This window comes from Microtus pennsylvanicus, chromosome 6 (assembly GCF_037038515.1).
Source record: "Microtus pennsylvanicus isolate mMicPen1 chromosome 6, mMicPen1.hap1, whole genome shotgun sequence".
Lineage (NCBI taxonomy): Eukaryota > Metazoa > Chordata > Mammalia > Rodentia > Cricetidae > Microtus > Microtus pennsylvanicus.
The window spans coordinates 31,372,156-31,433,103 of NC_134584.1; the positions used below are offsets into that span (position 1 = coordinate 31,372,156).

The following is a 60,948-nucleotide window of genomic DNA, read 5'->3' on the forward strand; positions in this document are numbered from 1 at the left end:
AAACCTTTATGATGTCCAGATGAGGCTTCACTCTAAGAAGTAACTGTGGTAATAAGGCCGCTTGTTTGTTTCCTGGCCACCTAGCAGCTCAGACCCGAAATAATCACACAGAAACCATATTATTTAAATCACTGCTTGGCCCATTAGCTCTAGATTCTTATTTGGCTAATTTTTACATCTTAATTTAACCCATTTCCATTAATCTATGTATTGCTACATGGCTGTGGCTTACCTGCTAAAGTCCTGGCATCTGTCTCTGGCAGGGCTACATGGCTTCTCTCTGACTCCACCCTTCTTTCTTCCAGGATTCAGTTTAGTTTTCCCTGCCTAGCTAAATTCTGCCCTGCTATAGGTCCAAAGCAGTTTCTTTATTCACCAATGGTAATCACAGCATACAGGGGGGAATCCCACATCAAGTAACAGACTGCAGAACAATGGGCTTCCTACAGGCTAATATACTCCACCCATAGGTGTGGCACACTCTTATGATTCCAGCCCCAGTCACAGGCTCTGAGAATGTGAAATTACAGTTTTCTCACAATTCCATTGGCAGCAAGGAACAATCAACTTTTCTCTGCTTCTCTGAAAAACTGAAAAAGTTTTGGTTAACATATCCTGCAGGCAAAGTAGTTCTCCAAGCTATCTATTTCTAAAGTAGAGCCCCATTTTGACCCCTTTGTAGTTAAGAATGGATGTAGGTAGCTGATTAATCCCCAGGCTTTGCCTATGAGAATATTTGGAGGAAGTGGTAAGTAAAAGGGAAAGAAGGATTTCTTATCTTGTGTCTTTCAATGGCTCTCAAATTGAGAAGGAAGTGAGTCACATGTATTTGGGAAATAACGTTCACCAAATTTATCTTGTTTTCAGGATAACTACATAATTTAATACATGTAATCTAGGACACTTTATCCCAGGGGAAAACGTGCAAGAGTGTATGCTGCATAAATAAAGTTTGTCAAGTAGAGGCAAGAACAAATACCATTATTTTAGGTCGTAACTTTTTAGTGTAATGTAATTTGCATATAAGCACACAGATAATGTACACACACACACACACACAGAGGTTTTACTTTGGTAAAGAATCCTACTGTTCCTTCCTCATGTTTCTCTTGATTTCATCATGTTTTCTCAAATCCTAGTTTAAGGGGCACCTGCAAGAAAGTGAATGACACACACACACACACACACACACACACACACACACACACACACACAGAGAGAGAGAGAGAGAGAGAGAGAGAGAGAGAGAGCAAGAAGCAAAAACTGTGTAAACCTGATGGTCAGAAAGCTATCACTGTCAGGGGTTTCTGACTAATTCTCAGGCTGTTATGTATCTGATGAACTGTGCTTCCTCTAATTCCTGTACAATCGTGATTTTAAAGATAATTGTCAGGTTTAGGATCAAATAATAATAAAAGTTCTTTTAGAAACTATTTGCATAATTTCAGGCTCTTTTGCAGATTCCAGGCGAAATGCTTTATCTGAATTTTATTTTTTTGAAACTCTGGCAACACAGAGACAGTTCCAGCTAAACGATTCCTCTGGCTTTCCCTCAAAGCCTATTTGTTTCCTCCTGTCTGTAATCTCTGTTCTCTGTTCCCGTAAAACTGTCCTCATCTAAGGGTCAGCAGAACTAAACATCCCCCAATTTACCAGCAGAACATTGACTCTCCCTGTTGAGTCCAAGGGAAGCAAGCAGAATTGCAAATGAATATGATTCCTAGCCTTCTGCATTAGTAGCTGGACCGTTTTAAGCAATCTGTGAGCACTGCAGAATCTGCCTAACAGCGAACATGAGTTGAAAAGTGATTGTACACGCTCACCATGCTCCCCACCATCTCGGGCAGGATGATCATGTCCCGCAGGTGGGTCTTCACCACCTTGGGCTTCTCCGTGGGCGGCGCCTCCTTCTTGGCCTTTCTCAGGCGCTTGGGCAGCGAGTGCTGCTTCCGCTGCAGGCCACGGTTGAGGCGTCGCCTCTGCCTGGTGCTGTAGAGCTGCATCAAGCCGGAGATGATCGGCCACTACCTGGGCGAGTTCTCCATCACCTACAAGCCTGTGAAGCACGGCCGGCCTGGCATCGGTGCCACCCACTCCTCACGCTTCATCCCCCCTCAAGTAGCTGTGGCCAATAAACACTCATGTTCAGAAAAAAAAGAAAGTGATTGTACATGCCAGGAGCAGTGATGGAAACCGCAGGAGTGGCTAATAGGGATCCATAGCATCCCCTATAGAAAGTCAACACATATTTGCTTTGCGCCACTAATTCCCTGAGATCCACAAGGACTCTTCCTCTTGGTGCTAACCTGCTTGTATTTAAATTCTCAGGAAGAAGCCCAAGCCTGGAGGACTGGCTGGAATGCTTGTAACTGTCTGGGGGCAATTATAGTGGGAGGGAGGATTAATGGAAAGGGTTATTATGAGGAGAAGATCTAAGTTTATTCTGCCACAAAGCCTGACTACTTTGTTTATTTGGATTATTCTATGGGTCAGTTGATCCAGGTATTGTACAGATAGATGAGGAGCTATTGGAAAAAGTGCTTTGTCAAATTTATTCTACCATTGAGGATTATCTATAGTTCCAGTGTTTCTCAAACCAAGCTATAGTTTTTTTTGTTTTATTTTGATGCAGAGACAGAGTCTCATATGGGTCAGGGTGACCTTGGATGTGATGAGTAGCTGTAGAGGACATAGAATACTTGATCCTCTTGCCTCTACCAGTTGAGTGCTGGCATTGAAGGCCTTATTACCACTAAAGCTCAAACAAAATCCTTTCAAGGCTTTCCTTATACATTGTGAAGTTACCCAGAACAGTGTTATAATGACAAACTATACCTGGATACATATTTCAAATTAATTGAGACCTAATTGAATTACATTTTAATTTCTCAGATATGTAAGTGTCCAGTCACTTCATGTAGCTAATGACTATTACATCTGTTAGTGTAGAAAGATAAAATTATTCAATCAGGGAAGAAAGTTTCATTGGAAAGTGCTATTTTGAAAAGTTATTTGATTGAAAATAACCTGCCAAAGGAGGTCAATTAAGCCCACATTCCAGTATTATTTTTCTTGCTCTGTTTCATGTATGTTATGCTTGGGACTAATTTGTTATTCCATTAAGAGTTTAATGAAGGCCATTACCAAGATAATATAATCTGTTTGAAAATACATTTAAGTTTGCAAGTAATTTTGGTGGGATCATGGACCCTCTCAGCAATGATTACCTACTGGTGCATAATAAATTACTTTCAAAACTTAGTGGCTTAAAATGCCAAAGATTCATCACCTCACTTGGCTTTGTGGCTCAGGAATTTGGGAATAGCTTAGCTTAGTTCTGGGCTTAGAAATCTCATTAGATTGCACTGCTTCTCTGGAGTGAGTAATTTAGAAGAACGCCATGTCTAAGACATAATGTCTTGGCCATGACACTCATGAATTCACAGTAGTTGTGGTTGCCTACACAAGACCAGAACAAGATCAAGCCAGCCACCATTCTAATGTGGAGGACTGGGGGTTCATGAGATCCCACTCCTGAGGATATCTGTAGAGTTAATGGCTTCTGAAAGAAGAAGAGAGTCAATTTTCTTTAAGGGTGTGGCTGCTGAAAAGTTTACCACACTCCAGTGGATTGTCCTATATCCAGGGGTGTATGGGCAGCACAAATTAGATTAAATGTTATTTAAAAATAGAGGATATGAAGTTAGGAGAGGGGCAGGGATGTAGGGGTAGATATGGGATGAATATGTGTGTGTGAATATGATTAAAATACATTGTATGAAATTTTCCCTCCCAAAAAAAGGAATGGTGCATAGTTTACAGCAAAGACTAAATAAGTGTGATTATTGACTGAAAAAGAAGACCCTGTCTTGGAAGTCAGACACCATCATTTCTGAAACATTCTATTGATTGTAAATATCAATCCTGTTTATTATCGAAGGAAACTATATAGGGGCTTAAACACCAGGACCCAAGACTATTAGGAACCATGTTGGAGACTGGCTCCTTCATCTAAAACAGTGATTCTCAACCTTCCTAACTATACAACCCTTTAAATAAAGTTTTTTTTTTAAATGTATGGTGACCCCAACCATAAAACTGTTTTTGTTGCTACTTCATAACTGTAATTTTGCCACTGTTATGAATTGTAATGCAAACATCTCTGTTTTTCATTGGTTTTAGGTGACCCCTGTAAAACGGCCATTTGACCCCTCCCCACACAGGAGACTGTGACCCACAGGTTGAGAAACACTGCTCTAGAGCATACATAAAGATTCCATAGAACATTAGCTTCATGAGGAGAGTTGTTCTATTTTTTCTTTATTTTTATACTCCAAGTGAGGCTCTTAATGAATGTTTAAGTGAACGAATAAAAAGACTTTGGCTCCATAATCTTCAACTCAAAAGACTAGTTGACTTTCTAGGCTTTGTAGGAACAAAAGATATTTCCTTAAAGACTTCGAAGGTGAGGAGGAGAGAATGTAACTCCTAGGGATCTTCAGGGATAGTCTATTCAGAGGAAAAGATGAATGCCATTGCTAATGTATGCCAATGTGTCACAGTCTTTGTTGTTAAGTGACTATTAAATATTATATATATGCACACACATATAACTTTCAATGTGTATTTTGGAAAAGAGTAAATAATTGTGATCCAGATATATGAGGAACACTACTACATATATGCACCCACAACACATGTGCACAAAACATGCACGCTTTATTGCTGCAGCTTAAGAATAGAAACTGCCTTTTAGCAGAATGTCAGAAATGGTCTTTTGTAGACTAATACCTAGCATAGTTTTGATGCATAGATTACAACGCTGGAGACAAGAGACAGGTTAAAGTTTATCATGTGATGATATTTGAGAAAGGGAAGACTGTGGGTAGAGAGTCAAAGTCTGACAAAAATATTGAAGGCCTGTGTATAGAAGACAACAGTAGCCCTCTTCTTTCTGGTAGTGTAATTGAGTCAGGCCATGCTCCGCTATGGTGTATGCATCTGCTTGGATGTAATTTATCAAGAGAGAGGGTTAACTTGTGCAAAGCCATGTGGCTGTCATCCATCAAAAACAATAGGCTGTCTCTGAAATGAATGCTATCTCTTACCAATGCAAGTCACCTGCAAGGCCCAGGGGAGTGAGGAATGTACGTGAAGACGCTCATCCTAGGTGCCATGTCTGCCTTCAAGAAGATGTCAGTCTTTGAGTTCAGAGGACAAAGACAGGAGTTGGTTTTAGAAAAAGCCTAGCAGTTTATTTCTTGATGGTTTACAGTGGGATGCTGGTCTCTTTACACCTTCTCAGGAGGGTCTGTAAGGCAGCTTCAGCAGCTCTCTGGACACTGATGCAGGGGTCCTGCCGAAGTGTTTGGAGCCCTGAGATGGAAGATTAAATGAACAAGAAGAGTCAGAGCCTAGGAGGAATAGCAACCACACCGAGGCCATGTTTATACAGCCCTGTGGTGCTGTACAGAGCAGTCCTGTGTGAGGCCCAAGTCAATGCTCACCTTCTAGTCTAAAAGGTGAAAAACAACGGGTGGGAGAGTGGGTACTTAGCCATTATAAGCTTCAGTCCCGAGCAGAGGGACTGGGGAGAGGAAAAAGAAGAGGAGGAGGAGGAAGAAGAAGAGGAGGAAGAGGAAGAAGAAGAAGAAGAGGAGGGCAAGAAGGAGGATGCAGCCATTATATATATATATATATATATTTCAACAAAGACAGACAAACTAAATAACTTGTAGTCAACTGAGAATGATGTCAGCAAAGAAGCAGAGCTGGAGGCTGCTATGAATTCAATTCCAGGGCCTAGAAAGCTTCAAAAACTACTGGAAGCCAAAGTTTCCTATTTCTGGCCTGATCTGGAACTCAGAGCAATTAGCTTCTCATTTTCTAAGCGTGGAACAAAAGGATGTGCGCCAACTAAGGGTGATACTTACGCATGGTGAGTTGCTCTCGGTCTAATAACGCCACGTATTGGCTGGTCAAATGGAGAATAATGGCATCTAAAGTCAGGAAAGAAAACAGTACAGATTTCACTGTAAGGGGAAAGTGGACCTGATTGGAGCTAGTCAGAAGGCCAATGGACCAATGGGTGGCTGAACAAATTATGTGAGTCTCCATGTGCCGCTGAGGCTAATAGGAGGAGAACTTCTGCCGGGTCGTGGGCCATGTGTTTGGCAAGTGCTTACATATCCAGTTCATTTGAAAAATGCACTAGGCGGCCTTCTTGAGGTGGGGAGAAGGTATTGTCAGGTTTCAAACCTGCGCGAAATAGGGTCCGTGTATGTGTCAAATTTATAATGTAATTAAGGCAATGACGGGCATGATCCAATAAGTCCTTAGGCCTCGGTATTAAACCTGAGCACACCAGCGGGCCTGTTTACGTGTAATGGGTTAGTTAGATAAGGCTTACAGAGAATACTTAGGATGTCATAGTAGGAGCGTGTCTAGAGAGTCACTTGTTTTTCTGTTTCATAGACGTGGCAGGGAGGTGATACAGGGACGTGAAATGTCCCATGTAGCACAGCAGAAGCAAGAGCCCTGTCCAGACATACTTCTCACGTCCGTCATGTTACCGCTCGAGAATACAGTATTTGATTCAGAGGAAGGAACCAGGCAAAGCAAAAATATTTATTCTGTGGTACCAGGCTAGGAACCAAGACGCTGGGAAAGTAAAGAGCAAAGACTTGGGAGCAGTGGAGCCTGGAAGACTTCAGAGAACATTCAGGTTGTGGGACAGCAAGTGTGGGTGAATGGGAAGAGGTCATATATTTTCATTTGTGAAAGTTAAAGATGATACCACAGGACGAAGAACACATTTCTTCCTGCTGCTTCAACTCCCTTCTGTCTCTGCCATACCGGTTTCACGCTGAGGCAGCTTTCAGTCAAAGTGAAAACTAAGCGGAGGAGAAGAACGCCACGTGGGTCAGGACTGGGAAAGGGGCTCACCCATGAGCTTGACAGCTGCACTGCGGATCATCTCCCAGCTGCTGCTGAGAAAGGTGAACAAATGTGTGTGGAGGATCCACAGAATGTCCTGGTTCTTCTTGGCCTGGAAGAGAGGGGGCTCATTTCCAAGAGAGCAGCTGGAAAGGGACCCTTCTTCCATATGTCTCAGAGACGAGAAGCCTGAAGGTTAGTTAACACCCACAGCCATTTGCTGATGGACCACAAGTTGCCCTATGGCCATTTTGATAATGGTTTAATAAGGCATAAAGGACTGGTTCCTAGACACAGTTTTGGGAGCACAGCTGAAGTGATCCTTATGGGTCTTGAGGGAGAGGGTGATGTGTGGGAATACTAGAGGTCATTGCCATCCTTGTCGGGCTATCCTGGCCCTATTCTTATTATGTCAACAACACAGGAACTACAACAGATATGACCCATGGAGGAGACTTCAGTCAGCTCCTTGCTAGACATTGATACCAATTATGTCTATTCTCATGAGGTTTGTCTAGACTCCGGTTTTGCTATTTCGGCGGCACCATCTGCTGTGCACTCACCAGCTTCATGCAGAATTGCCTGTAGAAATCCCTGGCCCGTGGCAGGTCTGGTTCAAGGAGGTGGTCTAGTATCCCATAGAGCTCCTGAAGGCCCAGGAAAGGGATGCAGATGATCAAGACATCACGGCAAGCCTAGAATACAGAGGTTTCGCTATCACAGTCTATAAGCCTGGAGTCATCTGCCAGAAGGGAATAACTGCTCATTGACTGCCCGTGGCTTGAAAGAAAAAAAAAGGTGGAAAAGAGATGATGAAATAGAATTTCAAATTGGTGAAGTGAAGTGTCTTTTTGGGTTCAACTCTGAAGAGTGACCTCAGAGTTGGCTTCCTGTTCAGAGAGACCAGGCTAGTGCACACTCCTCAGTCCTGCAGAAAGAGGAGGTGAATGAAGGGGCCTGCAGGCCTACTCACAGCCCCAATCTTGGGGTTAGGGTCCCAGAGGTGGAGAAGGAATGAAATCATGCTCTTTTTTACTTCTTCGGCGAAAAAGATCTTCCACCTTCTTCCTGTTAGGGCTGCTAAATCCTCAAATAAGACGATGGCAGTGAGTCTCACATCATCTTGCTCCTGTGGCGAGAAATGGGTCTTCTCACAGGACAGTCCCTGCTGGCACCCCTCTGGTACCCACCCCACCTTGCCACTCCTCAAGTCGTGGAAGGAAGTCTAGAACCCGCGCACTGGTGTGTTCGTGCCACTGCCTCTGTTGTCTCCAAGACTCCATCCCTCAGACTCAGTTTTGGGTGATGTTAGAGATCTGAAGAGCTGATTTCTCCCCTTGTTTATGATTGGGAGTTGATAGTTTATGATAGGGGCGTTGGCAGCAGGAGGCCAGGGAAGGTACCCATTCGTTACATATTTTCTTAAAATTTCCTGGTTGCATAATTAACCCTAAAGCTATGAGTCATCTTATCTAAGCTACATTAGATCCACTGCTCTTCCACGAGATGCCAATTGTTTTGTAAAGGGATGAGAAACTTCTCAGGAATCCTGGCATTGAGTCTTGGGTCAAAAAAAATCTGCCTGACTCGCCTCCTGTGACCCTCCTCCCATACGAAGTTATGGAAGCTTTTATTATTATTATTGTTGTCTAGGATAGTTGAAACTGTAAGACGATGGAGGGAGCCTCTGTGGCTCACATGTGTATAACTTCAGAGTCACAGCAAGCAACAGAAGCAAAGATGAGTGTCCTGCTCAGGCCCACAAAGCTGGCCTAAAAATGAGGAAATATCTGTGAAGTTCAATGTTCTCATTTTTCAGTTGAGAAAAATGGGAAACACTGAGTAAAGTGATTGCCAGAGGTAGCAGAGTAGCAAAAAGGGGCCGGGAGTGTGGCACAGTGGCCACATGTGTTCAGGTCTGCCCTTCTCTAAAGCACCATCAGGCTTTGAGAATTACAGGAAAGAGCTAGGGCTCTGAGAGGAAAATGGGGGGGGGGGGAGTTGGAATTGCATGCCAGCCCATGTAGCAAAATACAGAGATTGCATGCCTGCCCACACTATAGTAAAATAACACAGAGGAAAAAGCATTACGGAGTTATGCAGGCTTGCAGAAAAGTGACACTCTGGAGGAAGATTTGCACATCTTTGCTAACATCTAGGTTTTGTAAAATCTTTATTCACATGTGATGAAATCAATCCCTCCTAGGAGTGAGAAATGACTAATCTAATAACCAGGAAGAATTTGCATTTTTTTCTTTTAAAATAGCTCTGTGTAACATTGCTTGGAAACTGTCAAGAAGACTTAGGGCTCAGATCCAAGAGAAATATTATTATTTCAACAAGAAAGCAGGAAATCTAACAGATGGGGCTAAAAAGCAGACTTCAGTCAGCCCTTTGTTGAATGAAGATTGATATCAATTATCTATGTAGTGAAAAAATAAACTTTTTTTTCCTCCAGAAAAATTCTACATTGAGCAGAAGTCCAGGAAGCAGTTTGAGGGTAACTTGAGAATTAAATTAAAGAAAATGGTTGGGGAAAAAAATACACAGAAAGCTGTTTTAACATGCCAGGCTACACTAGAATATAAACAAAGTACAAAATGCAACATTTTAGAATTATTGGCAGCAGGCATATATTATATATTAAAATTTATAGATCCTAAGCTAATAAATCACCAAAGTTTCAGGAAGAAAATGAAATATTAAAAATTTGGAGTAAATAAATAGGGAAATGTAGTTGAAAGGCAATTTTCCCTTAAGTTCTATTTAATACTTCTCAGACCTTCATAGGAGACTTAACTTAGTGGCCTATAAAATATATAATGAATAGAAAAATTAGGTTTTTGAAATTGGAGTTTTCAGTCTGGAGACCAGAAGACAGGCAATTTAAGGAAGCCTTAAATGTTTATGGAGGGAACACTAGAGAGGGAAGCTAGCAGTTCTTCCAGCAGTAGACTTGAGGAAGCATCTGTAGCCCTTAAAATGCTAGGTTGAAGTTATTGTGAAAACAGATTTTTATATCCACAGCAGTGAATAAACAAACAAACAAATAATACTAAAATACAATTTGTGGACTACAGAAAGGGAATGACTTCCCTTCACTTAGAAATGCTAATTGATCTTTGGTGATCAGTCAAATAAGTTACAATTTATGAGCCCCATTGGTTCCTTTATCAGTTAACAGCTCTGCAGGTAGCCTGTGAAAACAGCCTTGGGCAATACATCATCAGCAAGTGTGGCTGTGTTCCAATAAATCTTTATTGACAAATGCAGAGTATAGGCTGGATTTGGTTCATGTATTGTAATTGACTGACCCCTGGATGAAATGAGTCTTTGAATTTGGAAAGTGGAATGGATCGTGTTGGAGAACTAGGAACTGTCCCAGTTTGTATATTCCCTAAAGTAAATGAGATCTGAGCAAATTACCTGGGAGATAAACCCAGGAAACCAGTCTGGGAAATGAGCATCAGAGAGGGAACTGAAGAAAACAAAGAGAGGGGGCATTTGTGGGTGTGCTGACCTCACAGGTAAAAGTACTCAGACCTTCTATGGAGTGAAGAACTCAAGACATTTGCTCAAGTTTCTTCCCAGGACTAGTCATCCGGGCAATAATTGTACGTCACTTGGTTTAGGTCAGTTGTGCTTTCTGAACCAGGGAGCACGCTCAGGCAGAGAGAAGCTAGGAGCAGTAGCCTGTGTGGGCGTGGTTTGCAGAAGCTCTCAGGAGTGGCTACCAAGGGCTGGTGGGGCACCCACAGTCTCCTCCATGCACTGTGCAGACCCTTCCCGAGTCTCCCAGGGAAGGGAGACCCCCAGAGGCTCACTTACGTCTTCAAAGAAGGTTCTTGTTTGTAGCACGATTTCCTTGAAGTAGAAGCTGATGTCTCTCTCTGTGAGCAGCTCCAGGATTTTCTTCAGGGCTTTCAAGCTTTCACAGACGACCTCTGTGCGCGCCAAGTGGTACAGGCCTCTGATGATCGATTCTAACATTATCTGCTTATGCTTCCTCACCTGTTATGGGACAAGGTCTCTTAATCTATGAAACGATTCCGTGTGTTTCTTGAACAGGGTAGAAATTCCCAGGCATGGAAACTATAATGTTCGTCACATATACTTCAACCCCGAAGTCGTTACATCAGCTAGGTTGCTGGGATTTTCACTTAATTCCCACGAAGCTACCAGATGGGAGTTGCTATATTACCACCTTGAGACTCTGCTTAAACAAATCCTTTCCCCCAAGAGTGCAGCTTACCTTGTGAGGAGCCCCAGAGGCTGTGTTGCCCAGTCCTCGGATGGCCATTTGCCTCAGAATAGCATTGGAATCCCAGGCACTCTGATCCATGAAAATCAGTACATCTCGGAGATTTCCATGCTTCCAGAGGATTGGCTCCTTCATAAGCTGAAATCAACATACTCCTCCCCTTTAGAGTCCCTTCCCTCAGGGGACAGCTCAAGGCACCTTAAGTACAATTAAAGATGGGTCCTTACTGCCGTGGAGCAGAGGAAGGAAGCTCCCGAGTGAACTAACAAATCTGGTATCATTCCAGCTCCAGATATGAGCTACTCACAGGTCAAGGTAATGAGGACCAGATATCTAGATAGGAGGATTTCCTCAAACGAAACTGGAGGAACAAAGACAGAAGCTTCTGCTCAGCGTTCCTTCTCTGGATTGGCTGGTCCTTGTGTGGGGGAAGAGCTAGAGAGATGCTGACTTAGTGTTAAGTCCCCCTTTCATTTACTAGTCTCCATTTCCTGATCTGGAGGAGCTGGTTGAGACAGAGATTTCCCTCCCCTTTTATACGTTGTTTGCGCATCTTTGGCAGGAACGGGTCCTGTCACAACTAAAACTCCCCCTGGAGGGCCCCTTGAGCTCCACAGTCTCCAGGAGACACACAGTAAGGGACCAACAAGGGCGCAGGGATGACTATTCTTCCTTGCCTCAGAGAAGAAGGCGGTGCCCGTTATCCGGTAGTTCTCGGAGGAGGAAGTGAAAGATGCAAGGAGGTGTTCCATGATATCGAGTATGACTCCATGCTGCCAGACAGCCATGCTCCTGGAAAACACACGTTTTAAAAGGGACTTAATTTCCTTCTAATGGAGGAAGCTGCGGTGTATTTACAGGTCTCTCAAGCCAATAATTGTATTTCAAGAGAAATACTAGATGAAAGGTAGCCAAGCCTTACATTTTTAAAATGACCCATCCCAGTAGTCAATTTATATTGTTTAGCTAAAGTAGTTCACTTGAATCATTTTCGTTCTTGAGGGAAAAATTTTAAGCTTGGGGCTGAAAAAACCCACATCGTCTTCCTCCTTCCTGCCTTGGTACCTGATGCTACCAGTGGGGTCACATCTTCATTCTTGGCCTTTGCTTTTCTCTTTTGTACCCACTTCTAGATCATCAGCAAATTACCTGGCCAGTGCACACACGCCTAGGTGATGGGTGTCAGGGTTGCTAAGCAGGTTCCACAAATTGTCGCCTTCATCAGATTCTTTCGCAAGGCCTTCTTTCATGGCTTGGGTTTGCAAGCATTTCAGAGTTGCAGTTGAGAGTCTAGAAGAGATAGCAGACACCTCAGAAGTAAATCAACCCTACAGGGAAGGTTGCGAATTCCCTAGTTTAGTCTTCCCACTTCTTGTAAGTCTCTCCCACCTTAGATTAGTGGATGTTATTCAATACAAAAATAAGACAGCCCTATTCGAACACTTTAGTGTTGGGGTCAAAGGGGACACAGGTGATGAACAGATAGTGACATAAAATCTAGCCAGCTGCCCATAAGGAAAGACAATCAATATACTAATAATATACCAAGCCAAACCCTACACACAGTAAGTGAAAAATAACATATTTTACTGGAACTTTGAGATCAGATTGCATCTTCTTGTGAACCTGCCGGTTGCTGGGATGTAGCTTCTGGTGTCTATGCATTCACATATGTGTGTCTGGCTTCAAATATGGCCCCTAATACTGCTGCCATTGGTGAAGCTACATGTATTATCAGAGCAGCACGTGCTGAGTCTAAATGCTGTTTAAAATGTCTTGTAAAAGACTACATTATGAGCTGACATGGGAATGAAAATGCCAGAGGTCAGGGAAGCAGAGTGTTCTTAGAGTTCTCAACAGGTCTCTTGGTGAATATAAAGCAAGCATTAAAAACATAAGAGATATAATAAGCTACATGTTTTTTGTTTTATTTTTGCATTTTTTGTCTTATTGGTCTTATGTTTGTTTTGCTTTCCATTTTTTTTTGTGTGTGTCTTTGGGAGAGAGAACAGAAAGTTGGGTGGATAGGGAGATTGGGAGGCTCTGGGAGGAATTGAAAGAGGGGAAACATGATAAAAATCTATTGAAAATTCCAAACAAAAATGATCTTTTTAAATAAAAGAAAAGAAAGCACTGACTCATAGTTTTATGGACTGACGTTACTTTTGCCTGCCCCTGAAGTCTTAGATGGGATGGGATATTTGTTTCCTTTCTCCGCGGCCTTCATTATCACAGAATTCCACCTTTCCCAGGAAGATCTCGACAACAGAAACAGTATGGGCCCTCAAGGGAAGAAAGAACAGCCTCCCATTCCGCCCCACTCCTCATGTGACTATCCTAGGCAGATTCCTTAGGTGTCAGCTCAGGAAAAAAGAACTACCAGGCCTGGAGTCACGGTTAGAGGACTCTAAAGCCTTGCTCATTCCATAAAGGTTTGATACCAGGGCAGATGGCACAGAGTGCCTTCCATAGCCCCTCTCCAGGAGTGTAGGGTCAGGCCCACCAAGGGGGGCTTCTCTGACGGGTCATTTGCCTGCAGGGGTCTGGGGTCTGCTGCCGTTCTCCGAGTGGCATCACACGTCGCCTTTGGCTCAAGGTGGAAACCGGCATTTTCTGGCCCAGGGAGCAGCTGACCAGCTTCAGGAGGAGGGTGAAGAGTTCCGGGTACAAGTGAGTGATGCGAGTCCCTGTTGAGATGACTTCATATATAGCACAGGCCACCTGAGGAAAAAAAGGACCACCCAGTCAAGCAGATGTCGCTCCTCCGGGGCTGCCACAGAAGCTCCTTCTTTATCTCAGGGGTCGTTGTATAATTTAAGCACACCCCTGATAAGAACCCCCAGAAAAGGAACATAAACTGGCCTCTAAACTACTCCACAGGCTGGGTTTCTTAGGACTGCCATGCTGGCGTCATGACTTCAGGTGGACACATCATGGAAAATGAATGTTTTCCAGAATGGGGGATTTTCTTTTTTAAATTTTTCATTTATAAGCTTTTTTTTTTCATTTTCCATACCAACCACAGTTCCCCTTCCCTACCTTCCTCTCTTCCCTTCTATCTTCCCCTCCACCCAAATCCTCATCCACTCTTCAGAAAGGGTAAGGCCTTCTACGGGGAGTCAACAAAGTCTGGCGTAATAAGCTGAGGCATAACCAAGCCCCTCCCCCACATACCAAAGCCGAGCAAGGTATCCATAGAGAATGGGCTCCAAAAACCCAGTTCTTGCACTGAGTATAAATTCTGGTCCCACTGCCAGTGGCCCCACAGACTGCCCAAGCCACACAACTGTCACCCACATTCAGAGTGCCTAGTTCAGTCCTATGCAGATTCTCCAGTTGTCAGTCAAGAATCAGTGAGCTTCCACTAGCTCGGGTCAGCTGTTTTGGTAGGTTTACCCATTATGATCATTTTTTTCTTTTTTTTTTTTAATTGAAAATTTCCACCTCCTCCCCTGCTCCCACTTTCCTCCCCTCCCCCCACTTCCCCTTCCTCTTCCTTTCCAGTCCAAGGAGCAGTCAGGGTTCCCTACCCTATGGGAAGTCCAAGGTCCTCCCCGCTTCCCCCAGGTCCAGGAAGGTGAGCATCCAAACAGACTAGGTTCCCACAAAGCCCGTCCATGCAGTAGAATCAAAACCCAGTGCCATTGTCCTTGGCTTCTCAGTCAGCTTGTCAGCCTCCACCGTCAGCCACATTCAGAGAGTCCGGTTTGATCACATGCTCCATCAGTTCCAGTCTAACTGGCCTTGTTGATCTCCCATTAGATCAGTCCCACCGTCTCAGTGGGTGGACGCACCTCTCACGGTCCTGACTTCCTTGCTCATGTTCTCCCTCCTTCTGCTCCTCATTTGGTACCCATTATGATCTTGACCCCTTTGCTCATATAATCCCTCCTCCCTCTCTTCTACTGGACTCCAGGAGCTTGGCCCAGTGCTTAGCTGTGGATCTCTGCATCCCATCAGTTGCTAGATGAAGGTTCTCTGATGACAATCAGGGCAGTCATCAATCTGATTACAGGGGAAGGCAAACTCAGGCACTCTCCCCACTATCAGCATGGGGGATTTTTAGTGTTTCAACAACAACAACAACAACAACAACAACAACAACACTAATTTGGAAATACTTTTTTTGGTACTGATAAGAAATTCACTTCTGAAAATGATTAACCACAGACAACATTGCTGCCACGTTTGTCTAAAACGAACTAGACTATAATTTAGGTCTCCATCACCTGGAACCAGGTGTGAATGGATCACGGAACAGAGCACAGACGAGGCAAGGGATCAAATGTCCAACTTACTGAAATTGCATCTATCCCGGCAATATCGTCTTCTAACCTGACGTCCAGCTTCTTTATCAGGGCTCTCATGAGTTTGACACTAGAGGCTGGATTTTCAGCCAGTGCTTTCCACAGTGTCTTTGTGTCCCTAGGACGAGAAGTCAGGAAGTTGACAGTTAAGGCACAACTCTCTGGACTGTGAGCTTTTCCATCTGACTTAGTTTAAAATTGCCTTATGATGAATCATGCCTGCAAAGGCAGAGAGCCATGCTACTATGGCAAGAGGCAATAATGATGGTTTGTTTAACAGCCCTGCATTTGATCTCGGGTTTCTGGAGCCTGTGAATGTCCAAACAGATAGGAACCAGAAAGAGGAGGGATACTGACTTCCAGTATGTACTTATCCTTACACTATAAACACAATGCATTTCTATTTTAAGATGAGCACTTTTGCATCCAATAAAATGTTTGGAAAATATTATTCATGGTTTAAATATCAATTTTAAAAATGATGTTCAGGTGAGATGTTTTCAACCCTTGCTATCTTTCTCTCAAACAACACATCCTTCCTGATGCCCTGACCCTACCTGTCAAAGGGCAGAGGCTTCTGTAACAGGCTGACAACAACGGCGTCCATGTGGAAACTGGCGATCTGGGAGATGGCTTCTAGCATGAACTGAAAACTTTCCTCCCTCTGTCTGAGCACTGGCATGTGATGGTAAGTCGTACTCAGGATCTCCAGCAGCTAAGAAGAAAACAGTACCTGTCACTTTCTTTCTTTGTGAGTGGTACAAGGAAGGCACCATTCACACTGTGCTGGGTGGTTGATGAACTGCCTGTGGTGATATTTGGTTTGTGTTTTAACAAAGCTTGCGGGAAGATGAGAGGGCAGAGCTAAGACACTAGAGCCCACGCAGTGGTGGCACACACCTTTAATTCCAGGACTCGGGAGACAGAGGCAGACAGACCTTTATGAGTTCAAGGCCATCCTGGGCTATGCTAGATTGATTCAGTCTCAAAGAGAAACAGAGCCAGGCAGTTTTGGCCCACACCTTTAATCTCAGCACCAGGGAGATGGAGACAGGAAATGATATGGCTGGGCAGAGAGAGCAATATAAGGCAGGAGGAGACAGGAGCTCAGTTGCAGTCTGGAGATATAGTCTGAAGTTGCAGTTTGTGCATGCAGTCAGAGGCCGCAATCTGAGGAGGCAGTCTGGGGGCAGGATTGCCCTTTCGGTCTGAGGATTTATTTGGTAGAAAAAAAGGTTTTTCTAGTGACTGGCTGCACTGCTTCTCTGATCTTCAGCATTAACCTCTACATCCGACACTGGGTTTTTATTATTAATACCAATTAGAATTTGTGCTACAATTGCGAATAGTGTTAAAGACAGAAATTGTTTCTCTGCATGACTCATTTCTCACACAATATGCTGGTGAACTGGGAATCTTTTTAGCCCATCTTAGTGAGCACCATGAAAACAGTACTACTATGCTGGATGTTGTAATCAGCACTGCTGAGGAATATATTAAAAAGGAAAAAATGCAGCCCTTTTGTGACAGTTGAGATGAATCCAATAAAGTATTTCGATCATCTACCCAAAGGACTGGGTTCCAGAAGGTGTAAGGCAAATGGTGGTCCAGAAGCAACCAGAGCATTCTGGAATCTTAATTCAGCAGTTCCACAGGGCAAGGCAGAGATGGTGCAGGAGGCCGTCCGGGTCGATAAGGACACAGTAGAAATGTAAAGGTGAGAAGCATGAGGAGGAGGGTGTTGAAGGAGGGTGACTTCAAAGAAGAGATGATGTCATCTCCCAGAGGATGACAAACGCCAGCCAGTTTTCTGAACTTGGATGCTAACCATTGACAGTGGGGGATACTTTTATAGCTATTCAGATTTCCTGTGTGGGGAACGGCAGGAATTTATGCAAAGATACTTTGCCTCCACTACAATTTTCTTCTTATTTTGTATGGATATTTAAATTAAATACTTATTATAAGCATAACGTATTTATCAAATGCATAAAATTTTCTAAATTATCCAAAAAAACATTGCAAGTATCTCTTAAGATGATTATCTCAACAGCCCAGTTCAGTGATAATTGGGGAGGGTTTAATTTCCCTTTCAAAATTTTCACTACGTTCTGCTAATCAATCTCTCTCTTTATGCCAATCACACAAATACACATGTATTTCATTCTTATCAACTACATTTTTCCTACATTTAATCCTCATGTCTAACACATGGTTTCCCATTGTTTTTTTAAAAAACAATTTATTGGAAAGTAATTAGGACAGGACTAATTTCTAAAGACCTTCCTCAAGGCTGTGTGATTAAGGGTTGTTGACAATGGATGTGGGTTAAGAAGCTCTTTTCTTCAGAGATGGCCTCATTCAGTTCAGCTGTCTTTCTTGCTGGTTAACCTTGGAGTAGGGCGTGTTCTGCTTTTGACTTGAGGAGTTAGGATAGAGTGTCTCCACGTGGCACTCTTAACAGAGACTCCTGAATCTAAATCCTGTTCTTTCTTCTGAAGTCCCCAGCTGTGATGAAGGACTGAGCACTTTCCTCACCCCACTGTCAACCTTGCTTTCCAGGTGACACCCTCTAAGGGGGTGTGAAAGAGTAATATGAAGAGCAGCAGTGAACTGGAGACTCTCCCTGGGCTCTATGACCATCACAGAAGCATCCACCTACCCATTTTTCTGGAGGCCAGAACTCTTTCTTTTGGCTGGACAGAGTGGGAACCATTTTGAGATCGTGTGTATGCATGTGTGTGGTGTGCGGTGTATTGTGTAGTGTGTTTGGTGTGTGTGTGTGTGTATGTGTATGCGTGTGTATGACAAAGTCTCATGTATCCCATGTGGCAGTGAAGTTCATATGTAGGTGATAATTGTCTTGAACTCCTGACTCTGCTGCCTCCATCCCCCAAGAGCTAGGACTGCAGACATATGCCATGCTGCCCTGTTTATACTATGTTGGGAACTGAACACAGGTCTTTGTGCACTCTGGACAGGTACTCTATTGTGTTTTAAAAGTTGTTATAATCAAAGATTTGGCTAGGCCATCCAGCCTTGTTAACATATAGGTTAGCATTCTGCTGAGGTCCATGAAGCTTTTGCCTGCTTCCCATTAGACTAATGATAAGATGAAAAACAGAATGGGAATTCTACTCAGCACCTTGGAGGTGCTAGGATCCTGCTCTGCCCCATGACTGCTTGGTGTCCAGTTCACCTGATCTTCCAGCACAGCGCCGTGCTCCTTCAGGGCTGCAATCATCCATATGCCGCAGGCCTTTGTGCACATGGGGTTGAGAGTTTCCAGGCCATCCAGTGTCTCCTCCATGAACGCCTGGATTTCTTCACTGGGGATGAATTTGCAGACAATCTGAGGATATAGCCACAAATGCATTAGCACCCACGTGCCTTTAGATCCAGACACCTAAACCTGCTGCTACGGCGTGTTTTAGGATAACAGAAACCACGGTGCTTTCCAAATGGCTAACATCCGACTGAAACCACAGAGGCCAGAGGAAATAGGACCTATTCTGACTTTTTTTCTTTAACCAAACTCTATCTGGGGTAGCCTCTTTTATGATTTTATAGTTATTGACTCTCAAGCCTTCTGTGACAATTTCTTTTCCAAATCCAAAGTTGTGGCATATTGCAGAAAGGAAAATAGTAGAGAACACACACACACACACACACAAGAAAGAACCTCCACACACATTTTATATATCATAGAAATGTTTCAAGTTTGGGAGAATTTGTCACATATACTGATGAATGATCAAGTGGCTGGCAGAATCTATTCTTCACTATCGAGAGCTGTCAAGAAGGTCAAGGAAATAAAAGCTGCAGTTTTGATCTCTAGGTATAGGAAGCTCAGAACGTTTGATTGACAGCAGTGTGTGGATGTGAGTGTCTATGGCTGAATATGAAGCTGGTGACAGAAAGTGGGCAGCCAGGCAGAAGTTGGAAGACTGACTGAGTTCCCCAAGGCATCATCTTGGGCTTTGACTATCTTGAGCTGACTGAAGATGATTGACAGGAGAACATTGGTATGCAGAACTGACTCCCCAGTGTTCAATGGTCTGATGATGCATTCGTGAGAAAATAATGAACTGTTTTCCAGTCTTTCAGGGTAGCCGGTTTGTGAGTTTTTACATTCCCAAGAGAAATGTATCAGGCTTCTAGGATATGCCGTGAGCGAACATCTCTTTCCCACTTGCATCGATTTTTCATTGTCTGCTGTTGCCACCTTGATCCAAGTTATCTCACCTAATAACTGGACTCTTGTCATTTCCTTCGAACTGACTTTGCTAATTTTGTTCTTATTCCATCCACATTCCACTGTCCTACAGCAGCCAGTGACCTTTTGGATATGTTAGATCCTCCATGGCAATGTACAGATGAAATACACCTACTCTAGGAACATGCAGCCATGCTCTCCTGATTTTACTGGATACATACTTTTTCTCCAGAGGGTCACCTGTAACCTAGTCCTTATTCTTTTACTTGATTTTTTCTTCAGTTATTATTACTTGATGTTTTATTTGACTAGGGTGCCATATAACTTTGGTTTTCTCTTCTTAGGGCCTAGAGTTGATCTTGACATACGCTGTATACTCAGCATATGTCAGTGATAGAATAAATGACAGAATTGATTGGTCAACCTTCTCTAAGAAATAATCTTTTGTCAGAAGAAGGAGAAGGAGGAGGAGGAGGAGGAGGAGGAGAATAAGAAGAAGATGAAGAAAAGAAGAAGAAGAAGAAGAAGAAGAAGAAGAAGAAGAAGAAGAAGAAGAAGAAGAAGAAGAAGAAGAAGAAGAAGAAGAAGGAGAAGAAAATACTTCCTGTAATATACAGAGGGTGAATTTGATTGACTGGAAAACATGTTCTCCATCCACTCTACTCCAGTTCCTCCCCTTGCAGAGCCACATGGTTCAGAATGCTTCCATAGGGCCTTGTTAATCACAGCTGAGGACTTGGGACATGTACTCTAAGTTAGTACTCTTAGTAACTGACAGAACCAAAGGTCTCTCGGAAAGGTAGGCTTGAACATCTAAGTCACTGCCTTCCTGCTTCCATAATGGGGAGGACCACACTTACTTGTTTGGAAATTAAATCAGAAATAGTTTATGAGGCCAGGTTTGCATGTTCATTACCTTAGCTATTTTGGAGGATATCTTGATCTGGACCTGCTGATCATTAGATTCCAGCCCTTCCTGCAAGCCTTGCAGTCTGTCCACCTCCAGACAAATGCCTACAGTCAGCAAAGGGAGAAAGAGGCAGAGTTGAAAAGTTTTGCTATATTTTGATGTGACAGTAATTAAGCTGTTGGATGCTTTTTTTTGTTCCCTAAACAGGCAAAATGTCGCCTGATGTGGGGGTGGCTACAAAAGCAGTTTCTACAGGTAGAAACTACGTGCTGTGAGCACATTTTCTCCTCACAGAGTTCATCTGAGCCATGGTCTCTGCTCCTGTTTCTATTCTTGCAGGTGAAGAACCTGTGGCAGAGTGTCATGAAGCCATTTTCCTGAGGTCACACAGATAAGACTGGCTGAATTTTAAAGTGTCTGTCTGAAACAAATGCCAAGGCCTTAGAAACTGCTATTACCATTCTTCTTCCTGAACTTTCATTCTGTGGTGAGCTACCTTAAGAAAAATGAAAACGGAACTATTTTGATAGAAAATTCATCAGCAACTACATAATTCGTTAGTGGTAAAAAATTATAAATAGACCTAAATAGTAATGCATTGTAGAATATAAGTTGAAGATGTATTAGATTTGTTTATGCTGTGGAACACTTGTTTAATGATGCAGAGATATGTCACATTCTTTTATGTTGCATTTGTTTAACTCTGTGAAGCTGTGTTACTTTGCCTGTCTAAAACACCCAATTGGTCTAATCAATAGATGAATGGCCAATAGCTGGGCAGGAGAGAGAGCTAGGCAGTGTTGCCAGGTAGACAGTATTAATAGGAGGAGAAATCTGGGAAGTAAGATGGAAGAGCAAAAGAAGAAGGAGAGGAGGACGTCAGCAGTTCACAACCCAGCTACACAGCAAGCCATGGAGTAAGAAATAAAGAAAGGTATATAGAATAGAGAAAGATAAAAGCCCAGAGGCAAAAGGTAGAAGGGATCATTTAAGTTAGGGAAAGCTGGCTAGAAACAAGCCATGCTGAGGCCGGACATTTATAAGTCAGAATGTGCCTCCGTGCGATCATTTGGGAGCTGGGTGGCAGGCCCCCCAAAGAGAAAAGAATAAAGACAGGAACCAACTACAGGAATGATTTCTTGCATGCCATGAGAATGAATATTAACTGTAGAAACTAAACTTGGGACCCTTCTGTGGGAGGCAGCCTAGCCCAGTGCAACAGACATGGACTTAGAATCAGATTTAGCATAGCCATGGTGGCACACACCTTCAATCCCAGCACCCCAGAGGCAGAGGCATATGGAATGCTTTGAGTTCAAGGCCACAATGTGGTTCATTCTAAGCCAGGCAAGGCTATACTGTGAGACCCTACTCCTCTTTTCTTTCTTGTTTTTTTTCCTTCCTTCTTTCCCTAAAGCAAAGAATCAGATATACCTACACGAAAAGCCCTACTTCATTACTTTTAGTCTAAATAATGATGTATTCCTCAATTTTGAACTTCCCATACTAAAACATATTGGCTATTCATGGGTACTTAATTTAGTATTACACTAGTTACTTGTACCTAATTGTTGATAATTACACACGCTTCCCCCACCTCTATATTGCTTATTTGATCAACCAAGGAAAAACAGCAACGTTAATTAGGAAAGCATGGCTTTCTTTCTTTCTGAAGTATTTGTGAACTATTGAGAGAGGTGGTGATGGTGGGACAGATAGAGGGGACCCATTGCTTCCGGGGACACTGGTAAGATGTTAAGCGACATTAAAACCCTGTTAATGTCTGTTAGAGTCACTATTGGTGACTCCATGGCCTCTGTTTTAGCGCCATTCTCCAGGTTCCAGCCCTGCTTGAGTTCCTGTCCTGACTTCCTCCAGGGGTGAACAGCGATGAAATGTAAAGCCAGATAAACACTTTCCTCCTCAACTCGATTTTTGGTCATGGTGTTTCATCACAGCAGTAGAAACACTACGACAGATGCTTTTCTTGTGTGTATGTTAATGTACCACATGTGCCTGGTTCTGCAGACCCAGAAGAGGACATCGGACCCCCTGGAACCAGAGTTACAGAAGATCGTGAGCTACCATGTAGATACTGGGACTTGAACTCAGATCCTCTAGAAGAGCAGCCGGTGTTCTTAACTGCAGAGTCCCAGTCCTTTTTTTTTTTTTTTTTTTGTTAAGTACAGTTATTCACATGTAACTGGAGAGCTGAGGGTGGGAGTCTTTGTCTCTAAGACAAAAACAAAACATCCACAAAATGCTCTCTGAAAATTACATGGCACCATAATAATTGTGTAATTTTCTCCTGAAGAAAAATATGCGATACAGAGACAGTGCTAATATGTTCAATTTCTCAGTCATTTAAACCAGAGACTTTCAAAACATTTTTACCTACTTTAAGAAATTGTTGTAATGCTTTTGTGTTAGTTTTTTTTTTTAAATCTGGGTGTGATTTTAAATTCCACATCTTTAGTTCCAGCACTCTGGAGGTGGAGGCAGAACTCTGTGAGTTCCACATCAGGTTGGCTTAGTGAGTTCCAGGCCAGCCAGGGCAGCACGGTGAGACCTTACCAAAACAAAACCAAACGAAACAAAAAGCTGAGCTGGTGGTGCATGCTGTTGGTCCTAGCGTTTGGGAGGCAGACTCACACTTGTGAGTTCAAGCTCTGCCTGGTCTAAATAGTGAGTTCCAGGACAGCCGGAGCTACATAGTGAGACCCTGACTCAAAAAGACTGGGGCGATTGAACAACCTGGAAAGGGGTCACTGAGAAGATAACCTGTTGCAAGTCTAAAAGAGAGAATTCTGTGCGGAAACAGAACCGAGGGCTAGAGAGGCAGGAGGTGGTTATTGGAAGGAAAATCTGCGGAAAGGGGAGTCAGAAGCTACAAAGACATCTTTCATTTACTGGAGCAGTCCCCACCTTTTGCACAGAACAGACCAATAACGGAGCTAGTAGCTGCCAGGCGGATGGTGGGCAGGCTATCACACGAGTGAGGAGCCAGGAGCCCAAGGAGCGACCCAATTCTGAATTTCTGTGGTGCCTGCAAGATAAAGGAGGCACCCGTGTGATGGGGTGGCTTGATCCTACAGCAGGGTTAAGTCCATTCTTTCCCCTGTGCAGGCCCTTTAGGATGAATTTAAATCCTGAGCACCTAAAAGGTACCTGATTCTATGGGTGGTGGAAGACTCCAGAGCGAGCAGGCAAAGTCGCCACCTTGCTTGCTCAGCTCTGGAGGTGGGAGGTATCACCCAGGGCTTTGCCGTACCCCTCCATCTGGGACCTGAGATCCACCAGGCGAGAGTCTCAGGCGTCTCCACAGTTGACTAGCAATGCAATCTCTCCGGAAGGGAGTACTTGCCTCAATGTCATTCGTTAGGATTTTTGAGGCGATTTGAAATGCTCTTTCTCTCTCCCACTCTTTCTGGGAAACAAGCCACATCCGGAGGAGCTGTTGGGCAAAGAAGGAATGTCTTTGCTTAGTATTCTTCATCTGGGTTTGATTTTATCTTCCCTTCACCCTCCCTGTCCCCCTTTCTCTGCTTCTTCTATAACTGGGTATCCACCTTCCTGTAAATTAAAAAAAAAAGATTGGCCCTACATGGTAGGGTAACGCTGACTGTCTTCCTGTGGGGAGGACGGGTGGTGCTGGTTATTGTGGCACATTAGCGGACACGGTGGGGAGTTGGGCAACCCGTGTGAATGGTAACCCCTACTCACGTTAAACATTTCTTCACAGTTCTGTGCGTCTGTGTCATCCCAGATCATGGACCTCAGAAGTTTCCCCAGAGCGTCCATAGACCGTTCATAAAGAAACTGAAATCAAGGGTAACTGTTAGTCTCAGGCTGAAGGGAAGACAGCCCCAGGGGAACTGTCTTCTCTTCTCAGACCGCAGGCACTTACGTTAATGTGTTCCTTGTCCTTGTCTGTTTCGCCCTCACTTTTGAGTTTTTCCAGAGGTGGAAGGGGCAGCAGCCTCCGGATGTTCTCTTCAAGAATGTTCAGGTGGTCATTCAGTGAGAGCTGAGGCTTCAGTTTGCTGACATGAGAACCACGTGGAGGAAAGGGGATAATTACAAACAAACCTGCCAGGATGGTGCTGAAGATCTGTCTATAAAGTCTGAGCAGGTGACAAACACGTCACACTTTCTGAAGTATTTCTGAGCTATTGAGAGAGGTGGTGATCATAGGGCAGATAAAGGGGACCCATTGCTCCCTGGGATTTTGGTAAGATGTTAAGCACCATTCAAACACTGTCAATGCTAATGAAATTATTATTGGGAGCATTTCCTGTAAAAAAGCTAAGATGGTGAGGAACAGGACAGTTTGGCTCTCTCGCCTCCTCCCTCCCTGCCTTCCAGACATTTACTATATAGTTATCAGAACAATATTTGACATGACTTAGGAAAATGCAAATGTTAGTTCAATAGGAAAAGGCCATTCCTTAAAATCTGTAAAAATGTCAATCAAGACAGTAGGGAAGAATTCAAAATGAAGAACCTGTTAGAAGAACGCAAGAGAGGGACTCAGAGAGGCGTGGGACTCAGGGCTGAGCTGGGAAGACTGTTTGCCATCTTCTCATGGTCATTGTCAGATTACTTTCTTAAAATTAGTGTTCAGCTGAACACTGGAGTTATTCTACAAAGCTGCGGTGATCTCATTTTCATTGGGTATCCACCCACAAGAGGGACTGAAGGGTTCGGTGATAATTCTGCTTTCAGTTTCTGCAGAAACTTCCATACGGTTCTCTACAATGCACCAACGTCCATGCCGAAAACCACAGCACGGGATTCTCTTTTCTCCCACCCCACCAACACATTTCTTTTGAGGTAACAGCGATCTTAAAGGGTGCAAAGTGGCGATATCTCAGTGTTTTAGACTTTCATTTCCTTGATGATGCGTGATCTTGGGTATTTTATGTACAACTATTACACACAGAAATTAGAATAAAGAAAAATGTCATTTGTGGAGAATTGTTGAGAATGTGGGAATTTGGATGGCGAAGTGAGAAAAATCAGGGTGGAAGGTCTTATGTAAACTGGATCTCAGTTCTGTGAAGAAAGTGAGGACCAGAGATCAGGGCACAAAAAATGTTGTCAAATACACCAACAGGGGCATCTCGGGTGAGCTTTGTTATTTTAACTTTACTTTTCAAATGTGGACAGTATGCAGTGTAATTCTTTAACTGAAGTGGGGAAATAGGACTCTAAAGCTTGCACAAAATTCTTTTTTTTTTTGGTCAGGCTTATCTCTTCTAGCTAACTAAAGCTATAGTGTGATTTGGTATTTCATAAGGTTTTAATTTGAAGATTAAAATTTGCCTGTAGGCTAAGATCTTGGAAGAGAAATTTCCTTTTGTGTAGAAACTTAAGTTTCTCATTTCTTTATTAATATACCGGACTCCTCTGATTGGCTGTTTGACCCTGTCAGTTTTCAAAGGATCAATGTCTTAGCCAGTTTGGTAAGGCCTAGGGAGGGCAGAAAGCTGTCCCACTTTTGTGAGTCCCGCTAAAGAAACATGGTTATTTTGGGGAGGATGTACTTGAGCCTGCACTGGCAGGTAAGTCAGGTAATAGTCAGGAGGAGGCAGAGAGGAATGGGAGAAAATAAGAATAAGAAAGATTTGGGGTGGCGTGGGTGGTTCACAAGCATGAGGTCCCAGTGATGGACTTTGAGAACCTACGTGTAAAAGCTGCAGCAGGGTTGTGTACTTGTAACCCCAGTGCTGGGGTGGACACACAGAGAAATTAGTGTTCCGGTGGGCAGAGAAAGGCGTCCCACTGGCCAGTCAGTCTAGCAGAAACTGTGAACTCTCGGTTCTAGGGATTCTGTCTAAAAGTGGGGTGGAGGGCAACTGCGGAAGACACTCCATGTCCACCTCTGGCACATGCACACCAGACACATGCACATAGGCATGTTCGCACACACACACAAAACACATGTGCACCAAGAGTAACAAAGGTTTTGTCTACCTTAGGTATCTGAAGGCGATTAAGGCTTTCCACCTGATAGGGCTGGCCAAGGAATTCAGGGGTTCATCCTTTATCAAGTCCTGGAACACACACACACACACAAAGAGGTCAAACATTTTGGAAAGACTTGGGTCTTTGGGTGCCTTGGGTCAGAGGATTCAAGAGATGTGCTTCATGGCGATGCTGAATGTCACCATTTTTACATGGAATACTCAGAGTCCCCTTTCTTTCTTCTTGTGCACGCACCAGCATAAAACCAATCAGCATCTCCTTGTAGGTAAACTGGAACTTGTAGTCCTCAGTATCTTGGATGGCGATGCCAACCTCTGTGATGCTTCTTGTGAAACTCATTTGCAGATCCATGTCCTGAAGCAAAATGAGCCCTGGTAAAAGCCCAGGTCTTAGGCACCAGGCCTGGGTCTACAAACATGACCAAAGGTGACACGTTTGCTCCCCTTGCCACCTTCACTCCCCACCTAGGGTTTGAGTGCCAGGAAAGTTAGGACACAAAGGTCAATCTCTTCCCACATACATGGGAGTTTTTCTAGAGTGGTGGTTTTCAAACATTTTTTTCTAACCACAAACCACAGAAGGAAATAAAACAATTAAGATTTACTTGCACAGACAAAAATCTAAGACACGGCTGAAATAAAAAATTAATGATACTGTTGTTATGTGCACTGTATTGTTTAATTTCTCACTTTTACTTTGCTTCACTAAATGTTTTGCTGTTTGTGACTTAGTAACTTGGTGTCATGGTCCCCCATGAGTGGGGGTTCACAAACTGCAATTTAAAATGCACGCAGTGATTTATACTTCTAAACCACCTGGAGCCTCAGTGTAGCTCTTTGTCCTTAGATTAGGCTTACAGAGCATGACTTCAAATTGGGTTAATGAGTAGCATGTTGAGATCCTTTCCAATAGAACCCGATCAAGAAGTCATCTGCACTTGTCATACTTCCCAGGAAGAAGTATGTTCAATATATGCATGGATTTCCTTTTTCCTGTATCTGTCTGTCTGTCATCTGTCTGTTTATCTATCTATCTATCTATCTATCTATCTATCTATCTATCTATCTATCTATCTATCTATCTATCTATCTATCTATCCATCTATCTGTCATCTCCTACCTTATTTATCATAGAGACACCCAGAACCTGAAAAAGACAAAAACAGATAGAGTGAGCAACAATTAAAGACACTCCCCAACCCCAAAGACACACTCCTTATGCAGAAGCACAGCCACAGGATGAATCTTGTCTCATGGGCAGGTACATTAAGGAAAAGCAGTAGCAACAGCAAGAAGGGTAAAGGCAGTGTTTTCAGACTAAAATGTTTCTAGTTGATTTTGTTAGGGAGAAAGGTACGAAAGGTTCTGGAGTAAATCATAGGCAAGGCTATAAAATGGAGAACCACAGGGTAGCTGACGGTGGAGCTGAAGGGCCAGTCAGAACTGCTGGCAAGCTTGTGCTGGATGTTTGAGTCTGTTCCAGTGGGACTAATGCATTAGGGATATTTTTAGCAGGTGTCAATTTTCTGTTTCCGTATGCTTAGCTTTATGTGGGGGAGGAAAGGTGTTCAGGTGACTTACGGCCTATCAGAATCTGTGTCATGCATGCCTGCACCCAGCTCCCACCGAGGTCGTTTGCAGTGTGCGGTGAGCCACTCTGTCTAAATCTTGTGCTACAGCTGTCCATGGATTTCAGACAATTCTGCCTCCCATCTCCGCCATTTCATAACTAGCATTTACTACTGAATTCAGTTGTTTTGTAAACCACTGCAGATGGATTTTCTATTTCTATGAAAAATTACATTAAATTTTTAGTGGGAATTCTATTAAATATGTGGATCACTTCCCACAATATAGGCATTTTTACAAGATGAATTCTGTTATTTCATGATCATGTCTTTCCATTTTCAATGTCTTCTACAGTATCTTCTGCATCTTAAAGTTTTCATTGTAGAAGTGATTTACACCCTTGATTATGTCTATTTTTAAATATTTTTTTGTCTTCTGAGGTGATAATAAATGGGATGTTTTTTCTTGACAAGTTTGTTATGGGTGCATAGACAAGCTACTGAGCTTATATGCTCATTTGTATGCTGATACCTTGTTGATACTGCTTATCAGACACAAGAGTTTCCTGATGGTGTCTTAGGGTCTTAAGTACCAGATAATTAGGTTTACGGATAGGGACAGTTTGGCTTCTGTTCCTATTTGCATCTCTTTTCTCTCCCTACCTTGCCTTACTGCTCCGGCTGTGTACTCTAATGGGAGTCAAGTGAACAGACCTGTCTTGTTCTTGATTTTAGGGGGAATGGCTTCAGGTTTTTCTCACTTATAATGCTGGCTTTGGCTTTGTCAAGAATGACCTTTATGATATTGGAATGTATCATTTCAATTCCTAGTTTCTTTAAGATGTTTATCATAAAGGAAGATTGAACTTTATCAAAGTTTTTATCTATTGAGACAATCGTGACTTTTGTCCGTGAGTCCAACGATATATTGCATTGCAGTTATTTATGTATGCTGAACCATCCTCACTTCTCTGAAATGAAATAAAGTTGATTATGGTGTGTGATTTTTTAAAATCGTAGTCTTGAATTCTATTTGCTAGTACTTTATCATTTTTTTACATGTTCAAACTCTTATTTCCTCCCCTCATCCTTTCAAGCATTGTGATTACCGCACAGAGTCACATATCAGACTTTATTTTTACTTAGAAGACTAGGTTTGTTGTTTTTTTTTGTGTGCCTATAATAATTATTTTCAGTATAGTGCCCCAGCCACATTTCCCACAAGTTTTATATTTTTCTTCACATATATTATAATTTAGCAGAATTTCTTACTCTGAAAATACACTCCGTATTTATTCCAAACATCTTTATCTACCATTTTATTTTATTTTTATACTCTTTCCTTAATGCATAACTAAAAATTAATGTATCACAAAAATATTTTATCATTTTTTAAAATCCTCATTGCTGCTTATTAGATTTGAGGGCAAAAATATTCATAGTGTGTTGAAACCAATGGCAAACCTGATCCTAGGTTGTCTTTCTCTAGCTCTGCTTTTAGCTCCTTTTTTCATTCCTGATTCATTCTCTTCTGCAATTACATTGGCTATAAGAAACGGCATGACTGATTGGTCAATACTTTTGTAACAAGGCACTGAAGTCATCCCTAAGTTACAATGAGCCTTGTCAGACAGATTGTCGTTGAAATGAAGGCAATTATCAGTGATGGTGAGGCTGTACCTCGTAGACTGCCTCACAGGAACAAGATTGCTTCAATTAAGTGGTGACAGTGCTAACAATTTCCTCAGAACCTTTTACAGGACCGGAGCTGAGATAATGATCTACCTTGGTCTGACTAAGATGATCTGCTGTGTCATATCCTGGCCATTGTCTTTGATTCCCTGTACAGTAACATCTCACATTCTGTGAGTCCTTGGAAGATAGACCTGACATCACTGAGTTCAACTCTCTCTGTTCTTCCCAACACGGACACATTTCCCTAGAAGTCTGGAAATGCGAGGAACGTGTTAAACATCAAGATTTTGTCACCCAGTCCTAAAAATGGACTTATTGGGCAACTGTGTCTTTAAAGGATTCTTTAGGTCATTGTCTGGTGACTAAGGTGTGGGACTCACTGCCTTTCTCCCAGAATATGCTGCTATCTATAATTTTACCCCCCTAAAACCTATTCTTATCACACACACACACACACACACACACACACACACACACACGCGCGCGAGTATGAGCCAAAGCCACTGTGATGGTCTGAATATAGAATGTCCCTCCACAGAATGCTCTGTCTCAGATAATAGTACTATTTCGGGAGGTTCTGGAAACTTTAAACTCAGGAGTTAGGGCGGATCTTGTGCATGGATTCCTCTGCTTCCTCTTTCTTGCATGCCATGGAGAGAAACTTCAACATCTACTCCTGCTACCATAATAGTCTACCAAGCACATGGGGGCCAAGGAACCGTGGAGAGAACTCTCTGGAACTATGAGCCAGACTAAAACATCACTCTCTTAGGTGATCTCCCTGCGTGGCTGGCAGTTTGTTCACATCAATGCAAAATTTTCTCAGATCCTGACAGCAAGAGGGTCTGCAACATAAGGGAGAAGCAAATGTGGAAATCATCAAGGAGACCTCCTCACACCTGCCTTCAGATAAGAATCACTTGCAAGTCTCATAAGCCTACAGGTTTGCAGATTCCTTTTGTGGCCTACTTAATCACTATTCCTGGAAATCCATTCTGCAAAGCCGAACTTTGAATTCAACCCTCAGTGATTCTCAGGGGGTCACCTTGAGTATGCCCAATAACGTGACTTTGATAACATGTATGACATATATATGACAATATGTAGGACATTGCTTGTGAGAGAAACAAAGACAATGCTATGGGGGAAGAAATGATCAGAGGAGTTGCAACTCAGTTTGGTGGCTCTGAGGTTGGCCTCACATTCTTGGCATGGAATAGAATCAGGAAGGTTAGGGTGCCTGGGATGAATGCAGAGGCAGAAATGGTACAAAGTGAGGTGGATTGAATAACTTGATAAATGACACATTTTATTCACCTTAAAAATGAATATGTGGTTGTAGGGGGAGGCTGTGTGTTCGTTTTCCAGTCGTCCAGCCCAGAAATAATCACACAGAAACTATTATACAACACTGGTTAGTCTATTTGCTTATGCTTATTTCTAGCTAAGTCCTACATCTTAAATTAACCCATTTTTATTATTTTATATTTTACCACAAGGCTCGTGGAAATCAGGTGTCTGTCTCCTTCAGCACTGGCTATATGGCGTCTCCCTGACTCTGACTTCTTTTCTCCTCTATCTGCTTAGAACTTCTGCCTTGCTCTATTCTGCTAAGCCATGAGCCAAAACAGCCTTGTTCATTAACCAATAAAAAAAACATAGACAAAAGAACTTCCCACACCATATGGTGCTTACTATTTAATATCACAGGTGATACATGAGAGGTTAAGATTATTGTAAGAGGGAAGTGATAAGCCAGTTGCCCTTCCTTGATTTGGGGTAATTACTTACATTCAAAGAAGGCTGAGTTCACCATGGATACAAGTGCCCTGGGAAGGCATCTGGAAAGTCAGAGGACACACACTGCCTAGACCCTCAGGGAGGAAGCAACGTTTGGCCTTATTCCATAAAATACTGTCTCTGTTCATATGTGCTCATTTCTCTAACATGCTAGCTCTTATTTATTGATTTTGGTTTGGCAGTCCTGCGACAGGTGTTACCTGAGAACATTGGTTATAGAGAAGCAGGATTTGAGCCATGATGTCTTGATCAAGCCTGGCTAGAAGCTGCTGCTTGGGGGCATGGAGAGCCACAGAGCCATAGATCAAGATGAGGTCTGTCTTGGTCAGGCTCTTTTTTCCAGAAAATATACCCTGAAAGACACAAAGGGGGGGGGGGAGATACAAATCGTGTGAAGTGATTTGCTTTCTCTCATATTTTCTCTTAATCCTGTGGACCACCACAAGGGTTAAACAACTGCACTGGAATGATTCTGAATCTGATATGTTCTTGCTTGTACAAATGCACACAGACAGGACTGTGGTGGGGCTGTGAGGCTTCCGTGTAACCATCCCTTCTTCAGGGAAGTAGGGTATACATCACCGAAACCGTGGTGGGACAAATGCAGGTACACTTAGTTTTGTCCAGTCAGCACTACTGTCAGCCAAAATGGAGGAGTCTTCTTAGATAGCTGACCATCCTGCAATGCCAACGCTCAGAATTGAGGAAAGGGATGAGAATAGCGTGGGATAGAGATGGTTACCAAAGAAGGAAGTATTGTTTGCCTCTGAGGTAACTATGAGCTTCAGAGCAAATTATTCCTTTACCTTACATCGATTGATAAAAAACTTCTCCTTCTCTTGGAATGTTTTCAGAACTTTTAGAACAATATCCAAGTGGTTTTCAGAGCAGTATCCTAAAATAGATGTGGTTCCCTAAAATCGGAAGGAACAGATTGTGAGTGTAAGCATTCATTTGATCGATTCTTATTGAGTATCTACCACTGTGCGGTAGACACATTTCCGGTCATTGGGAGACACAGGGTTCAAGAGGGCACCCTGAAATTCCTATTCCCGTGGAGTGCACAGCCAGTTCAGGCTGCTGGCAGGCAACAGGGAACTCAATACAGCATGCCAGGGCATGACAAGTGCTACAGAGATCAAGAAAGAGAGAAGGCAGTGGCTGATGAAGACTGGGAGAAATCTGTTATGTAAGTACGGTCATTAAAGACTGATGCGCAAAGGCAGTAAGGTCAAACACAGGCAGGGCCCTGACTGCAGGGAAAGCACGAGCTGCTAGGATTCCTACAAGGGAGAGTTCCAAACACAGAGTAAGTGCAAATGCCTGATGTCACTGTAGAGAGCTGAGGGGGCAATCACAGAGGTCTACGGTTGATCCCCGAGAGATGGGGGACATGACTAATGTTTGTGCTTTTTAAATTATTTTTTTAAGTTTAGCTTTTATTCCCACTCAACAAATAAGAAGTACATAGATTTAAATGGTACAGTGTGAAACTTTGGTACCTGTGTACACTGTGGCTGAATATCATGCTTGTCCTAAATACCTATAGTTGTGGTGTGTGTGTGTGTGTGTGTGTGTGTAGGGGGCTGAGGGTGACAGCTGCACCCCATTATTTTTAGGCATTTTGAAATGCTTAAAATAAAACATAACCAGTGATGTTTATTGATAGTTTTGAAGAATCACTACACTGTTAAAATGGCCTCATATGTGAGGTGACTTAATTCTTCGGGCTGGTTGTTAAGACCTGGTTATTTCATATTCTAATGGTACAGCCACTGCCCACATTCTTCTTCCCACCTTGCTTTCCCAGTATAGACGTCACCATAAATTCTTCCTTATGATTTGTACAAGAATCTTGTCATGGTTCATGGATGGCAGTTTGCTTCATGAATGCTGTCACACTTCATTTGCACACACAACCCTACTGGGGTACTGTTTTTAGTTCTGACATCCAAGCCCCACCCCTGACAGTGGAGGGCACTTGGCACACTCCTATCAAATAGTTTGTTATCCGGGAGCCTCAGTTTAAAACTCTAAGATAAGAATTTGTTTGAGTCTTGTAGACTTTTTGTATGCTTGTTTCGTAACACTCTGTGATTTTTCTCTTCCAATTCATGTCATTTCAGCCAAAACCTAGTCCCTGGACAAACGGACTCTCAATTTATCCAGTGCTTGGGCTGCTGGAGAACATGAGAGAAAGCCAGGGGAGTTCAACCTTGATGAGACCCTCAAATCCATACTGCCGTCACAAGACTTGTGCTCAGTTTTCTTCTTCCATGTCCTTCAGTTTGCAATTTCAATCTCAAGCTTCCCTCCCACCTGAAAATGTTCAGTGGAGTCCCTGCTCAACTGGGAACTTTGTGTTATGCTCCAGTCTTCCCAGTTACACGTCACCGAGGCCGACAGTCTGGTGTTCCTTGATTGATAATCACGCTCGTGAGAAGCAGAGACAGAAGGCGTGGTCTCGCTTACCATGTCACATGTCAGCACCTAACTCACCAAGGTGGCACTCCTAAGTGACTAGAATGTATGGGCCACTCCCTGACTTCAGTGGAAGGAAGCCAGCTGTCTGAGAAGCTTCCAGGAAGGTCATACTTTGTCACAGTTTGGGTGAGACTCTTAATGGATGTTTACGCCGGGCACAAAGTTACTTTGCTTCCTAGTGTATAGCTGAATGAAAAGGGACAGTCTGATAGGGAAGTAGTGTTAGAAATGTCATCCAGAGAGATTGATGGTAACAAACACTGATAAGGGGAGACCGTGTTACAGAAGCAGCTTCACACTCTCAATGAAGTTTAGTGCTTTCTCCCTTTTACTGTGAGAGAAAGAAACATAAATGTCTTAGAATTTCTGGGGAGAGATGTAACAAGATATGCTGTAAGACATTTTTCTACCAGCAATTTCTATTAATGGGGGAAGCCTTTCCATTATTTTAAATATAACGTTTTTTTTTCTTCACAGTAGCCCATGCTCTGCCAACCAGGCTAAGCAGGGAGGATATAAGATTGCTTCCCTGTATCTCTTGGGTTCATGCTCATATGCTTTCTAGATGACCATTAAGGTCACTCTCAGCTTGAAAATTCAATCATCTTGATGGTCATCATCATACTCCAAGAAATCACTGCTAAGACATCAGACACATCATGGCAGCATTAAGCAAGAATGTTTGAAATTCATCTTTCAGTAATTTTACAAATTTGGAAAAAAATATGAGATACTGACATTTAAACAGGGAAACATTTTTTTCCTGAAAAAAAATTCTTTTGGACTTTTTAAAATGCACTAATGAATAACTATGGTTAGCAAGACAGGGTTGTCCCTGGTTCTGTGGTGGGGAATGGTAGCTATCACCAGAAAAGGGGACTGACAAGGGGGCCTCACCTGTCTCTGGTCTCCCAGTTGACTGGGAGAAACCAAGAACTCGTTGATCTGTGAGCTCACAAAGTCCCTGTCTTGGCATGATGCTAATGTTGTTCCCAAGGCTTTCCAAAGAAATTTCTGGAAAACAAAAGATGAGCTGTAGGATTTTAAAAGTTTGGAAAAAAAAAAGATGAATGGAAAGGGGGAGGAAGTAGTTATTAAAATAAAAATCCACTTGGTCTTGACTTCTAATTGCCTGATGGCTGTGTACCTCACACACACTCTCTTTTGAGAGTGTTTCCTTTAGGCCTTGTCTGAATGCTGTCTAAAGTGTTCCTACAAACATCATTGCTTTCATTCTCTATCATAACGTCTTTTTGAAAATTTATACAAGTATACAACGCATCTTGTTCATATCCATTCCCTACTTCCTCCTTCCAACTCCCCTTGGCTCTTTCCAACACATCTCCTACCTTCTCAACCCATTTCATCCACTGCTATCTATATCAACTTGAGTATGGGGTCATTCCCTGTGGCAGGGCAACCTAGCAATGGTTCTCCCCAACTCTAAGCAATGAAAAGTGCGCCCCTCTCCTTTCCTCCACAAATATCTGACAGTAGCTCCCCAGCTAGGGGTGGGATTTTGGGATACTTCCATCTTTCAGGCTGGAATGTTTGAGTCTCTTTTGTACCTCTGGCCAAGGAAGACCTCGTGTATTGTTAACTTATGAGGTCATGTTAGCTAGCCAGTTAGAAATAAAAGACTACTTGGAATAGAAATAATCTGTCCTAACTAAGACCATGATGTATGAATGAAACTCTGGTACATACTGAGAGCCTCCTTGAGAAGATTGAAAGCTCAACTTAAGCTAGTCCATTCCCAAGACAGTTGTCAAAGTTCAACACTATGGGATAAATGAACAGCTGTTATTTCAAACTATTAGACGTAACTTGTTATGCAGCAAAAACTAACAGGCACACATTTAATTAACTTATTTTTAGTGTAAGGATTAAGAGAGATTTCACCACTTAAATTTCTCTGCCTCTCCATGTTTGGTAGCTCATCCCTGTTATTGGGCACTCAGGATCCTGAGGAGGATTTCCATGAAGTTCTGGGTTAGCCTGAGCTATTGAGTAAAACCCTGTTGAAAAAGCCAAACTCCTCAAAATTGGTCTGCCTCTTTAAAAGGAATCATGTTGGAGTTTGGAGACTGCTGGATGAATAGTATGACTTCAGGTACACAGGGACTGTTTGTGTGATGAGGATGAGGCACTGCTCACATAGTCTTAACGTGCATCTGCAGGCTTTGGAGTTCAGTCTGGAGAATTGGTACTTTGAACCACATCAGAGTCAGTCAGGGAGAATTTTGAGAAGTATATAGAATAACTGAAGTTAATAATGAATAAAAATCACTTGGTATTAGGAATTTAAAATGTCAATGTTTTTTCTTAAATATTAAACTTTATGAATGACCTTATCCTAATAATGGCCATGACCAATACTGCTTTTATACCCAGCACACATATACAACTTGCACTGACCTGCTTCTGCACATGCTGAAACCCTTGAAATAAATCAAACTATGAAGGTTCTGGGGATTTGGAGATTTAAACAGTTGCCCCCAGGCTACATTAGGAGTACATAGCAGACCCTGGATTCAAATCCCATTTAGAATGGAACTCTGCAGGGTGGAGGGTTATGGACACGACACAAAGGAACTCAAGAACTACATTTTGAACAACCTCTTGCCTCCAACCTTGCTGAATTTTGGTATTGTTTTGTAGCAGTGGCATAATGGAAACCAAAGCACAATCTGGTATTTAATCAGTGTCCTTTCTTTCTCCTCTGGAAGAGATTCTGGGCTTATTGCACAAACCTATTGCACACCAATATTCCTTAAAGCTGGGTGAACATGGTGGGCTACATGTGAGGTGAAGAGAAGGAGAAAGTACTCAACACTCAGGAAACTCCTTTCTCTAATAATTTTCTTCTCCCATTGGATATACTGAAGAAAAGCCATTTGGGGTTATAAGATGGGTGCCAAAGTCCCCTTGTTGAAAAACCAACCTTCTCTATGGAGCAGTTGGAGTAATTGCCCATTTGCTGGTTGAAGTCCCGACACAGTTGACTGGTCCAGGCAATGTCACCAATTTTCCATAAAGATTCTTTGAGCAACTGTTGCAGGAAATGGAAGTTAAGTATGAGTTTGACGTTTTAGTGGGCCTGGTACTTTTTTTTTTTACTTTCTAATATATATATATATATTGGGATCATTCTTTTCTCATTAAGTAACTTGTTATTTCGGGACATGTCCGTTCATTTGTTTTTAAAACTACAATCTGATATGTTTTGAATTCCTGTTAAGACTGAAATATACATATGTAGAAATCACCTTATGCAAGCACCTTCCTCTCCTTTCTTATAACTCACACAAAGATTAAAATAGAATACCATCAGAAACACAAATTGCAGTTAACATTTTTCAAGTTTTGATAGATTTGGAAAAACCCCACTAGTCAATGTTCCAGTGGCTTATTGCCTACAAAATATGAGAGTGAGCTGTCAAGTAGGGGATGGAATATGGACTATCTTCAAGACCCAAACAAAGACACAGATGCATGTCTGCTAACTGGCCCTCTTCTGAGTAGATCTTCTGAACTTACCAGCTGTTCCCAGACAGAATCATAGAAAAGACTCTTGAATCCTTGTATTGCTTCATGCAACGATATGTTCAAAAGAATCTTTATGTTATTGGAGGACAAAGATCTGTTAGGATGTCTAAAACATACTATTTCTTATATTTTCCTCCTTTTTAAGCTTAGAAAAGAACACTTAATGTCAAAGGCACATGAAAAGATTGTACGCATTTAAAAACCATAGCTCAGCTAGCGGGCTGAAAAGAAATGAAACTGTCTGGGAAGTTTGAGGGAAGAACAGATGCTACATGGCTTTGAAAAAAGATGAGCTGCACACTCAAGACGGGAAGAAGGAAGCGAACTGTTCTGGAGGCTTCCTGTTAGAAGAGAGAAATTCCCCATTGCAAACAACTATTTTTAAAAGAGTAGCTGGTGAAAACAGGGTGAGGATTTTAAGACAGGAAGGAGGGCGTAAGAGAAGCAGGGAACTGGGAACCAAGGACCAGCTGAGCAGGGCCATCACCTTCAGATCTTCCAGTGTATTTGTATCAAAAAACAAAAACCAAGTCTTTGAAACACAGCGGTTCTTGGGTACCACTCCTAGAAATGCTGATTTTGGAAGAAGCGTTGAACAAAGACGGAGGAGGTACTGTGGGGAGACCACTGAGTTTTTGAAACATTTTTGTTTATTTACTTAGTGGTGGATGTGTGGAGGTATGAGGGCGATTTGTGGGAGTTGTTCTCTTCCACTGTGGAGGAATGGAAATGGAACTGGCTTGTCAGTCTTGGGGCAAGCACTCTTATCTTCTGGGTCATTCTGCTAGCCTGAAAACGGCCATTTTTAAGAAGCCACAGGAAATTTCTATACGGACAGATTAAGTGGGAAACCTGCCATACCAAAGGTTTCTTGTCCAAAGGCTCCTCCACGGGCTGTGGGTTCCTGACACGAAAATGTCCTGTCCACTCCTGCCTGCAGCTTGACATCCCCCACAGCACTTTTAGTTATGAGAGTCCAGGGAGTTTCCTGACTACAGGGGAGATTGTTTTCTGGAGAAAGGACACAGCACAGGCTGTTTGGGTTTTAGAAACCCTGTGTAATTATTCAGCCACAGATAAGGCTGCACTTCTGGGTTCTAAAGTCAGGCATGTGCAGACAGGCCCTCAGACACAAAGGACCCTGCGTGACCCATGTGCGTGCATGTGTGGTTACATCCACGTATCACTCAGCTAAACCCTTGCACACATGCGTGAGTTGTAAATCACCTGTGTCAAGTCATCAGGGTGAAGTAGTCACGCCAACCCCCTGTGCGCATGTGCTAGGCAGCTTTTAAAAGCTGGACGAGCCATCTCCTGCTCTCTCTCTCTCTGCACACCGATCCCCAGGCCTGTACACAGCCCCCTCTAATAAACTCCTAAGCAGGTTTGTTGTGTGTTCCGTGTTTCCTTCTCACTCACACCAAGTAATTTCACCCGGGCTGGGTGAGGATGGAGAGAAGCCGTTAGAGAAGAAAGAGTTCCCCTTTGGAGCACAGAAGTGGGATTCATATAAATCTCTGTTTCATGAATGACAAAGGAATGAAGGGGATAAAAATTTTGAACAATCGAGATCTAAGAGAGAAAAAACTAGTTAAGTAAAATAGTGAAAATACCATTTAACTCAGTCAAACTGAAGAACCATCATTATTGTTCCTGTTACGACTTAAAGATTTATAAGATTGTTTGAACATGCTAGTCATTTTTCCAAGCCAAGATGCTCCCTCCTCTTTGGAATGCACTTTTGTTTTTGCTATTAATTTAGTTAGTAAGAGGGACACTGAGCTGATCACCCTCCATCATCAACAGCTCTCCAGGATCCATGCTCACCTGTTGCTCATGAGCATCCTTACCTGCAGCAGCATGGCTTCCCATAGCGCAGTGCTGGAGCTATTTCCTAGAAATGAAAACAGATGTAATAATTTCAAACACGTAGAGATCGATTCTCCCTGACTCAACATCTAGTGGATGAGACGGTTCCATCTCAGGGACTCTCTTTGTTCAGGATGAGTGTTTTGAAATGGAATTTACTATGCTGGCAAAACTTTAAATTTCTTGTCAAATACACAGAGTGTCTCTAATCTATGATGAAATATAGTTATTTTGCTAATTTCAGAATTAATGACTGAAATGACTCCATTCTATAATGTCTATTTTAACATTTTAATATGAGCAATACTTTTTTCAGTTTTTTTTTGTTTTGGAAAGCTTGTGTGTGTGTATGTGTGTATGTGTGTGTGTGTGTGTATGTGTGTGTGTATGTGTATGTGTGTGTCTGTATGTGTGTGTGTGTATCTGTGTATGTGTGTGTATGTGTGTATGTGTGTGTATATGTGTGTGTATGTGTGTATGTGTGTGTCTGTATGTGTGTGTGTGTATCTGTGTATGTGTGTGTGTATGTGTGTATCTGTTTATGTGTATGTGTGTATGTGTGTGTGTATGTGTGTACGTGTGTGTGTATGTGTGTGTATGTGTGTATGTGTGTGTATGTGTGTATGTGTGTGTGTGTATCTGTGTATATGTGTGTGTATGTGTGTGTATCTGTGTATGTGTGTGTGTGTATCTGTGTATGTGTGTACATGCGCACATGCTACCATACACATATGGAGGCCAAAGGACAACTTTTTGGGAAATGTTTCTCTTCGACCACGCAGGTTCCAGAGACCCAACTCAGGCTGTCAGGCTTGGTGGCAAGTGTCTTTACCCAGAAAGACAACACTCAGGCCCTATTTTTACTTTCTCATGTAGTTCAGGCTGGCCTCAAACTTTACTATGTAGCAGAGCATGACCTTGAGCAAGGTCATTCTGATTACCTCTGAAATACTAGATTTAGAGGGATACATCAGCAAGTAGCGGCTTTTTAGATAATAGCAAAGAAAAACGTTCCTATATAAGGGAAAAGGTCAGGACAAAAAGAAAAGATCCTATAAAGCTCCTTCTGCTCTTCTCACCACGACTCTTTGAGAACTAGAGAGTGAAGAGTCAAGTATAACAAAACAAACAAAGCAGAGCTGACCACCTTACCTGGCAAGCTCTTTGCCTTAATTGCCTAAACTGGGCAGGTTTGCCTTCTGGATTTACAGGTAAGCAAGCGGTGCCTCATTTCTCTGTGATCTTGCCTCCTAGCATGAACATCCAGCCATACTCCCTCATACCTTCGAGAGACTTCAGGAGCTCAGGCAAGCGTGTTTTCCACAGATCTACCAGCTTCGGATGGATGATCTCCGGCACCAACTTCAGAAGTCCTATTGCGCTGGCCCCACATAATTTCCCTACGCTGGCCAGCATAGCGATCACCTGAAGGCAGAGGAGGGACGGTTACCAGGTGACACTGTAGCAGGCCTACCTACCTTTGCCTCATCGCTTGCTTTCCTTTCGTTCGACATTGGATGCTCTTCTAACAAACAATCCAAGTCTCTTCATACTTATTCAAGGGAAAAGTTAATATTTAGACAATTCTTTCATTTTTTTTGCCCCAAGGATAAAGGCTAAACAAATATGGAAACAAGGAACAGAAAAACTAATGGAAAGAATCAACACTTGGATATTCTTATTTAATTAAAGGACACATAAAATATTGTCTGCCTACGTGATACATAGGTGCCTTGATAGGGAGAAGAGGAATATCTACGGTAGATATGAGATTTGATTGATGGTACTTATGGATGAGGTTCAGTACATGTTTGTTTTAATTTTAATTCTGGGGGCTTATCTTGGATCGGAACCTATGTCCTGTGCTTATTTTTAAATAATTAAGTTTTAATAAGAGGTTCCAAGTGAGAAGGTAATCTCATCAGTAATAAATGTTCATGAATGGCACAGGCATAGCAGATCATCCATCACTCCATTTTAGTGTTTCTTTTAGAGTTTTTAGGTAATTCTTCTCAGAATTTTACTTTAACTGGAACTGCCTGTGTTATAAGCTTCAATTCATCCCACATTCTGGTTCTTTGTAACTCACCAGAAGTCGGGCCAGTAGCTGCTGCGGTGAAGGGAGTTTCACTAGAAAGAGAAAGCAATTTTGATCATCGCCGTAGGGGGCCAGGAAAATTTGCACTGGGGCTGGGTGGGAGCTCAAAGTGCGGTTGGTGGCCGTTCTGAAATGAGTCTCCCAGAATGGAAATGTTTTGCTTTATTGATGGGTCTACGAACCAGCTCCCGTAGAGATGACAAGTGCAGTGGACTCCTGGATATCACGCTTCTTCTTCTCTTCTGCCATAACCAGAATTCGGATGATGTTAAACAGGGAGTCTAGCGTTCCCGTGTATTCTTCGGGAACCACAAAAGTCAGGATTCGTGGCCACAACACCTGTAGAAATCATGGGAAGGGTTACTTCTTGTTTTCCACAACTTCCTAACAATCACTTATGTTTCCCCCTCTGCTTTAGACATTTGTCTCTTGTATGTTATTTCAGCCTTCAAGTGAAGTCGAAGAGAAATCAAGAAATAAAATATCTACACATTCGTGTTTGAGTGCTAGTTGTAGTGAGTGTTTCTCCCTTGGAGTTGCTTCTTGACTTTGGAGCAGGAAAATTCTTCATTCTGGGTGATGGCTGGAGGTTCTATGGGTAGTCCCGACTCTGGGTTTCCTCGACAACACTAGAGTTCTTCTTGTCAAAGTGACAACTGAAATGACCCCACATATTCCCCCACACCCCAACACTGAAGTCAGAGTGCCCTAAGTGAGAAGGAGGTTAAGAGGACAGTTGGGATGCTATTATTCCTAGTGCTCTGCAGCTCCTCGGTCACTTTCCCGAGTTCTCACTCTTTTCTGTATTCCGTCTTTGATTAACAGTTTTATTAGTTCATCAACTGCAAGGCAAGATTCTGTAAACTTTAGGCTCCTTTCAAAGTTCTGGGATTTTTTTCCTCTGTTTTATGGACTCCTCCATCAGAAGGTTTCAAACTTTAGTGTGCACCAGAAATATGGGCACTTTTTCAACTGCAGTCTCTGATATACTCATTTATTAGGTTTGGGTTGTGGCTTCAAAATGCAGTTTTTGAAACAACTATTCCAAATAATTTAAGAGATACACACTAGCTTAGATGAAGCCTCAGATCCACTACAATTGGAGGACGAGGAGGTTCTATTGATTATCTTCTGGTTCTGCCAAGGATTTTGAGTCATTAAAATCTATTCTCAGACTCTTTTGCTCAAGAAAAATAGTTTCTCATGAGCCTCTCTTTGAAGATCAGATTAACTTGATCTCCAACGAGCTCTGAGCCTGGGTACATTAAAACTACTCTGTCTGCTTAGCATAATTCTAGGTAGGTTAGGATAAGAATAGAAGAAGTATGTCAGAGTTCTTATGAACTCCAATGTGCTATCTACATGTAGGTAACTCATATCTGTTGTCTAGTTAGAAAGTGTATCTGGTTTTGAGGAACCTCACTCTGCTGTGTGCTGGGGATCAAACTGCAATTCTAACAAACAGAATATCAAACAAGCTAAGTGCACACCTTGTGCAAACTCAAGTTTTTACTCAGAAGCTATCCATGTCCCTAAACAAGTGATCACAGTAACTTAAGGGGGAACAGAAGTCCCTTACCTGAGGCATTCCGATCACCAATGGGTCCAGAGATTTTAAGACCTCAAGGCTTGTTTCCTGAACAGATTTCTCCTCCTTTTCCTCCTCTTGGGAGTTAGATTTCATTGGTTTCTCCTTTAAGAAAGGTCAAACAATTTCCTTTAAGTTTGGTGAATTTTCAAACTCTACGGCAGAAGATTCCACCAAAGGGCTCATGGGACACAGTGATCAAGTCCCCACCTGCAAGGGCACCTTGGACAAATGAACTGGAAGATACATGATTGGTTAAAACACAAAAGCGAGGCTCCTTCCTCAAATAAAGTTTATTTAGCCTACAGCGTGTTCACTTTAACTGAGAAATGACGTTAGTGAAAGGAAAAGGGAACCCAAGCGAACCAGGGGCTCAGAGACAGGTTCTGGTTGGGAAGCATAATTTTCTTTGAGCTCCATTGAATCAACTGTACTTGAAGGAGGACAACAATCAAAACCGTAGTGCATTCATACCAGGTTCTGGTTGGACATGGCAAACTGGGAGAAGATATAATCAATCAAGGGCCAGCCTTCGCGAGCTTCAATATAGCCCCTTTCACACATGGTCTGGATGAGAAGCAAGGTGGTCTTCCTCACCTGGTGGAAGAGTACACACACCTGAAATGTTTCCTGCTTCATAGAGAGGAGCCGACCTTCCAATTTCCCGCCAATGTCATGAACCACCCAAAGGGGAGAACTTAAAGACACATTTTCATTGCATTATGTTTGATTCCAGAATCTCTTAGAAGATTTGTCTCTTCATAAGGATTCCACAGAGGGTTTAGTTCCAAAGTATTGTTCCATATGCAAATTAAAACAATTGTTAATTTTTAAAAAAACTTTTCGAATGTGAAAAGCTTGAATATCAGGACATAGGAGACATCGGGCAGTCTTCTACCTAGAGGACTTTTTCTTGATGGTCTCAGGTTGAAAAGTAGGACACCTATGCTAAGGAAAAGACCCATGGCTTTTTTGGGGTGGGTGGGTGGAGAAGATGTATTATATTTTTAAAAAGTTATTTACTTTTGAGATTATAATACAATTTCATCATTTCTCCATTCCCTTTTCTCCCTCTAAACATTCTCTCATATCTCCCCTTGCTCTTTTCATACTCATAGCCTCCTTTTGTATTAATTGTCATTACACACATATGTACACTCAGGGCTTTTTCAGGGCTGACCCTTTGGTACTGGATAACAGTTGGTGTGCTCTTCCCTGAGGAAGACTGTTTCTTCCACTCTCCTGACTCCTTAGTTGCTGTCGTTCTTTGTGTAGGGTTGAGGCCTTCTTGGCTTCCCTTGGTCTGTGAATGTCTCTTGTTGTTCTTGTTCATCTCATTTACAAAAAACACATCTTTATTTTGTGTGTGCATGTTTGTGTGCATGCTACAGCATATGTGTAGAGATACAAACACAACTTGCTGGAATGTGTCTTTCTTTCCTCCGTGTGGATCCCCAGGATTAATTCCTGGGTTGTCATGCTTAGCAGCAGGTGCATTTTCTTACTGAGCTATCTCGTTGGCCCATGTCTTTATCACTAAACTTAAAAGAAATCTATTTGAAGAAAATTGCAGTGTTGTGATGGGCACGCATCTTTTGTTCCACTAGGGAGCCTTAGAAGTATATGTAAATTAGGATGTAATTTATCTTTTGGACTTGAGTTCTTTTAAGAATGAAATTGATCACTGAGCAATTTAAAAAGAAGTTTCACACTAGATCCTCAAAGAACAAGAATAATTCCAATCATTCCTGAAGCCACAAGCAATCAAGTTAAAGAAGCTATTAACTTTCTTACTTTTACACTGAGGTCACTCATGACAACTTTGACTGTTTTTTCAATTGAAGTTGAGTGATTCCTAAACTTGGGCTCTGAAAGACAAAAAGAGAAACTGAGTTCAGACACAGTAGGAATACAGTACGATCTAGAATGGGTAAAAACCCATTATAATTACGTCACACAATTGGAAGGCTCTGGGTATTAACATCACATGCTATTCATCCCCCCATCTGTCTTCTTTTGTAATCATTAACCATGAGAATTTTACATGTTACGTCTGTTTCTTTCATTTCCTGCATGTAGTCAATACACTACGACAGGTGTGTTAGCTGTGAAATTCGTTAGACTACGTTGTATTGTTATCAGCTGATTCTTCAACAACTAGATTTTAAAAACTACCATGTTACGAAAAACCCGAATTCTCATATTTTACTGAATGCATGATAACAACTACTTTGTAATGTATCATTATTTTGAACTGTACCCAAAAAAGAAAAAAAAATAAAGTGGAAAATTAGAACCACAAAAGTTATTGAAAGACAAACTCGCCATTATAAAAACACGATTTGGGAAGCAATGAAATACAGTGATCACTCACATTCCACAGTGTTCTAAAGGCTGAGAACTCTATACTCCTTCACTATTTATGATTAAGCCACCTCACTAAATTGCTGTATCTTCCAAATTGTAAATTGAATTCTTCAAATTTCCTTCTTCCTTAATGAAAGGCGTCAGTAGATTTCACAGAAGAAGATGAGTGACTGAGAATACCCGCTTCAACGCAGGAGATGACAAAAGACCAAGAAGATGGTTTCGGTTTTTTATGGGATGTCGCATAGCCTATGAAGAACACGATTTTGGAACCGTGGGTCTGTTACCGACTTGCTGATAACTTGGACCATCCTGGCTTTGTCTCGAATACTTACCTTCAGCATTGATCATTGATTGTAGCAAAGTTAAAATTTCTGTTCGAACAGACTCATTGGTACTTCTGATTTGTTCATCCAAAAATTCCAGCAGGTCTGCAGGGTTGGTGTGAGCTGCAGGGTTATAAATGCCAAGTTTGTGGGGAGGCCTTCAAAACATTCATATTAGCATCTGTTAATTGCACATTGTGTTATTTTAATATGTGCATGTAATATACCCAAGAACTTATTTTCTTTTTGGTAAGGTACTTGTGAATGGAAAGACAGGAATTTCTTCATGAGGACTGTTGAGGCCACTCTGTGGCTGGTTTTGTGATTTCTAGGCTTACGTAGTAATCTGAATTAGTTAAGCAGTTGTTTTCTAGAAACTTGCAGGATCTGGGTTATTCTGCTCATACCTGTGACTTTGGTCTCATGTGGAAGTTAGGGATGTTGGTAGACATAACCTAGAGAAGGGCTAGTAGAATGGGTTCTAATTCAAAAAACTAGTGTCCCTATAAGAAAAGAAGAGACAATGAAGGGGCGTGGCAAGAAGACTGGAGATGTATCCAGAGACTGAACTGATGCCTCACCAGTCTAGAAGCTAGAGAGTTACAGGAAAGAGCAATACAATGCCTGGCTAGAGGGAGGACCATTCATTAAGGAAGTTATCAGAGTAAAGTGAATTAGGCTGGCTGGGAAGAAGAATGGATACAATCAGAGGAGCTAGGAGAGACTAGAGAGGACTAGTGTGCTTGCTCAGCAGTTAGCAGCACTGAATGCTCATCTGGCTTGATGCCCACCACCCATGTGATGCCCCTGAAGCTTCTCTAACTCCAGTTTCAGGTGATTCGATGCTCTTTACTGGTCTCCAAGGTCACTGCATGCACAGTGGACAGATAGACACACAAGCAAAACATCCATAAATGGAAGAAAAAAGTTAAAAATACTTGGAAACCATAAAGATGAGCAATGAAGTGAGAGAGATGACCTGGAAGAGGGGCTCTCAAAAGAACCCAATGGCTGTTCTCAAATGTGGTTTTATACGCTGGTCCAGGAACTTTGGCGTCTCCTTTGTGATCTGTGCCAGGCATTTACCAAGTGATAGAAAGAAGACATAAGTAAGACGATGCAAAAATAAGATGAAGAAAAAGAAAAGGAGAAAAAAGAGGAGAGAGAATTCTTTACTAAAGTGCTTGGAATTAAGGGAATGACCAAGGACACAACAAATAAACCGTGACTTTGGACTTGACAGTGTCACAGCATCTGATATACTCAGAGGAATAGCAGTTTCTTATTTATAGGGTCAGAAATTTATGTTGTTTTCCTAGAAAATACTGTGGTTGGTAGCAGACAAGTCTCTCTACCTGGAACCACCTGGTCCCAGGACAACCTGGCATGACTGGTCATCCTACCCCATGCCACTCATCCTGCCTTCTTGTGAGTAGAAGGGCAGGCAGGGGATGCTGTGAGCTTTGGAACATTCTGTATGTGTGGCAGAAATTCCAGTGTCAGCACACTCTGCCGTCTTTGTCACTGTGAAATATTTTTATTAACACTACAGAAGCTGGGTCATACCTAGAATGAGGAAACAGCTTGATGCTTCAATTTTGTTTTCCTTTATCGGAGGCTCAGGAACTCTGCAGATCTGAATAGGGAGGAACAACAATTGGGGAGCAGACAGGAGTCAAAAGGAGAGAAATAGCGTACTGGGAACAAGCAGCTTTGACAGCACAGACTTCCTACCTGGTGGAGCAAACTGGTGCAGAGGGATCTTCTCAGGTTCTTGGGAAGGAAAATGTCATAGAGGACTGCCGCTGTCAGTATCAGTTTGAGACTCTGAAAGGGAAGCGCTTGCAGGTTAGGTGGGTGAAGCGCCAGGGACGCCATCGCACAGGAGATAAAGGCCAACGATTACTCTTTGGGAGAAGAACACACCCAAGCCTGCTGCAGTTAGAGGTTTCCTTAGCAATTCTGGTCTCATCAGCTTCTTTGCTCTCTCTTGGAGTGGCCATCAACAGTCGTGACAAACTTTGAACATGTCCTGTCCCCCCCCCCCCCAAGTATTAAAATGGAGCTACTGAACAGGTGTCCCCAAGCTCTTTGAGACTTAATGTCTTCAGAAATGTCACCCACAGGGTCTCTCCTCTCACCTGTGTTACATAGAAATCACTCTCCTTGTCTTTGTACTGTTTCAGGAGCCAGGGCACTTGGCTCAGGGCATAGTCACAAAAGTCTTCCCGATGCAGCAACAGGCTCACGGTGGGGCCATGGACCTTGACTATGGCCAAAGTCTGTAGAGTCAATACATGAAGATCACTGTTGAGACTGTACTTTGTATACAGCTTTGTGTATAGTTTTCAGCATACTGAGTGTACTGAGTGCTTTGGGGACTGTGTAAACACACAAATCTTTAGAAAACAACAGCAGCAGCAGCAACAACAACAAACCACATTTAGGAATGAAGCAGTTCTATTTTTTGTGGAAAATGCATAGGAAAAGAGTGCTGCAAGAACAACCTGCCGGTGTTGTAGAGCACTTTCCTCCAGATGAGAACCTTCCGTTTTGGAAGGAAGATTGTAAGACACAAGATGTGAAGTGTAAAGCAACAGGATGTTTTAAGGGGAGATGAATCATTGCTTCCCGCAGGGAAGTTTGTTTCTAGTGACAGAACCCTTCAGTATCTGAGATTACAACTTTTCATTTTGCAGGGCAGCTCATCAAGACCCAAGTTGTTTATAGGGAGATGGAGCAAAGTTCTAAAAGGGGGTGAAACATTCCATCCTTTGGGGAAGCTTGTTAAGTGCAGGAAACAAAGAACTCAGTGACTTCAGCAAGTTCCTGAAGCTGACAAAATTCTTCTAGGTTCTGCTTTCCCTAGGCAAGGTAAACTGTAAGGTGACCATGAGAGATGCTCTCAGGCAAACTCAATTGCATGAACGAAGCAGAAACCAGATGGGATGCCTGGAAGAGGTTCAACTCAGCTGAGACACCTGGAAAGGGCACCCTTCAACCCGTAGAGCCACCTGCAGGTTGTGTAGCACACTGTAAGTTCTAGCTTCCATGAGTTGTCATCCATGCTGGGATGGACTTTGGTGATACAGCTGTCTTGCAGAAGTCACTTCTCTTCCTGAAACTAACAACTGTATCCCATGAGTAACACCGAGATGGACTTTGGTGATACCTCATCTGGTGTCAGTTGCCTATCTCCCATGAGTAGATGTTGGCTCATGAAACCCCAAGAGAAATGCCACACAATTTTCCATGTTACGTTGACACCTTCCCCTCACACCATTTGCCCTACCATATTTTGCTTACTTTCCTCCTTTTCTTAAAGTTTTGACATGTTCTGTTCTAAATTTCCTAACCTCCACTTCTTGCCTCCCATCCTTCCCGGAAGTTCACTGTAGTCTAGCTTCCATTTGACATTGGAAATGAACAACTTCCAGCACACAATACATGACAAACATTGATCACAAAAATCTAGGTATCACCACTATCTTTTTCTTAAAAAATTAATTTTTAAAATAAAAATAGACAGTTTAATGAAGACTTTGATAGCCTCCCTTCTGTAGGATATATATGTGGTAATTTGCGAACTTTTATTTGATAACAAACTCTCTGATTGTGGATGACAATGGGGACTGACTGAGAAGCCATTTTTAAAGGCACTGGGACTTCTTTTTATGGCATGTTCTGGCTTTTTGGGACCCTAGTCTATTTGGATGCACAGCTTCCTAGGCCTGGATGTAGGGGCCTTGGACTTCCCACAGGGCAGGGTTTCCTGTCTTCTCTCAAGCAGGGAGGGAGAGGGAGGAGAGTGAGTGGGGGAGCGTGAGGGGATTGGGAGGAGGGGAGGAAGTGTACATTTATGAATGGAAAAATAAAAAAATGAATATATTTAAAAAAGACTAAAATAACCAAAAAACCCCACAAAACTCAGGGGCTCGAGGTAGCACCATTTATTTCACCTGTGACTGGGTCAACTGTGGTGGTTCTTTTATATAATTAACTTGCTTTCAAATATATATTAATTAAAAATTATATTAAGCAAAATAAGGATGGATTACATTTGTGAAAGTATTTTGTAATTCATTCATCATAAAGAATTGCAGTATTTTCAAACAGCTGAGGGAAATCCTTTGGCACTATTTATCTAATTGTGTTATCGATAGACACCAGAGAATTTTTGGAGCCCATTGCTTTTCTTAGTTAATTATTCAAACCAAATGTAGTTTATGATATATGAAACACAAAAGAGTTGACATTCTTTCATTTACCTATTCTCCCCACCCCCATACTGGAATATCAGCGTGTGATTTTAGTTTGTTCAATCTAATATATCTCCATCTGGATCTGGCATCTTGTTGCCTTTCAAGAAGCTTTGGATGGGACAATGGAGAAACAGTGACTTGAAATTGATTGAAAATTTGATAGACTTGATATACCCCCAAAACATAACTAATGATATCCATGAGAACTGAACTTAGTATGCAAGAAAAAGAGAAATTTTTAAAAGTTTCATATTTGCTTATTTAACTCTCAAAGACTCTTAAAAAATACTTTAATAAGGCTAGCCTGGTCTACAGAGAAAGAGAGTTTCAGGACAGCCAGGATTACGCAGAGAAACTCTCTCTTGAAAAACCCAAAAAATTGCTTTAATAACTTAAAGTGTAGACAAGAAATGAAAGAAGGTCACTAAATGTGTGTGTGTGTGTGTGTGTGTGTGTGTGTGATACAACTAAAGTCTAAATTGGGTGTAACCTGCATGGGGGGATGAGGATGCCACTTGATCCTATCTGAAGTTCCACTCACATTCATGGGTGAGGCCTGCATCGCCCATTTCTCCATTATGTACTGGAACAGCATGAAGATCTTGTCAGAGAGCCGGTTAGCATCCAGTTTGGGGTAGGGGAAATCTTTCCAGTGGTTGACATACTTGTAAATGGCCTTACTGAATTTTTCAAGGGCTGCATTAAAAAAAAAATACAACCACAGACTAAGAAAAACATAAAGATGGGAAGAACCATCAATTTATTCTAAAAGAGAGAACAGATAATTAGCAAAGTTTCTAAATCATCTTAAAACCTCATCAAATAAACATGAACATTGTTTTGGCAACTTTGATTAATAATTAACAAAATGTAAATTAAAACTACCATGACACTTTCAATGTATTCATTTACACACTGCCTGGCCCGTTATTTCTAGCCTTTCATTGGCTAACTCTCATGTATTAGTTTAACCCGTCTCCATTAATGTGTATTGCCACTTGACTGTGGCTTACCAGCATGAGCCTAATCAGCATCCATCTGATGGAAAACCATGGCATCTGCCACTCTGCCCTTCTTCCCAGAATTCTGTTCTGTCTTTCCCGCCTACCTGAGTTCCACCCTATCAACTAGGCCAAGGCAGTTTCTTTAATAACCAGTGAAAGCAACACAAACACAGAAGGACCTCCTACACCAATAGTCAATGCCACATGCCAACCAGATTAAGGTATGGCTGGTATTCTTACACACTGATGGCAGAGCAGAATTGATTTAAAAAAAACTTTATAGAAAACTTTGCATGATATCTTTGCACTGTCTGAGAAGTGTCCTGGGAGCAAGTCTGGGCCTTAAGCAAAAAATAAATCTTAGGGCTACCCATCTATACAGAAAATTTTCTTCATATCATTATATAAATCACAATATATAAATCCTTGGGGTACCCACCTATACAGAAAGTCTGCTTCATATCACCATATAAACCACAGTATCATATAAATTTTATGGGTACCCACCTATACAGAAAGTCTGCTTCATATTGTTGTCCTCTACCAGCCGGAGCATGGTCTGCATGGTGAGCAGGGTCATCATCATGAAGGGGATGCTCTGGGACACTGCAGTGATGGGCACAAGAGGAAAATGTGTCACTCATGTTCTCAAGCCTCTTCCTTGTAGCTACATAAAAGATCTCAGAACTGGATGGCGCACAGTAGACAGGTGAAGGGCAGGAGGAAGACTGTGTTCTTGCTCTTCTGCCCCTCCCCAGAAGCCTGAATATGGTTGATCAAGGTGTGGTGGGCCTGAAGAAAAGCACTAGCAATGTAGCATCCTATACATGTTGATTAGTAACAAGCAATTGCTTCTTTGGATTGTTGCTTCATTAATGTCCATATCTCCTATATAGCTTTACCTTGTCCCCAAGGTATAGCAAATATGACAGGTGCTCAATAGTATATGTTCAATAAAGCATCAAAGACGCAGATGGTGGAAAAACTTTTATATATTGTTTTTTCAAGACAAGGTTTCTATGTGGGATGATCTGGGTGTCCTGGATCTCATTTGATAGACCAGGCTGGCCTCAAACTCACAGAGATCCGCCTGCCTCTGCCTCCCAAATGCTGAGATTAAAGGCGTGCACCCCCCTCACCCAGCTGGAAAACCTTTTTTCATATAAGTGTCCTGGTGTTGGCCTTTTATACCTCACGGAGAATGTGCTTCTGTAGGAGCAAAGACAGAAGAAGGAGAAGAGGAGGTTGGAGGAGAGCTCAACTAGTTTAGTGCATCCTGAGTCAATGGCTGGCCGTCAGGCTCATCTATGCTCACAACACTCCTCACGTCTTTCTCTCAATGCTCTTTAGTGCAGTGGAACATAGACATTCATGGTTTTGCCTTAATTCTCTTTTTGAGTTTAAGCAGTTAGTCGGGCCTAGTTATTTCCTAGGGAAAATCTGGAGTGTTCCGTTCATACCATAGCTGGTTGCCAGTTCAGCCAGAGCAAGCACAACAAACTCATTGGGCAGCTCCAAAATCCTGAAGTTGCTTTGCATTTCGTACATCACAGAGTTGAAATCGTGAGCAGCGAGGGACACCAATACCTCACCAGCCAGCATTCGGATTTCTCTGGGCATCTGAAAAGGAAAATAAAAAAAAAATTGTAGAAGACAGAGTCTAAAAGGGGGAAATAGTCTATGTAATATTTCAAGTTCAAATCTGGATTTGGGATAGAGGAAAAATAGACTGTTTCAAATTCATAGTACAAATCTCTCAGGTGGGTGTAGGTAACAGGGAGTGTGAAGACAATTTTTATGCAGCACTTCTAGACTAGGGGCCAAACCATGTTTTTCCTTGTCTTCAAAATTTCCCTTATGTAGTTCAGGCTGACATTTAGCTCTGACCCTTTACCCCAGCTTTCCACGGAGCGCTGTTATAGGCGTGGACTATGAATCCTAGCTCATTATTCTTGCTACTTGATCAGGTACCTTGATGGCAGAATCTATGTTTTATGTTTAAGAAATATGAATTACTGTGGTTGGATGTTGGGATCTGTGAATCCTCAGATCCTGAATTTCTTGTAAACAACTTGTTTTCACCTGATCTGAGTGCCTACAGCTGCTCTGAGCACGAGACCCCCAGGAGTTCCTGATGGCAGGGGAATGGATTTTGGTGCATTTGGCTGGGGCATGGCTATCCCTATATAAACTGCCCCTGGACACAATAAAGGGGGCATTCTTGGGGCATTCCTGTTTCAAGGATGACCCGTGTCTCTCTCGCTGTGTCTGTGTGTTTCAATCTCCAGCCCCTTGCCCAGTTGATGAACTGTATGGTGGTGCATAGAGCACAGACGGGCGCAGTGCATCACAGTTGGATAAGTTATGGTAAAATAAATCAGGCCAGGGTTTAGAACTTTGTTTTTGGTGTCGTTCTGATTTAATTATTTTAAAATTTAGAAATATTGAGAGTAACGTCTATTTATTGAGATGGTAAACTAGGTTAATTTGATCACTGAGAATAAAACCACAACATGATACAAAAAAAATACTGTACTCATAAGAGCATCAGAGAGATTAAACATAGAGCATAAGGAATTCGTGCACTGAGATCTGGAAAGAAATGAGACAATGCAAGATAAGGAGGCAGGTACATAGAAGAGGAAGTACTAGGAGACTCAAGAAAACAGGGGCCTAGGTCTTCTTCCTGTCAGCAGATTGCTGTGCTCCGCTGAAATCAACTCTCTCAAGTATAAACTTCCTCATATAAAAGATGGCTGGATAGTATTTCCTCTAAAGTCTTTCTTACATTTGTTTCATTTCCCCAACCTATGCAGTGGTAACCAAGAGACACTGCAAGTACCCATGTAAACTACCCTGAAGAACAAATATGCCAGTTTGGCTCTGGCAGTCATGATGGAAAGACTTTTGTGTATTTAGATGGTATGTTTGAATCACCCAAAGTCTTCAAGACCAGGCCTAGTGCACATTCGCCGCCAAGAACCAAACTTACATCCTCATCCCTCATGTCCTTAGAAGTACAATAAATCAACCTTTGGACTGTTGCATCATCCAAGATGTCAATATTCTGAATAAAAGAAGCGAGACGACTGTAAATGTCTTCCTGTTAACAGAGAGGGGTACAAAAAAATTAGAGTTTCAAAAATAAAGAACTAAGATGAAGCCTAAATAAATGACAACTCTCAATTAAGCAAATTATATGTGCTGCACAGTGGTCTAGACTTTCTAAGCATAATATTCATCTTTAGTAGCCAAAGGCTTACATGTAGAGCAACATTAATTCTAAAACTTATCTTATTTTTACATCTCTAAGACAATATGTAATTGAATTAGAGACAGAGCAGTCAGTGTCTGCCTCTCAGATCAAAGTGTCTGACAATTCTTATTGTAGAGTTCTCAAGGAAGTGTCCATCACCTGAATTGTTACTCTTCAACTAGGGCCTTTGTTATGACACTAAGGACCCCCTACTATCATCTAAGACATTGTTGCACTGTGAAGCTAAATCCCAAGGATTTCTTTATAGGCTACAGGCTTTCTTTTTCATCCATGTCTTTTCTGAGACAATATGGGAGACCTTCTTAAACAGCAGTGCAGCTCTGGGTGACATGTGATTTGAATACAAATCCATGCTGGGGCTTTTACAAATCTTGAAGATGCTGATACATCCTGTGGAAGATGAAAGAGACACCGGAGTTCTCAGATCTCCAATTGCCTAAATCACTCACCTCCAGGAATTGCATCTGTGTTTATGGTGTGAGATAGCGACCTTTATATTAGTCTATAGGACTGGTCTGAGGAAAGTGCCGGAAAAAGGCACAGTGTATTTTTCTTCTCTGTGCTTTCTGAGCTTATCTAAGCACCTGGAAGACACTGCCTTGTTTCATGTGTATTTTCTGATTTTTGAAGGCTTTGTTCTCTTTGCAAAGGTCACCTTATGGAGCTTTTACCATGTTTTAAAACTGAGATATCCTCTTTATTTGGAACATTTTATTAATGCTAACAACAATGCTTTATGAACTTATTGGTTCTACTAATAGACTCCTAACTGAGGAAAGAGTCGCAGAGAGCTTTGTTTGTGGTTACTGTTGAGTGCTGATGCTACACTTTTGATTGTGAGTTCTTGAATCATAGTTAAGACCTTCATTCACCCAATGGTTTTAGTGCTATTTTTATTTTGATACCACATCTGGGACCATTTCCAGTTTTTGTTTTTCAAGACATCATACATGACTTAGACAGTAGGCATGACTGGCTTGGAAATTGTTACATAGACTAGGCTGGCCTCAAATTTTTACAAGTCTGTCTGCTTCTGCCTCTTGAGCACTGGGATCAAAGGTACAATCAGCCATATTTGACCCCATTTTTATTTCTTTTAAAATTTTTATTTGTTATTGTTTATACTATGTTCTTGTGTGTATCTATGTACTTGTGAGTGCAGTACTACAGAGGCCAGAAGAGGGAGTGAGATCCCTTGGAACTAGGGCTGTAGGCCCTTCCGGGCTACCAGGTGTGGGTGTTGGAACCAAATCAGGTCTCCGGCAAGCACAGTCTGTGTTCCTCTCTGCTGAGCTGTCTTCCCTTCCCCCATTTCCATTGATGAATTTCCCTCAGCATGAAAGCTGCCTAGAGGTGTTTGCTAAACGTATTACTGTTTGATCTCTCCTCTCGAAACCCTGTCTCAGTACTTAATCAGTAGAGAAATCATTTCTTAAGTATCTGTGAGTGTTTGAGAAACAGTGCTCCACAAAAACATTGGTTTCTTCTGTGAGATTCCTAAAATGGTTGTTAATCAGACTTAATGTTAGGACTGTCTCTGGGAGCTTCCTATGCCCTGCCTTGTCATTGAAGGAAATAACTGGAATCCTTGGCAGTGAGGCCTAGACTTTGGTGTTTTCTTCAAGCTAAGAAAATGCAAGCAGGGCTGAACATCACTAAGACACAGTATAACACCATAGACACTGCCTTTCCCAGTTATGAGGGTGATTTGCTGGTGTGAGATGGGTTTCTCTCGGGATATGCTGCACCTGTCTTTATTTGGGTGAGACACACAATGTATCCAGTGTTTCATTTTTCTTGGTTGTCAAATGAAAACAGAAATACAACATTGCGGAGTTGTGAGCAACGAGCATTACATAGCACATGGTATGTGGAGAGAATCAAGCGCTCCACTTCATTGAAAAGTGTTCAGGAAAGGCCGTAACTGTTCTTTGGCTCTTGATGCCTGAGAAACCTTTCATTTCCAGAGAAATTTCAGATTGTGGGACAGCATGATAGGTGAGCATGGGGAGTCTGCACATTTTCAAAGCAACCCGCTCATTACAAAGGAGGAGAATCTAAATCCCATGGTTGTGGACCCGGCGTTCCCCTCTCTCCACCTCTGCCTTCATAATTAGGAACAAGAATATCCTTCATAACTTCTGATTCTTGAAATGCTAAATACCATTATTTCAGCACCATAATGACTGCTATTACAAATGCATTTTCTAAAATATAGAATGACGTTAGAGAAACTAGAAGAAAAGAAGGAAGCTGAAGCAAAGGGGAACGTGTATAGAATGTCTCAGTTGAATGGGAAAGCGGTCTTTCCATACCTTGCTAATGTTGTCCTCTTTACTCAGCATCCCAATAGTGAGGTTAATATCACCAAACATCTCTAAAATACACAGACAAAGAATTAAACATGCATCAAATTACACCCCCTCCCCCCATTAGCAGCAGCCACAGAAATTCACTTCTTGTCTGCCTCCGCTTGTCCCCTTTTAAAAGCTCTGTCTCTTTTTTCATTGCTAACTTTTGATAGTGATTTATTGCACTTATGTTTCCTATCCTCAAGGGACTCGACACTAACAGACACCTAGTGATCATTCTGAAACCAAAGATCACTGTGGAGGTACAGATAGAACCTGCTGGACTCCCACTTAGGGCTCTGATCAAGGGTGTAGCACCCTCTACGTGGCTTCTAGCAAGGTGACTCGCAGGTTCAGCGAGATAAATCCTTCATGCCTGACTTTAGCATTAGAAGAAACAGTGGAAATCACTTCTTGATTTTTCTTCCTCCCTTAATGAGCCTTTTGCTTTCCTCCCAAACTTTCTTTCTTCTTGTTTATCTGCCTTTTTGTGTTTTCGAGGACCTCCTTCTGGCCCTGTGTTCATGACACTGTGCTTTTTCCCTGTGAAGACCTAAGTCTTCGATTTGCACTTTCCAGAAATGCACATCTTTTGATAAAAGACTATAGAAAGTAATTAAATGCTGCCACTGCATCGGCCGCCGCCGCTGCCACCACCACTGCTACAGCCGCCACCAATATCAGCTACAGCAACAGCAAAGTTGGAATCAAAAGACTGCAGCAATGGCAGGCTGGCTAATGGCAGACTGGCAGGAGGAAGGGGTGAAGATTTCCCATGAGCCTCTGAGTCAAGCACATACCCTGTTAGTGTAGAACTTTAGGCAAAGCAAAAGATAGCACTTTTAAAAATTGGAAGAAAATATTGATCAAAGATTGTAAAATGTTCGAAATGAAATAAGAATCGATCTTTCTGGTGTATATATATATGTATACATGTTCACACACACTATATATCTATATATCTATATCTATATATCTATATATGTATATACACTCTTTCCCTCAAGTCGACTGAAACACAACTATTTCAGTCTTCCAGCTTATCACTGGCCCCTTCATAACATTTTGATTTTATTTAGTTTTAAATAAAGAAGAAATAGAGGAAAAAATCTGACCTCAGCAAAAGCCTTTCAGAAAACCTTTGAGGTGTATAATCATGCAGAAAAAAGTATTATCTTATATTAGACTTATTATTCCTCAGGACCCAGAGATGCTTACCTGTGTACTCCTCCATGCTGGGGGTTGTCTTGGTTGTTTTTGCCTTTACAAGAGACAGCACCTAAGTATCAGAAGCAGTTTCGCTAAAACGTCAGTGAAGCAAGTTGGCAAGTGTCTCACATAAGGTCCTCTAAGTGAAAATCCTTCCTCACTTGATCGGCAGGGTGATCTGGGAGCTTCTGGTGATGGCTTTGCTGTTGAGGCGGATGATGCCGGCTTCTACCACCATCACATTGTTTCGCTTCTGAGCTCCTGCTAACCAAGATAGCTGCATCTCACCGAATCTTGTCTCTTTGGAGGAGACCAGTATGTCTGAGGAGGAAGAAATTAGAAAGTAGGACTCAAACCATTATTATAGATGAAAGGAGATGCTTTCTCCATTGCTGGGTCCATTGATCACAAGTTTCAGAATGATTTGTTCTGGTGGCCACTTTACTGGCCTGATGTTGGTAAAACTTTTAGGTGGTCCTGATAGTTCTATTTGGTGAAAGTCAGCCACACAACTGGGCATGCTCAGTGGACCGGAATGCTTGGCAGGGGCAGTTGCAAGGAATGACCAACCGACACAGAGAGAAGGCCACGCCACTCTGGCCCCCTCCTCACCACTCCTCACTGACTTAGCAGAATCTTAGTCTTCCCACAGGCTCAGGCTTTTCCAGGCTCCCTTATATCTATTTGGTTTCAAATGACTTTTTACATGGATTTCTTGGCCATGGTGTTTTCATAGGGTGGAGTTGAATCTTGTCCAAATGCCCGTGAAGCCTAAACCTGTGTGATTGCAGTCTCCAGAACAGGGAAGATGATGGTACTGTGAAGTAGCCTTAACAATCTGTGTGGCTGGGTGTGAATGGGAGATGCTCATAGCAATTTTGATGGCTGCCTCTCAGGCTATTTTCATTAAGGAAACTTATTTTAGATTCAAAGATGTAGTGCTTAAAACCAAGCTTTTGACTTAGTCATCTACACTTGAAAATTTTTATGGGTATATATTTTTATAAATGGTGTTAGATTTCATAGAGACAATGTCAGGTGTATTTTTACCATATCACCCATCCTTTTTTTTCTCCATCTTTCTTCATACTCCATCTCTTTTCTTTTCACTCCCCCCGTCTCCCTTCTGCTCATGTCATGCCATGTATGTAAGAAGTCCAGGACCCCCAAAATGAGAAGAAGCAGATAACATCTGTCTTCTGAGCTAGGCTTCTTTTGCTTACTATGACAAAGCCCAATATACCCATTTTCCTTTTGATTCTTGACTGAGTAACTAGATTGCACACACACGCAGCAATTGTCACTCTCCTCATAGCGGACATCTAGCCCGGTTCCACGCCTTGGCTATTGTGAACAGCGCAGGAGTGAACACGGATGTGCTAGTATCTCTGTGATTGGATGAGTGCGTGAGCATAGACCTAGGTGTGCCACAGCCTCACCGTATGGAAGTTCCAGCTTTAGTTTCGCGAGGAATCTCACCCTCCACATTGTGAGTGGTTGCACTAATTTCACTCCTACCAGCAGTGTATGAGGATTTTCTTTCCCCACATCCTTATCAGCTTTTATTTTTGTTATTTTTTCTTTTTATTTTATCCCATTTATTGATTGGGTTGTTTTGCCTTTTCAGTATTTAATTAGATCCTACTTTTAAAATGCATTCTAGATATCAGTCCGTATCAGATGGGTAGTGAGCAAAGATTTCCCTTCCATTCTATATATGCTGTCTCTTCACTCTCTTATTTTCCTGGCTGTACAGAGGCTTTTTAATTTCACATCAATCCTTGCTATGATGTACCGAGCTGTGAAGTTTTTTCTAGCAAGTCCCGCCTTTGCCTAGTTTACTCTATGCCCTCTCCCATCAGTTTCAGAATCTCAGGCCTTACCTTAGGGCCTTTGATGCATTTGGAATAGATTTTGCTAATCATTCTTTTAGTAGACACACACCTGTCTCAAATTTCCAACTCAACATCATTTTTCCTGAGCCTGTCCTCCACAGCACCTTGTCCCAAGATGCACCTGGTGTTCTTATTTGAAATGTAAATTGGAGGCCCACCCCTCCACCTCAGGCTGGGGAATTAGAACAAGGAATCTGGATTAGAAGAGGACTGACGTATATTTTATTTATTTATTTAAATTTATTTATTTATTAAGGATTTCTGCCTCCTCCCCGCCACCGCCTCCCATTTCCCTCCTCCTCCCCCGATCAAGCCCCCCTCCCTCATCAGCCCGAAGAGCAATCAGGGTTCTCTGACCTGTGGGAAGTTCAAGGACCGCCCACCTCTATCCAGGTCTAGTAAGGTGAGCATCCAAACTGCCTAGGCTCCCACAAAGCCAGTACATGCAGTAGGATCAAAAACCCACTGCCATTGTTCTTGAGTTCTCAGTATTCCTCATTGTCCTCTATGTTCAGCTAGTCCGGATTTATCCCATGCTTTTTCAGACCCAGGCCAGCTGGCCTTGGTGAGTTCCCAATAGAACATCCCCATTGTCTCAGTGTGGGTGCACCCCTCGCGGTCCTGAGTTCCTTGCTCGTGCTTCGTCTCCTTCTGCTCCTGATTTGGACCTTGAGATTTCTGTCCGGTGCTCCAATGTGGGTCTCTGTCTTTGTCTCCTTTCATCAGCAGTAAAAAACAAGGACTTCTTGAATTTTGCATACAAATGGATGGAAATAGAAAACACTATCCTGAGTGAGGTAAGCCAGACCCAAAAAGAGGAACATGGGATGTACTCACTCATATTTGGTTTCTAGCCATAAATAAAGGTTAACATTGAGCCTATAATTCGCGATCCTAGAGAAGCTAAATAAGAAGGTGAACCCAAAGAAAAACATATAGGCATCCTCCTGAATATTAACCTTCATCAGAAGAGGACTGATGTATATTTT

General features: G+C 42.2%; 1 protein-coding gene across 1 annotated transcript; it reads right to left on the reverse strand.

Moving 5' to 3' along the window:
• Nucleotides 1-5,233: 5,233 nt before the first annotated feature.
• Nucleotides 5,234-58,089, reverse strand: Mroh2b (maestro heat like repeat family member 2B). Its single transcript, XM_075975965.1, has 42 exons — nucleotides 58,074-58,089; nucleotides 56,820-56,881; nucleotides 54,220-54,330; nucleotides 52,688-52,847; nucleotides 51,735-51,833; nucleotides 50,765-50,919; nucleotides 48,103-48,243; nucleotides 47,696-47,788; nucleotides 47,528-47,597; nucleotides 45,971-46,084; nucleotides 45,063-45,136; nucleotides 43,743-43,865; nucleotides 43,260-43,373; nucleotides 41,863-42,019; nucleotides 41,672-41,712; nucleotides 40,866-41,007; nucleotides 39,564-39,607; nucleotides 37,109-37,216; nucleotides 35,062-35,178; nucleotides 32,487-32,594; nucleotides 31,881-32,033; nucleotides 27,738-27,764; nucleotides 26,853-26,972; nucleotides 26,607-26,686; nucleotides 24,538-24,673; nucleotides 24,354-24,449; nucleotides 23,995-24,084; nucleotides 23,556-23,676; nucleotides 20,637-20,734; nucleotides 18,704-18,856; nucleotides 16,062-16,219; nucleotides 15,496-15,622; nucleotides 13,731-13,918; nucleotides 12,347-12,487; nucleotides 11,875-11,989; nucleotides 11,189-11,335; nucleotides 10,765-10,947; nucleotides 7,910-8,065; nucleotides 7,500-7,631; nucleotides 6,946-7,048; nucleotides 5,934-5,999; nucleotides 5,234-5,376 (listed from the first exon to the last, which is right to left on the reverse strand). Exons 1-42 carry the CDS (start codon nucleotides 58,087-58,089, stop codon nucleotides 5,270-5,272), a joined length of 4,746 nt encoding a protein of 1,581 aa, XP_075832080.1. The 3' UTR covers nucleotides 5,234-5,269.
• Between the last annotated feature and the right edge of the window lie 2,859 nt (nucleotides 58,090-60,948).

Excerpts from the sequence above, each read along its gene's own strand:
- Mroh2b (XM_075975965.1), bottom strand. Across the intron at positions 39,608-40,865 it reads GCTCCTGAAGTCTCTCGAAG|GAAATAGCTCCAGCACTGCG; the intron begins GTATGAGGGAGT and ends TTTCATTTCTAG. Across the intron at positions 23,677-23,994 it reads TCCTAACGAATGACATTGAG|GCACCACAGAAATTCAGAAT; the intron begins GCAAGTACTCCC and ends TTTATCTTGCAG.